We start from the raw sequence: 72,089 nt of genomic DNA, 5'->3' as shown, positions 1-72,089 counted from the left end.
CGGGCTGAGCAAAAATGCGACCGAAGGGTCACCACATCCAAAACGATGAGATACACAAAGTGGCCTCTACATAAAGAAAGAGCGAAGGTAGGGTCAGTTAAAGAAGAAAGAAACGAAGGGCGGTAAAGGGCGGTGTGTAGAGAAAGGAGGACAGGTTGGGTCGAGCGGTGCGGCTTAATTCGCTCCCTACTGACCACCGGCGGCGAAAATATTCGGAGAGTACTGTGCCGTTTGTCTTGCTATGCGAGCAACCATGCGGTCGCAACGACAACGTACGTAATCGCAGCCGCGCGCCGTCCCCTTCCCGTGCTTTTCTCTGTGGATATAAGCAGGAGGAGTGCGTGCGCGCGAAAGGCACGGCATCATGCGCGTCGACTCTCGACCCCCGGCGAGCCGTATGTGTTACACGAGACTGCAGCTATAGGTAGGTGCACGATCGGTTAGTTGGCGGTGCTAAGAGCACGTCACGAGCGACCGTTTTCGGGAGCGCATTGATTGCGCCGTGCGCGCCCCCCTTATCGCCGTAAGGTCGCCCCCCATTGAGCGGTGAGCGTGGCCTCGGCTGCGTTGTCCACACTACATAGTTTTCTACACTATTCAAAATACTGGTGCGAGTCGTGGTCCTCGCGTCGACAGAAAAAAAAATCAGTTTCGCCGCAAGGGTGACGCAATGAATACGATAGCAACAAATTGGAATGGTATATAAAGCAGGGCTAAGCGGCTTACTCGTTAATGCAATTAGCTAGGCGAGTTAGCACTGATCGAATGCTTCCGCAATACTAAAGAACGCGCACAAATACTACATAGAACGACACAGGACAAAATTGGAATGCTATATAAAGTAGGGCTAGGCAGACAACTCTTTAACGCATTTAGCTAGGCAAGTTGGTACTGATCGAATGCTTCCATATTACTAGCGGACACCACACAAAGACTACGTCCCCGCTGACGGTCCCGACGTGGGAGTCGCCCGCTGCGCGCTGACGCGCGCCTTGCAGGACCCAAATAAAGTTTTTCAACCAACCAACCACACAAAGACTACACAGAATGACACATGAAAAAAATTGGAATGTTACATAAAGTAGGGCTAAGCAGCTAACTCGTTAATGCATTTAGCTAGGCTAGATGTTACTAATCGAATGTTTCCATAATACTAGCGAACACCACACAAAGACTACACAGAACGACACAGGACAACCACTGTCCCGTGTCTTTCTGTGTAGTCTGTGTGTGTGTTCACTAGTATTTAAGCATTCTAAGCAGCTAACTCCTGTAGGATCCGATCTCGAGCGACTGTATGATCTCGCGATCATACGGCCGCTCCAGGTAGCGAAGCGATTTCTGTCGCCTCAACGTGTAGTAAGCGGTGAGGCACAGAACGTACAAGGGTAGGAGCCGTCTACTGGCACGTCGAGACAGCGTGCGCTACAGCGGCTTTTTGATCAAAGTTCCCAGTTTCTGCCCGAGCAACGCAGCCCCACCGGTGTCCTCTTCATGCTCCTGCGCCCAACTGAGCCAGCCGGCGCGTGGATTTCATATCTGCTTGAGCCTCACCCGTCGGCAGCCTCTGAAACGCTCGCACATAGAAATACTACGCTCGGGGTGATATTATCGATTTGGACTATGACGCTGACGGTAACAATACGCCTCGAGTGTCCATAAAATTCCTATCGGAATAAAAACAACAGCAGAGAAGCTAGTCTTTGAAGCTATGGTGCTGAAATAGAGTTTTCAGAACCATATAGATCGTCAGACGGACAAATATCCTGGTCATAAAGAGGCTCAAGCGTTCTTCGAGCTACGAGTTCAATTGAGCGAATAATCAACACTAACCAAAGCTGAAGTTTAGATTAAACGAGCAAGCCCATTCAGAATTTTCATCGTGCAAAAAAATTTCTCGCACACTGCTTTAGCTGATTTTCTAAGCTGACTCTAATCTTCTGTATTCAGAGACGGCTCCGAGCAAGTGTGAAGGCCGGGGAACGCTGATGAGATATTTTATTTTGACATTAAAGTCAACTCTCGCATGGCGTACATATATACTGACATCGGCACTAGCGTGACGTCAAGCCGCAGTATATACTGGTGACTTCAAGCATCAGTATTGCTGGTTGTGACGACGTCAGCGACGTCAGGTACGAAAACATGCGAAATCGTAGATGGCGCGCCACACTCAGAGCCACGGGACGGAGCGGCCGCGGAAACTTCATGATATCTTGCGCGAGCCCGTGATGAGAATCCGATACCGTGCATGTGGTGACGTCAGGATGCCGAAGAAACCAATACTAGCTTTTAAAAGCAGGTGGTATGTAATGTTTCAGGACGCACTAACGATTTCCATCATAATTTCTAGGCTCTTGAGGGGTTGGTCTGTTACTTGACGCACGAAAATGACAACTGAATTCGTGGCAGTGAAGTTCATCGGTCCTATCCGTGATGTTAGGCGTCGCGGTCCATAAACTATGTCTGGCCTGTATTAGCAACTATCTTGATAGAACGGCAGCTTGGGCTAGTTGGTGATTTAGAATCGACATATTTGCACAGCGCGAAATGAACGAGGACACATGAAAGGAAACAACGCAGGTGCTGTGTTGTGTCCTTTCATGTGTCCTCGTTCATTTCGAGCTGTGCGTCATGAGTATTCTGAGCACTTTGTCGCGCCCACAAAGCAACTCACTCGTGAATGTGAAACGTTTTCGAATTGTGGTACGTTTAACACGGAACAGTTATACCGTAGCGTAAGCGGTACGGTTTCGCATGTACTGCTAAAGAAATAAAATAAACAAAATCAGCAAACACCACCAGTGCACTCCGTGTAGATGCAGCTAAGCTGCAACGTGCGGCCCCGGTGTTTATCAAAAGCTGGAATCTATCCAAGTGTGTTCTGTTGTAGTTTTCCATTTCTCTATCACCACACTTAAGAGATGCATGCTTTAAACTCACCGTTTGGTGACGTCAGCTTAAACGATATTAAAATCACTCCAAGGGTTTTATGGGTAGTGAAGCATGCTGCAGCGGGAATCATGCCCCGCAAAACCTAAGAGAAAACTATAGCGGAAGCGCGGAGACCCTTCGAGGTAGCGCATGCTATCAAATTACTTCTTCGTTATAGTTTCTGCACCCTCACGGACCGCCATTTCTCCACCTCCTAACCCTATACGGCTTCGCTGAAGTAGTACGCGGGCCCTTTCGTATCGGAATTCGGGGCCCACGTTCCCAGCGCACATTGCACTAACGAGCAGCTAAATACGTGCGCAGTCCTCAATCGGGACAGCCGTACTCTTGCACCTGCGGTTCACCGAGTTAATCGGGGGTCACCGATTACAACCTCGGTGTGACCCCACTCGGTGCAGTTGCCATAGCACGCCGAGGTCGAGCTCGTGCGTGGGCCCCTTTGAGAGCGCGCACGCCTGGACGATATGCGCTTATGTGGGCGTGACGGTTCAACTCGCACCATGTGTGGGTCAGGTGGACCTTGATATCGTGAAACAGGAATCCATACTGCAGGCTTCTCTCGGTGTGAAACAAAAAGCTTCGAAGGACAGTGTATGAAAGAACGAACGAACGAACCAATGAATGAATGAATGAATGAATGAATGAATGAATGAATGAATGAATGATATTCGTTAACCTTATGCATTTCCTTAAAAGAAGCCTTAAGATACATGGTCTATTTTGCTTGCTGTTAACGAAACGTTGACCTTATTCTTATTCTGTCCTATAATTTTGCTGTGTTTATAAAAAAAATAAATGACTTTACATTGTATTTTTCTTGCTGTTAGTGAAACGTTGATATTATTCTATCGTATAATCTTGCTTTCTTTAAAAAAATCACTGTAAATTGTGTTGCGACTATGCTCAACTGTGCAAGATGTTACTATTACTGTCTTCTTCTGTAATAAAATTTTTACGTAATATCAATGAATGAATGAATGAATGAATGAATGAATGAATGAATGAATGAATGAATGAATGAATGATATTCGAGAGTACCATTCTTTGGGCGGGTTGGTTGTTCATGGCGAAATAGTTACAGCGCAGAAAAACGCGGGCAGACGAGAACACACGACAGACACGACTTTTCTTCTGTCCGCGTTTTTCTGCGCTGTAACTATTTCGCCGGAATGACATTCGTTAGCCCGAAGTATTTCCTTAAAGAATGCTTTATGATACATGGTCGATTTCACTTGCAGTTAACAAAACGTTGACCTTATTCTTCCTTAAAGACTGGACCTTATTGTGTCCTAATTTTAATCTCTTCTAAACGAAAAACAAGTGCTACGCATTGTGCTACGACTATTTTCAGCTGTGCACGATGTTACTATTAGCGCTTTCGTATTCTGTAATTAAAAAACCATTACGCAATTTGAACTTGCTCCACAAAACTGACTGTGATGTTTGATAAGCAAAGCTGCGCATTTTATGAAGTGAAAGCTGCTACTATTCGCCGCGAGATCGGGCTACAGGTGGCAGCACCGTCGCCGCGCTAGTGTGGATAGGCGGTTGTCGGCGCGTATACAAACGCACACAACAGCACTCGTTGTGAGCGATGTGACCAGATTTCCGGCAAACAAAATGCGTTGACTGCAGCTTTCTGGTAATAGGTGCGCTCTTCATTCCCGAATTAATGCACGAAGCGCGCCGAACGTTACTATTACTAGTGAGAGTAGCGCATCCTGCCAACGAACGTGTTGCTCGCCTTCGGCAACAGTCGGCGTTTTCGCAATGGATGACGTTTTCTTGTTGTTTTATTTTTACGTGTTTAGCTTGTGTTCCACCTACTACGCACTGTTGTAGCGCGACTGAATTAAGTATTTACTTCTTGTTCATCTGGATACCCCAGAACAAAATGAAAGCACGATGAGTTCAAATAGCACTTTGTGCCCTGCGTGTTGAAATATTCATCCTCATTCCTTATTAAGTTCTCCATGGAATGTAGGACAGTTGATAGGTTTACTGAGGAAAGCTACGTGGCTGACCGCGCTTTAGCGCTACGAAGACGTTTAACACGCACACGCTTGTTTTTATTGTAGTAACAATACACAAAGGTAACTGTACAGCACGGAACTTTCTTCGATTGATTACTTGCACTACAGTATTGGAACATAGGCCCGGTTATTTCACGGGACCAAAGTACGTTTTTTCATGCGAATAATGTCCGCTGCCTTCCGTCAATATATAACAACACAGCACAAAGGCTCAAAAAAAAGATGTGGTTTCGCGTGAAATTACTACGACATAAATGTAAAGTACGCTGTTTGGATTAATTTTGACCATCAGGGCTCTTTAACACGTACCTTAATCTAAGTACACGGGTGTTTTTGTATAAATTTCTCCACAAGTTAAATTTGCGCAAGGCAACTCAGTTTTGCGATTTCCGTGTGATTACATTTTCTGTCCCTTTTAGGGGACAATATAAGTACCGAAGTGTCAGACGTGACTTGACAGGAATATTTCTCTGTCGTGGGACCAAGACCGTACACAACTAAAGCTCGTCGCGTAACCTATAAACGACAGTCCCGATGTTATATACACCGGACCACAACGCACAAATGCATGAGATCCTTTTTTTACCACCGAGCCGCTAAAAGGCTATATTCACATGAGATTTAATACTTCTCATCTTTAGGACAACGCCAAGTGCCCTCTGCAATCCGCTTGAACCACAGAGCGGCACCTACAGTGATATGACTCTCGTGAACGGAGGGTACGACGGCCACACACGGCACTCTCGACACGTGCAACCACTGATCCTATTACAGTGCATATACAACCGATCAAGGCCAAATGCTTCTTTACATCGTGTTAGGCATACGTACGAGCTATTAAGTTGCACTAACGCGACGGAACAAACCGTCTTTTGAGGACCTACATGACGTACGCGCACATGCAAACACAACGTGGCTAGCAGACGACGCATGGCGCAATCCACACTAGGCGCGGTTCAGCCAGAAGCCGCCAGGCGGCGACTCCGCTCGATCTCGCGGCCAATAGCATGTACAGCGCGGTCGAAGCTCCGTCAAAGGGCTAATTACCTCCTTGTACTGTGAACCACAGGCAATGCTTCGTATTTTGATTTTTAAAAATGACCAAATAATTTTAAAGTATACTTGCACTTCTGTCAAATGGTTGTCATTACCTATCATTATCCTTGGTGAAATCATATGCAATTACAGCGCTCCACTTCGTAATCAACCTTTTTTTTAGGTGACCCCTAGGTCGGGAGTTCGATTCCCGATCACCAATGTGGCCTAATTTAGCCCAGTCTTACGCGATGGAGATCGTGTAGAAACCGTAGGAGACTTCATTGAACGGCCACTGAGATCGCGATGTATTTGCATGGATCCATAACCTCAAATAGCGCAGGTGGTACAGAAGACAATGAAAATACAGAGGGGCAGGCGTGCTGCAACTAAATATTGTTGCAATTATATGAACACTCTCGGCTGATTTTTGCCATCGCCGTCCCCGTCATGCCCCAGATATGTATATGTATGCATATATAAATAAAAGCCACAAATAAAAATAATTCAGAAGAAAAAAATCACACCATCTCCCGCTAAAGGGGACCATGAGGCGATGCGAAGCAGCGTTTCGGCATGTAGAGCCCGCGTTTCAGAGGGGAAGTGGAGATGGGGAGGGGAGAGAGGCAAAGGGGAGAGGGGAAGTGCGGAGGGAAGGGGAGAGAAGGAAGAGGGGAGGGGAAAGGGGAGGTGGAGAGGAGGAGGAGGTGTGTGGAGAGGGCTTGCGCATGCGCAGTAAGGGTGGTCACGCCGCACACCACCACCGGATTGAACTCCGCTATAAGATGCTTCACATCTAAAGATTCCGAAGAACTCGACCGGGATTTTGAACTTGCGACCCCTCGCTCAGCAGCTCGCTGCCTTCCTCATTCGTTCTCCAGGATACTAACGGCAGAGTGCAAACGCACGCGGCGTTGGGTGAAATACACGGGACGCCACACGTGGCGAAATTAATATTATGCGAGACGCGGGCCATGCTGCATCGGCATCGGTGTCCGTGCTGCGTTTGCGTCGTATTGCTGGCGACCCACGCTAGTTTTCCATTTTGGGGATGTAGCGCCACGCCACTCGTGGCTAGTTGGCCAGGGAAAAAGAAGAGCGTCCCGTGGCTCGTGGTAGCGCGAGCTAGTGGGAACGCTTTGGCTCTTCTAGACTTATGCCACAGGAAGGAATAGAGACGGCTGCACCAGAATCACAGTATATATATGTGACGCCGCGACCAGAATCATGAGGCTAAAATTACAGCGCAAAACGAACAACACACCCACGAAGAAAAGAAACGTACGACACAAGCGCTGACTAATAATTGCTTTATTATGTCATAACCAACGCATACATAAGCGAAAGGCGAGCTTACCGTACATGCGCGCACAACAATAGCTCTAAACGAAAACGTGTAACAAGGATGATAGTGTATTAGATACACGGAGACATGAAATTATATTCGGATGGGCGCAGGGACAAAGAAGTAAAGAAGAAGTAAGAAGGACAAAGAAGTGCCTCTGCACTGTAATTGTAGCCTCAGGAATATGTACGAACTAGAGCCAAATGAATATAAATTGTAGAATGAATAGGGCATCACCGACTCAACGCTAAACGCGTACCATCAAAATGAATATTCCTAGTGACCAGAACCGACACCCGCAGGGAACGCGAGCCGTGGCTTGACGTGCCACTGTCAAGCGCCGTCTTTATTTTGTTTTCTTGAGGTCGTGCGCTCTGTGGTTTTGTTTGCCGCCCAAAGGAAGGCACTGCAGGGTCTTGGGACAACGCGAACACAAGAGCTCGAGAGCGGATTGCGTTCTGCGTATGTATCCTGGCGGCTCGCAAATTTCTTGGGTCCCTAACTCTAAAACTGTCTAGTGTTTCGCCGGTGTTGGGATGTGCGCCTTCGACTTGTACTTTGACACACAGGGCGTAGTCGACCATGCTCGCGCGATTATCTCTTGAGGGGGAGTTTTGTATGTCTTGTGCTTTCCCCGCAAAGTTTGCGCTGAAGCTATAGACCGCACGAAGGTCACATTGCTAGATGCAGCGGCCGCGTGTGCGAGAGGAGTGATCTGCTAGCTAGAAGAGGGTTAGTTGAAGTAACAACTGTGACAGTTTGCGCTCGTCCTGTGTATACCTGTGCGTTCTTTTCGTGCCTCCTTCTTTGTGTTTGAGCAGCGCGCTGCAAGTGTCGAGCTGTGACAGTTAGTTCACACTCGCCTTGTGTGTTTTCTTTTCCAGCATCCTTTGTGCCTGAGAAGCGCGCAGCAAGTTTCTAGCTGCTTGCCGCTCTTCCTATGACGTTCCAATTTCTTGCAATCGCATTCATTGCTACGCCCTTGAGGCGAAACTGTGACTTTTTATTACGACGACTACAATAAGTGTGTTTAGAAGAAGTGTTTGCCATGGGAAATGAATGGGTAACGTAATAACTTATGAACCTCGTACAGATGCTTAACCAGCGAAGCTGAAGAGTACGTGCGACCCGAGTGTCTATCACTGGTTTAATGCCGGCTGTTCATTAAAGTCTTTCTCAATCATTCGTTACATATCTACAGACATCTTAATTGGCGCTTGCAGCTCGTGTGTTTCCTCCTTCCTTTTAGTGGGCCAGTGGAGAGTAATGCGATTTGCCCAGTTTTCGTGGCACGTACGCGCTAGCCGTTTTTAAGAACACAGGAAGAACGCATTTCGGTTTCGCTTAGCCATACAGGTCTTCGCTGCAAAAGCAAGCACATAGTCGCAATTGCCGTTTCTTCTTTCGTGATTCTAGGGTCTAATTGCATAAACGTGTACGCCTTGTAATAAAAATCGAAGTAAACTGCGCGGTGTACAACACGGACAACAAGAAGACGTGGACAAGCGCTGACTATCAACTGAATGTTTATTTTTTCGCATGCTATATATAGGAATGAAACAGAAAAAAGAAACAAGAAAAGTTAGCTGTTAACATCAACTGGCCCAATCTTCCACTTTGATTGTAATAAAACCTCTCCCCAGTGTAGAGTAGCAGGCCAGAGCAAACTGTAGCTCAGGCCGACCTCTCTGCCTTTCTGTAAATAAATTCTCTCTCTCTATCTCTCTATTGAAAGTGAGTAGCGCTTGTCTTTGTGTTCTTTTCAGTATTTCGTCCCACCGGCGCTGTCATGAAGTTCACAACGTTCTTGCAAGTCGTTACCGCTTAGACTTTTGAAATTCGTATATGGCTTCATAAAGGAACACGAATGAGGAAAAAAAAAAAAAAACTTGGAGGACGCTTGAGATTCGCCTTCGAGAGTAGAACGCGACAGCGTAATCGGGCCCCCTTCACATCACCTTCTCAATCGGTGGCCTGGCTCCGGTGCTTGGTGCATGCCTCAACCGTGCCGTAAGGAAACGAACGTCTGTGCGCGTAACATTAGCCGTTTCTAACTATCCTAGAATGCCTACTACAAGTACAGTTCCGAAGTGCCCGCCATACGCCATAATGCCTCCTTTTGCGAATCAGCGAAGGGCCCACTACGCGTGCTTAAGGCAACACGCGAACCTACGCAGCTGCTCACTTTGTTGATGCTTTTGCTGACGATGGTGATTGAATATGTCTGAGCGCTTTGTAATGGGTGGGCCTTTAAAACACCCGCTCGTTGCGCAACCCACATGTTTGGCGCCTGGCGCGATTGTATGGGTAGCCAGCGCTGCCCAGGTGGCGCGCCTAAAATGTACAAGCTGCGCCGCCCTGGCGAGCTAGCTGAGAAACATCTAGTAATACAGAGCCGCCGCGAGGCGTACGACGGCACGTTTCAACGTGCCCTCACATACCTCGTGGAACGTTCAAACGCATGCTGAACGTCATTCGGCACTACCGCGGCTTTTGCTCGATGTGCGCCGTTTTGTAGGTACTTTGGAACGCGCAAGACTAGCGAAGATCGGGACACTTCGCTGCACTGTGGCGCAGCGGGCGAGTAGCGATGCCACTCCGCTGCGGTTTCAGTGATGTGATGTGTGCGGACGGGTACCCTTCGCCAGAGTGTGCTGTCGAAAGGACGGAAGCTGTCCAATGAGAAGTATGTCTATGACGTGGAAGAAGCTGTTTTTCGCAGAGACATCGCTTGTGACATTTCGGCGAAGTGTCAAGCGCCGCACGACGTAAACTTACAGGTAAGTGTGTTCAAATTGCGCTAGCAAGGTCTACAGTGTATGCAGTGTGCTCGTTGTGCGCCCGCTTTGAAATTAAATTAGTGCCTCAGGCAGCACTGAGAACATTCAGCCCAGTGAGTGACAGCTGTTTTGAGCGAGCATATCACATTTACGTAATCTGTAGTTACAGCTGTCGTACTATACTACAGAAGCTGTTTCGCTGTACACGCTTTGCTTTACGGTGTTTTTAACGGCTTGCATGTGCCCACTAAAAGCTGCTATCGCAGTCTTTAAAAAAAAAAAAAAAACGCCAGGCCTGCGCTGAAACCGCAGCACAGTCACAGCGAAAGCTGGAAGAGCAGCGTTTCTAGAGCCCGTTAAGCTCTCTTGGGGCTACAAAACAAGTACACTAGAAAGGTACCCACTACGCCATAAATCACAATTTTTGTGAAGTTGGGCAGCACCTACTAAGCCATTATTCGTCATTCTGCGGAGAAGCGAGGCACCAGCTACACGTCAGTAAGGCATCATGTGCACTTTGTTGACGCGACGACTGATGACGATGTAGAATTATGGCTCAGCCCTTTGTAATGGGTTGGAATCTTTAAACGGCCCACCAGTTATGTAATTTACATTGGGTGACGCCCGGTCACTATTTACCTCTCCCGTCATGCTGTATAACATACGTTGACGTGGGAGAGAGACGGGGGGGGGGGGGCGAAGAACTTTACTGAGACCCCGAGGAAATGGATCATGCGCTTATGGGCTTCCTTGGCAACCAATACAAGTGCACTTGCGAGGAACCCACTACGCTGTAAATCAGTAATTTTACTGAGACCCCGAGGAAGTGGATCATGCGCTTATGGGCTTCCTTGGCAACCAATACAAGTGCACTTGTGAGGAACCCACTACGCTATAAATCATTGTAATTTTTGAGAAGTAGGGCAGCAGGCACTGTGCCATTTTTCGTCATTCTACGGAGAGCGTTGGTACCTGCTATACGCATGTAAGGCATTATGCGCGACTTTGTTGATGCTGTGCCTGATGACGATGAAGAATTATGGCAGAGTCCTTTGTAATGGGTTGGAAGCATTCATCAACCTACTCGTACGCAATTCGCATTGTGTGACGCCTGGTTACAGAATTCGCGTTGTGCGACGCTTGGTTCTTATTTTACTCTTCTACCACGCTATATTGCATACGCTAATGTGGTTCCTTCCCGACATGAAGCCTGTATAGGACCTTTTTGCAAAGCAGTTTGAAGCACCGGCATGGCTCAGAGGTTGAATACTTGGCTCCCACGCAGAGGGCCCAGGTTCGAACCTCGTTCCGTCCTGGAGTTTTTTTTCTTATTTCGTTTTTTTTTTTCTTATTTCGAGCGATACTGGTTACGGACACCGGCGGCGGCAGCGGCGGCGGCGGCGGACAACTACGGCGCCAAAAACGGCCGGTGAAATGATCTCATAACAGCTTTCGCTGTAAAACGTTTTTGAAGCTGACGGTGAAGCGTGAAAGTGGAGATCAGTGGTGTTAGCGGAAATACAAATATGTCGCAGGTCTCGTGCTTTAACGACGTCGACTCGCCATCGTCTGCAGACCGTTTGCAAACTTGCAATCGGCCGTTGTCTAAGCCTGATACTTAAAAAATGCCTTTGAGGAACCTAGTGGTAATTGACTTCGTGGTGGTTCCGAGTTTGACATGCAGTGTGTGATTAGCAGTGGAACATGCGTAGACAACACGGTTTTTCTAGCGGTCATGAATTTGTAACCGGTCTAGAGCTGTGCACGTGACAGTGACGTATAATACCGTTTTACTCGAATGTAAGGCGAGTTTTTTTTTTCTAGATTATTGCAACATAAAGTCGACCCTCGCGTTACAGTCGAATACCGAAATTCTATTTTTTCTTCCTGGACGTAATGAAATGTCACCCCTGGCGTTGCAATCGTGGTCATGTTACAATCGAGTAAATATGGTATGTGTAAGTACGGCGCGATGCTTACGCAACCTAAGCTGTCATGTGCTTTCTTTAACTTTTTCAAGGCCAGTTTCAAATAAAAGATTTGTGATGTTTTCCAGAGCGCCAACCCATGTCCATCGGTGGAAAGCAAGGCCGAAGGGAGTCAACTATGCTCTGGACTATCTTTTTTTTTTCAGTTATTAATTGACTGTGCCATTTGTGGATACAACACCGCCGGTCTCGACGCTTCTTTTTCCTCGTTTGATGATCGCGCGCGGCGGCATGGTTCACGTTAGCAGCCACTCGTATTTGTTTGTATGCCCGAGTGTTTCCGGCCGTGCCCGGCAGGGCGGCGCAGCCTGTCCGCGGAAACTCCAGCGCTGGTTCCCCATACGTTTCTGCCACGCAACATTACATGCGTTAAGGAGACTCCTCCCACTACATGACATTCATATAGTGTTTTTTTTTTTTCCGAAGCAGTTTCAAGCAATGGTTTGGCGCTTTGCTAGAACACCTACTTGCCGCGCAGAAAACCTGGGTTCGATTCTCACTCAAACCGAAGATTTTTATTTATTTTATTTGCATCCTTCTCAATTTTTCGCTGACAGACAACGCTGATTTTTCGTTCCCCACCAATGACACCGACGCCGACACTGACGCCACAATTTCTGCGAAACGAGCTCTTATCGCGTTAAAGCCATTTTTCTCATATTAGTAAATTGCTGTTTAACAATACCAAAATCACCACGCTTGCTGCGAAAAGACGTTTGGTAAGCAAGAAAACGCGCAAAAAGAAAATGCGGGTGGCAACACCACCTTGAAGTTCCCGGCCACACCAATCGTCGTGTCCTCCGGAGGCAGAGGCATAACCTGCCAAGTTTCAGAAAATTTCGTTCAGCCAAAGCCGATAAGATACGACAAATACTCTTTGAAATCCATGACGCCATGCTCGGAGATTTAGGCTCGAAACTTAAATACGAAGCGTTCACCTTGGTTTTATACTCTAATAATAAACTTATGGTGAAATTAACGACAATAGTGTTTTCAGAGTGCACTATATAAATCTAAATCTATTCATTGCTTCACTTTAGTGTCCGTTTAAGGGAGCCATGTAAGTAAGTCTATTACCTGATAACGGTTAGCGCATTGTCATCTGCGCATGCGTTGTCATATTTCAGAACAGACGCTTTCTATAACGGGCAACAATAGGTGAGCTCTGCGTGAGAGCACTCTCATAGGGTCATCACCGACCGTACAGATCTATAGATGCGCCAACTTCAGATGACCCGGGTGACCTCGTCAAGCGCCGACGCACACTATAAACATCCCGCGTAGACAGCTGATGGTCCAACTCGACTTAGACATCCACGACCGCAGGTGGAGTACAAGTCAAGCGTGCGGGGACAGGTGAAATCGACTAACAGAGCGCGGCTCGCGCGTGCCTGGTACGTCCTAGAGAGAGCTCACGCACCGTGCATTCGCAGTGTACGCGGGCAGCTGGATTCTCGCTGCTGTACGGGTGATACGCACTCGCCGGTATAAGGGCACCCAGACAGCCGTTCAGGGGTCAAGGCGCCTGCACGGTACCCAAGCGGGAAACCTGACAAACATCTGGGACGATGCCATCGTGCCAGTGCCACTCCCTTCTAACGCGCCGACCATTAATGAAAGAAACAAACAAACCGGAAGCGGTCCCGGCAGCGCGGCTTCCGGCGCAGGTGCTTCTTGCGTCATCCTGTGTGCGGCACGCAGACGACACGCGCCTCGCGAGCAGACGACCTTTTCTTTTATTTTTTCTTCTGCTTTCCTTCTGTACGAAGATCCAGAGAAAGACACGAACTAAAATGAAAGAAGTAAAGGCTGCATGATAGAAAAATGAAGAGCGGAAAAGATAAAACGGGTATGGAGACCGACGCTTAGGAGGTAAATGATCCGCTTGCGCTAAGATTAGACAACATATTAGAGGAAGCGTCCCGTGGGCTGTTCTGTGCGCATCTGCTGCGCGCACGCGTTGCGCGTGGCGTACAACGTGCCTAAAGCGTGACGCCTGCAGCAAAGGTATATGTATACCATAAGCAGCATGACACAGCCACGCGCGTTTTCCTTCGTCATCCATCACGTGGCCTAGTCACCTGACGAGACGGGAGCACTCGTTTTTTATGCTGCGCTCGTAGCCCTTAAGTGCATGGTGTACCGGTAGTGAGTCCATTAAAGACCGGCTCCCTATATAGAAAGCATGTTCCGGCACTGGGACCATTAAGGACCATACCAGTATTAACAAAGGGCCATACTAGTATTACCAAATACTGTTCTTAAGCGTTAAAAAAATAAAAAAAACTAGAAGACATCTCCCGCTAAAGGGGACCATGAGACGATGCGAAACAGCGTTTCGGCATGTCGAGCCCGCGTTTCAGAGGGGGAGAGGGGAGTGGAGAGGGTTTGCGCATGCGCAGTAAGGGTGGTCACGCCGCACACCACCACCACCGGATTGAATTCCGCCATAAGATGCTTCGCATCTAAAAAATAAAACTGACGTGGTTTCTCATGCATGCGCATAAGACGACTCGAAGGCGAAAGCCATATTCTTCTGCCTCGTTCTCTCTTTAGTCGATAGTATTCATTCTTCCCTCCCTCGCCCCTTCCTCCGAGCTTTCTGCGCCTGACGTGGTTTTGCACTGCCACCGGGATAGGCCCGCCTTTGACCAAGCGACGATGTCGTATGATGACGTCACAAATTTGCCGAGCTGTGACATCATGATGACGTCATGTAACATGGGGTCATGACACTTTCGGTACGCCGTCGACACACATACATGCACTGGAGTATCACGTGACTCTTTGCCGACCTTTATTACTTGGTTTCTTTTTGCATCATTCGTGTTGACGCCACCGTCTCGCGATGTCTCGTCAGATCTTGCCGAGTCTCAAAACTTCTTGACTCGATGAGACATATAAGGTTTTCGCCTTAAAATCACGCGTAGAAATCATCGATGATCGCCAGCGCATGCGAAGAGCTGTACGCTTCATAAAAGCTATTCGCTAGGTTAAATGAATGGTGCGCGTGACGGTACGTAATTTTGTTTGTGTAAGGATGTTCGGGTAGAATTTGCTGCATTAATGTGCGATTTCATAGTGAACATGGCTGCTAACCAGTAAACTTGTAGCAATAAGTGCGTTAGACAGCAGGTGAGTCTCAGACGCCTGTAATAGTCTGCGTACTGCGACGAGCGTGCTCCGAGCATAGGTCGGCAAACTCACTCATAAGTCCACTCACTCAGACTCAGATCGAGCAGCGGGTATGAGTCTGAGTGAGTCAGGCTGAATAATATTTTCGTGAGTCTGAGTCCGAGTGAGTCCGGTTGAGAAAATTTTCAGTGAGACTGAGTCCGAGTGAGTCCGAATGAGGAAAATTTAGGTGAGCCTGAGTCCGAGTGAGCCCTAAGGGCAAAATATATTTGATGAGTTAGTCTGAGTGAGCTCCACTTTTTTTTTTGCCGACCTATGGTCCTATCTACTCAACTTCAGCATTACTATCGGCCATATGATGACTCATGTTTATACTCACATCTACTCACACATACTTCAAAGCACTAGCGTTCATACGCCATCTCAATATTTATTGATCAGAGGCGTGAGTTTCGGAGGGCAGCGAGGGGAGGAGGGTATGGCCTCCCTCTGGCAAACTCTTTCATGGGAAATTCTTGATAAAATATCTCGTGTGAGTCATCTCTTTCGATAAAAATGTCCTTACTGCATTGTAACCATTGATAACTCGTATCTGAAGGTATGAGATCAAAATGCGCCAAGTAGAACGCCAGTTATATCAGATATTAATGTTAAAGAGCATTGACACTATGGCCGATAAAGTAAATTATATGCTGATGGACTGATGGGTCGACTCACTCAGACTGACTCAGACTCAGATCCAGCCGGGAGTCTGAGTCAGAGTGAGTCTGAGCGAGCTTTGAGTCCGAGTGAGTCCGGTCGATAAAAATTTCAGTGAGTCTGAGTCCGAGTGAGTCCGGATGAGAAACATTTGGTGAGTCTGAGTCCGAGTGAGTCTTAAAGGCAAAATACATTTCATGAGTGAGTCTGAGTGAGCTCCACATTCTGTGAGCTCCGAGACACGTGCCAGCTTTTGCAAAGTCAGCGTGTGCAACTACTGAATGGATAAACGTGTAATACTCTTGTAGCGTCATCATCATCGCCATTCATCATCATCGTCATTTTACAACCACCGCGCCGCGTCTCTCGCGCAGCCATGCCTAGCGCTCGAGGCGCGAGCAGTTGGGAACGAGCTCACGCTCCTGGAGGCTGGACGCCGGCAGCCGCTGCCGCTCTGCTTTTACTAGGGCCCTCGAATAAAGTGGCGAGACTTCGGCACGGCCACGTCGGCCGCCTTCACGTCTACCTCTCTCGCTACAATTGGTGACCCGGCCTTCGACCACGCCCTTCGACGAGCGGCGCTGCCATGTTGCCGTCACTCTGCCCGCCAGTGAAGCCGTTCCACCCGGCCTACCCCCGAGCGTGGTTTATGCAGCTCGATGCTATTCTCGCACTGAATAGCATCACGGCACAGCCGATGATGCACGCCGTCCTACTCCAAGCGCTGCCGGTTGAGCTACACCATCTTGCTGCCGCAACGACATCCAGCCCGCAGCCATATGACGACCTCTGCGCTGCGATGCTGGCCCGCTACGGCGAGACGTACCGCCCGCTACCGGGGACCCGTGAGTTCCAGGTTTCCCCTCCGTCAACGCGAGCGGTACCACCCGGCCCGCAGCCCTCCCATGACCACGACCTACCTTCCCCGGCTACGACTCCTCCGACCTCACGTCAGGCCACCAGCGCATCGATTCCTGTGCCCGACCACCCGCCTGACGAGGTACAGGAAGTGCCTGCTGCCATCGGCCACTCCACTGAGCGCTCTGTCTTTTCGACAGCCTCCGCCCATGGTCCTTCAGACGTGCCGGCCATCTGCACATCTTCCCCGACCTCCCTGGCCCATGACACTTCTGCCACGTCAGGCTCCACGACGGCTACCTCGCCGCACGCCCTGGAGTCTGCCATAGACAGGGACATCGTCACGCCCGCTATACGACCCCCAATTGCGGAGGCATCGCCAGCGATGATGTCCGACGAACCCATTTTTCCATCGACCTCGACACTGTGCGCATCTTGCCAGCAGGGACCAGCCTCGCCCTCGCAGTCTCACGCAGCCGAAGTCCCAGCCCCTAACCACCGATGGCCGAACTTCCGAGACGCTGCGACTATGATTGATGCGCCTGAGGACGAACTGCCTGGTCAGCATACGCCAGGGCTGACCGCATATGCCACGCCAGCCACAGAGGCAGACATCCAGCGTGCCGACCTGCGCACCAGCCCTCGTGAGCCGACCACCGTAGGGGCTTCAACAAGCACAGGTTCGCCGTCCGAAACTGCAGCAGAGACCCCGCCTGCTCAGCTTCACCACAGGCTTCCTGCGGAGCCCTTGATGCAGGACACCATCCACCCGACAAGTGACCGCTACGCAGGCGCACTGGTCGCAACGGCAACGACGCCCAACCGGCACACATGTCTACCGCACGCGACTTTACGTCGACGAAGCCACCGCGCTCGACGCCAAACACAGCAGAAGCTTCACACCCACCCTTCTACGCTACCACGCGGTGCAGCCATCTCCCTCAAGGGTATCTATGCGTTGCGGAGACATCCCTTCGTGCGTCGTCATGTGACCGATACGCACTTGCGTCGACGTGCCCCCCGTCATATGACCCAGTGGTCAACGCTGCGCCGACGATTGCAACGACATCTGCACCCGCCCTCAACTGCATCTGCGGGCACCTCTCTCAGCCGTGCTCACTCGCGACAACCGGTGCGCTACCGAAAGGCCCCATCAAGTCGCCGTGGGACCCACCTGAGTACGAGCACAGCGTACTTTCGCCCGGTTCTTCGTCCGCTACGCTTCTCCCAGAGCCGCCCGCCAGAGACTTACCGGTTCCCGAAGGTCCTTGCACGTTCACGACCTGGACTTCTCACGGACCCTCTTGTCCCGCGATAGCAAAATTCTTGTATATACGCCCCCATCGTTTTGTTTTCATGTCGGCTTCATTTCTGCGGGGGGGAGTAATCTGTAGCGTCATCATCATCGCCATTCATCATCATCGTCAATTTACAACCACCGCGCCGCGTCTCTCGCGCAGCCATGCCTAGCGCTCGAGGCGCGAGCAGTTGGGAACGAGCTCACGCTCCTGGAGGCTGGACGCCGGCAGCCGCTGCCGCTCTGCTTTTACTAGGGCCCTCGAATAAAGTGGCGAGACTTCGGCACGGCCACGTCGGCCGCCTTCACGTCTACCTCTCTCGCTACACTCTCTTAGAACCGGTTTACATTGCTGTGACACTGGCTGCAGTGCTTCAAACGTGCACCGTATTCCGATGACATTACGATGTGGACAGCAGGGGGCTCACCTGGCTACCAACGCGACACCCTCAACGGCTAGTTCGTAATGGTGCGCGCGTCGGAGTAGCCAAAGCTACTTATCATTAAAGCAAAATCCAGATGAAGACCACCTTAAAGAAGAAGTACCGGAGCCTGACCGCCATACAAACCGCGTGGAGTACGTTAAAAGTGGACTCACTTTGTATCTCGAGACTCAACATACGTGGACGGTTCAGGGACGGCCGCACCTCCGAAATTCCGAGCAACAGCCTTGGAAGTCGCTCGTCTAATCAGAAGAGTGGCAAACAGGAGACACAGATTAGAAGAGCAAGACACACTACGCATCATACAAGCATTCATCGTAAGTGACCTCGCACGTGGCGCCAACTAGTTGAACCTGAAAACCTCCCGCAACCACATATATGACTATGGCAGTCGCAAGAAGTGATGGCTCCAGAAATTTCGGCCACATAAAGCTCTTTAACGTGCCCCCAATCTAAGCACACGGACATCAAGCATTTTGCCTCTCTCAAAATGTGGGCCGCTGCGGACGGTATTCGATGCCGCGGTACTCACGGTCAGTGGCGTAGCTAGGGGTGGGGGGGCCCACCGGGCCCACACATAATCATGCGTCGTCATCGTGCCGTACCTGCCTGCTGCTGAATTAAACGCGCGCACGCGTTGGGCTTAACCTGCGCATTCAATCTCTTCAAAAGGAAAAAAAAAAAACAAAGAAAAACCAATACAGCTATAAAAGGTGACACTTAGAATAAAGACCCACCATCTACAGCTGCGATTCGAACCCGGGCCTTTTGAGCGGGAAGCGAGCAGGGCGATTCAACCCCAGCATTCTACCCCTGCACCACTTCGGCGGAGCCGCGCGCAACTCTTAAACGACGACACATTGCAGACTACCGATCGCAGCGCTGCAAGCGGACTGACCCTGTGCTTCACTTTTTGTAGCTCGTTCCGAGCACTTCCTTGTTCTAGTACACTCTACTGCTATTTAAAGGGTAACCTATGGTGGGACGTAACGTCAGCATTCACGTTAGAGTACATACGTCAGTATTATTGAAACTAAGTGCACTTTATGGTGCAATCTTGTGAATATCATACGTAACTTTCGTTAATGTATTTCTCCGGAGTCGAGCAATGCTTCAGTATAACTTGCTGAATCATAGGAATACAATGTAATGTTTATGAAACTGCTCTAAAAGCGGAGCCAACACTGGAACCACAGACGTTAACTCGGTATGGTGCCTGTATCGTAGGAGTACATATGCAGTGTTTATTGCTTTCTTGTAAAATTAGATAGCCAGCACCACAACTACAATTGACGTTGCACCGACATTACTCCTGCATAGGCTGTTCTTCCAAACCAGTTTCCAGACCTGGCGTGGCTCTGTGGTAGAATACCTGACTGCCACGCAGAATGCTTGGGTTCAATTCCTGCTGGGATCCTAATTTTTATTCTTTGAATTCGTCTGGTCAACACTGCCGATGTCGGTTTTTCTTAAAGCTCTCGCATTACATTACCAATGTCCGTTCTCGCCGTTCCTGAGTAGATATAAACTGTCGATCACCTGTGGCGAATACCCGTACACCGTGGCCCGTGGTAAACGGGTATGTACCACACGTGTCTGGAGGAAAGGGTTTGACGTCGTACGCGACAGGATTTTCCCGTCATTCATGTCATGACCCAACAGTCATATTCGTCAAATCCTCTTACCCTCCCATGTCAACTTTGGTCTACACCAAGTTAAGGAGGCGATCATGAGAGCACCCAGACGTAGGCGGCTAGATAGATAGAAACGCTCAAAATGCCAAAGGTTCGCTAAGAAATGCTTCGCATTTAAGACCTAGGATCCCAGCAGGAATCGAACTCAAGCGTTCTGCGTGGCAGTAAGGTATTCTACCACTGAGCCACGCCAGGTCTAGGAACTACTTTGGAAAAGCACCCTGTGCAGGCGCAATGTCGGTGCAACGTCAATTGTGGTTGTGGTGCTGGCTATCTAATTTTATAACAAAGCTAACAACGCTATACATGTACTCCTACGATACAGGCGTCATGCCATGTTAACGTCTGTGGTTCCGGTATTGGCTCTGCTTTTATAGCAGTGTAATAAACATTACATCTGTATTCCTATATGATTCATCAATCTATATTGAATCATTGCTCGACCCCGGAGGAATACTCTAACGAAAGTTGCGTATGATGTTCACATCACCGCACCGTAATGTGTACTTTGCTGCGACGATACTGACATATTTGCTGTAACGTGAGTGCTGACCTCGTGAGTGAAACTAAAAATGAAATAGACTTCATAATGTGCGACCACCCGGGCATTATACAGGATGTGGAAGTAGTTAACAAGATCCGATGCAGTGACGATAGAATGGTAAGATCTAGAATTCAACTAGACGTGAGGAAGGAACGGCAGAAACTGATACGCAAGAAGCCGATTAATGAACTAGCTCTGCGAGGGAAAGTACAGGAATTCAGAGTTTCACTTCAGAATAGGTATGCGGCTTTAACCGAGGAAACCGACCTTAGCGTTGACGCAATGAATGATAATCTGACTAGTATCATTAAGGAGTGTGCAGTGGAAGTCGGGGGTACAGTCGTTAGACAGGACACTGGTAAGCTATCCCAAGAGACGAAAAACCTCATTAAGAAACGTCAAGCTATGAAAGCCTCAAATGCAACAGACAAAATAGAGCTGGCGGAGCTTTCGAAGTTGATCAATAGGCGTAAAGTAGCCGACATAAGAAAGTATAATATGGAGAGAATTGAGCATGCTCTAAAGAACGGAAGAAGCCTCAAAGCTACGAAGACAAAACTGTGCATAGGCAAAAATCAGATGTATGCGTTAAGGGACAAGGATGGCAAGGTCACAACCAATATGGATAGAATAGTTGAGATAGCGGAAGAGTTCTACACAGATCTGTACAGCAGCCGAGACAGTCAGGATGATAACGTAAGAAGCAGTAATATCCCAGAGGAATCTGACATCCCACCAGTATTAACAGGAGAAGTAAAGAAAGCCCTAAAGGGAATGCAAAGAGGCAAAGCCGCTGGTGAGGATCAGGTAACATCAGACCTGTTGAAAGACGGTGGAGAGATTATGTTAGAGAAACTGGCCACCCTGTATACGAAGTGTCTCTCGACAGGGAGGATACCAGAATCTTGGAAGAATGCCAACATCATCTTGATCCATAAGAAAGGGGACGTCAAGGACCTGAAAAATTACAGGCCCATCAGCTTACTGTCCGTTGTCTACAAGCTATTCACAAAAGTAATTGCTAACAGAATTAATACGACATTAGAGTTTAATCAACCAAGGGACCAGGCAGGATTTCGTACAGGCTTCTCAACAATAGACCATATTCATACCATCAATCAGGTGATAGAGAAATGCGCGGAATACAACCAACCCCTATACATAGCCTTCATAGATTACGAGAAGGCATTTGATTCGGTGGAGACATCAGCAGTCATGCAAGCACTGCGGAATCAGGGCATCGACGAAGCCTATATAAACATAATGGAAGAAATCTACAGCGCATCCACAGCCACTATAGTCCTTCATAAAGAAAGCGACAGAATCCCAATAAAGAAGGGCGTACGACAGGGAGACACGATCTCTCCAATGCTATTCACCGCGTGTTTACAGGAGGTTTTCAGGGCCCTAGATTGGGAAGAATTAGGGATAAGAGTTAATGGAGAGTATCTCAGTAACCTGCGCTTCGCTGATGACATTGCATTGATGAGTAACGCGGGAGACGAATTACAGCTCATGATTACTGAACTGGATACGGAAAGTAGAAGAGTAGGTCTGAAAATTAATATGCATAAAACTAAAGTAATGTGGAACAATCTTGGCAGAGAACAGCGCTTCGCGATAGGTGGCGAGACGCTGGAAGTTGTAAAGGAGTACGTCTACTTAGGACAGGTAGTAACCGCGGAGCCGAACCATGAGAGTGAAATAACTAGAAGAATAAGGATGGGATGGGGCTCATTCGGCAAGCATTATCAAATCATGAATGGTAGTCTACCACTATCTCTCAAGAGGAAGGTATATAACAGCTGCATCTTACCGGTACTTACCTACGGAGCAGAAACCTGGAGACTTACAAAGAGGGTTCAACTTAAATTGAGGACGACGCAGCGAGCGATGGAAAGGAAAATGATAGGTGTAACCTTAAGAGACAGGAAGAGAGCAGAGTGGGTGAGGGAACAAACGGGGGTTAAGGATATCATAGTTGAAATTAAGAAGAAGAAATGGATATGGGCCGGCCACGTAGCACGTCGGCAGGATAACCGGTGGTCATTAAGGGTAACTGACTGGATTCCAAGAGAGGGCAAACGCGTGAGGGGAAGACAGAAAATTAGGTGGGTAGATGAGATTAAGAAGTTTGCAGGTATAACGTGGCAACAGAAAGCACAGGACCGGGTTGATTGGCGGAACATGGGAGAGGCCTTTGCCCTGCAGTGGGCGTAGACAGGCTGATGATGATGATGATGATGATGAGTGCTGACCTTATGTCAGACCATAAGTTACCCGTTGAACGCCACGGTTGTCGACGTGCCTGGTAAGACCACGATGTGTACACAACTACTGCACTTACAAAAATATGTCGATCCATCTCGTAACGCTTGGCTCAAAGCCAAAAAATGCAGCATAGAACTACTCGCTGACTGCTTCGCATGAAACCAATTCCTACAAGGCGGAGGATCTGCCGAATTTTTTATTATTTGCATTTGTCGGGTCAACACTGCCGATGTCGGTTTTTCTTAACGCTCTCGCATTTAAATTACGAGTATCTGTTCTCGCCGTTCCTGGGCAGATATAAACTGTCAATCACCTGTGGCGAATGCCCACATACAGCGGCCTGTGGAATACAGGTCTGTGCCACACGCGTCCGGAGGAAAGGGTTTGACGACATCCGCGGCAGGATTTTCAGGTTATTCATGTCATGACTAGACAGTCACACTCGTCACACCCTCTTACCCTCCGATGCCAATTTTGGTTTACACCATAAGGAGGCCATCACGAGAGCACTCAGGCGTAAGCGGGTAGATAGATAGATAGATAGATAGATAGATAGATAGATAGATAGATAGATAGATAGATAGATAGATAGATAGATAGATAGATAGATAGATAGATAGATAGATAGATAGATAGAAACGCTTAAAGTGCGTTTGATTGGCTAAGAAATGCTTCGCGTTTAATAAATGTATTGTACCACGGCCGGTCTGGAGGCGCGCGCCTCTAGACCGGCCGTGATTGCACAAAGCAACGAGAAAGTGTTCTTTCTTTTCCTGAGGTTGGCGGCTTTCTGTTGATAAAGTCGATGGCTAATGCCGCAACCCGTGCACTGACTGTCCAAGGTCTATCCAAATAGGTCGCGAAGCTTCGGGCGAAAAGCGGTTCAGATCCTATTGTCAGCGACATCAGCATGGGGAGTTATGGGAGTAGCGATTGAAGCGCGACTAGGTGTGGTGGGAACAAACACTAATAACAAAAAACCTAATTTCATTCAACAACAAAATAATATTTTTATTTTATGACCGAGATTTATTTCAGAATAACATTTATTTAGATCCAGTGTACAAAGAATTCATGAAAATGTATATGCATTATCAAAAATCTTCTTATTAGCGCCCTCTAAAGAATGACACATGCCATTGCTCTGCGACGCAGTCCTTGTAGTGTTCGGAAAGGCGCGCGTAAAGTTCGTCCTGCGGCGACACACCCCCTCAGGTGTGCTGGTGTTTCGCACTTGCATGCGTGCTGTGAATTATTGTGGTGAGAATTTGATTTTCGTGTGCGCGAAGTTGCGATGTGCGTTTCATCATTGGTGAACGTGTTGGCTACGGTGTTCAACGGACAACGGCACGAGGCGGCTAACATTTCACGCCGAACGCTTTCCTCGGTACTAGCGGAAACGATGTGGTGTTCCAAGGATGCAATAGCAACACGCGTACGCCTGGTGAGCCCTCTCTTCTAGATAAGACACCGGGGCAACGGTTCGGAGTAGTGTGCTTGCTGGATTTTCATGGATCAGTATTCCTGCTGCCCGGTTTCCTTCGTGAACATGCGGTGCCTACTATATTTCCGGTTATCGGTGAGCAGATCGCTAAGTTATCTGTCGCGCTACGATCGCTACAATTCGCATGTCTTGATACGTTACACGTAAGGTTAATTTATCGGAACAAAAGGCAAAACATAGTGCACGTAGTGTACGCACCTTTTGTACTTATGACATTTGTTGCTCATTGTGTAGGGTGTGTTAAATTGCTTTATTGTGACCATTGAATAAAACTGAAATATCATTATTTTGGCGTGACCAGGCGTCATTTCTTCTAGTTAGAACTGAAGCACGCATGCAATGCGCTCTTTAAGTCCCCTGCGCATGTGCGAAGCAAATAAGCAACGCTGCAAATATGAGATGTACGCTGCTGCCTACGTTATTCACGCTGTGGAAGATCACGCGAACGCAGAATAAAAGCTCAGAGAATAAAGTTTCCTGGTAAAACCAAGGCGAATTCCACGACGGTACACTTAAACACGGCTGTTTATTCACGGGTCGATACTAGTTTAGCTAGCGTTGGCTTCAAGCGCATTCGCCAAGGGCTTGCCGGCTCGCTGTAGCGCGAGTCCTTAGTGATCAGGGGCCTAGGAAAAATATTTTGAGGTCAAATTTCGCGCTAGTGCCAACAAAATGACGTCACTTTTTTACCGGATATTGCGTCACATCCGCTTTATTTTTTGTTCCGCCGGAAGTGTTCCCTCCTCACACAGATGGCGCCAAGCCCCATGAGCAGCTGATGAGCAGCCATTTTCTGAACGTATGGGCTTCTATGGAAGCTTCGCTACCATTTACATTTACCTTGGACTGTCCATCAGGCTTCGCCGATCGTCCAAGCTCTAGGGGAAGCGCACCAAGACAGTGTCCAAGAGAGAAAGGGACACGTTCCTCCGTGCAGACTTCCGCTAGATGGACCGCGGTCGCACGGATCTGTGTCGTCGCCTGCCGGCGGCTGCGGAAAGCAACCGCTCAAGGGGCGTTGCCGCGTCGGCAACGCGGTGGATTAGAATGTGTTCTTTTGCTTGCTTTATTACAACACGCAGCGTTTGAATTATTTCGAAAGTAGCATAACACTAGAGCCTCTATTTATTCCAAACATGTCTTAGAATGAATACTCGCACTGGTTAGAACCACGATTAGCCTCCGTAATAGGTTTACTTCGAAAGAACTGGCGTTACCACTTATCTAACATTGCTCTTAAAGCGCCCCTCACCAGGTTTGACATTTTTGAGCTGCCGAGCGCAATGCATACACTGGGCGTTCACGATCCCCTTTGTCAAAATTTGCAACGCTACGCGCCGCGGAAATGGGTCAAATTTCAAGCTGAACGCTGCTTGCCCTTCTTCTCGCGGACGCGCGCCCAGAGAATGAGGCAATGACGTACTGTACGTACACGATGGAATGGCCCTACGTAGACGGTAGTGCTGTGACGTCGGTCCTCTACGTAGACGACTGTGCTCTGACGTCGCCAACAGTAGCACGTGACACTGAGATAATTATTTGACAGGACTTGTGTAGTTTGAGTTTCCTAAAATTAACTAGAGGGGACTCTGGCGCTGTGATCGTTCAGCTACCATGGCAATGATGGGTAGTACACAAATTTGCCTAGTCTTCGTGTTTGCGGCTTCAAACGTACTTGTGGCTTTGTTTATTGTTGTGTTTTGGCGTAGGTTTAGGGTAAAAGAATAGACCGTTGTGAACTTCGTGACCAGGTTTGATTTGGTGAGCCTGTAAAAGTTAAAGTGGTGAAGTGGAACTGCTGACTTTTGCTGAACTTTGTTTTGCGACAAAGCGGATGCAGCCGACGCGGAGCCAAACGGAGCCGAAAGAACGAAGTTTAGACAAATTTGTGTACTACCGATCATTCCCATGCTGGCTGAAGCGTCATGCGTTGCAGCTCCCATAGACACTAGCGCCAGAGTTCCCTCTAGTAAGTATTGTAGGAAACTCTATGGTTTGTGTAACTTGTTGCTTGCATAGATGAATAAAACTTCATACCAATAACAAAACACACAAAAGGAATGTGCGCGTTTTCTTTTTTTTATTTTTACTGCGAATCGCAGCGAGATTAGAGACTAATCTACCTCCGTTTCGCATGCGTTCGTGTTCTCGCGCTTTGCGCATCGTGCAGGCGCCACCCCTTACAACAAAACTAATTTTCTACCGCGTTCCAGCGCTCATTAGGCTCATTTATCCTCCCGCGTTTAAGTAGATGTTTATGCGGCACACCCAGAGCTTAAAGTCTCCCTTCATTGGAGGGGGGGTCCTCATAAAGCGGCAATATATATATATATATATATATATATATATATATATATATATATATATATATATATATATATATATATATATCTTATCTTCGATATATATATATATATATATATATATCGAAGATAAGATCGCCTAGCAGCGATCTCTTCGCCGCAAAACCGATGCTGCTGTGGCCTCAGCGGCTCTGCAACGCGCAGATCGAGGGTTGTTGGAATGCCGTGCGCAGTGGCGTAGGCAGAATTTTTTTTCGGGTAGTGCACCCCCTTGATCCGACATGGGGTCCAGCCAGGTAAGTGTGGTCGAGTGTCATTTTGTGCTCTGTATCCCATGGGAGAAAAAAAATTCGGGCCACGCCACTGGCCGTGCGAGCTGGCATACCGAAGAATAAACGCAGGATTTCTAGATATATCGGTCAAGATCCACTTTCGCGGTCGTATTATCCAATTTTGGGCAAAAATGTGATGTATTAAACACATGAAAATTCATTATTTCCAAGGGATGTTGGCCGGGAATAAAACAAAAAATCACAGCATATCCACGGAGTGAATGATGATGAGTGGGCGAAGCTGCGGAGGTTCATCGGTAAACCGTGAATCTTCCGTGAATTCTGCCCAGTACATCATCACCGACGTGAGATCGGGCGCGTTTATACTAAAGGTTCGATGAGTTATGACGACTTGCAGCTCACTTTAATTTTACATGTACGCTGTGAATTTTCATTGTTTAGAAAACCATTGCTTTAGAAAACATCTGGCGTCTTTCGTTAAGCAGCTGGCGTCTTTTCGTTTTGCTTTAGAAACATCTGGCGTTCTTTCGTTTTGCTTTTAGAAAACATCTGGCGTCTTTCGTTGGTTTATTTCATCAATCAACGGCGTTTTGAACAAAATTTTTATTGTTTAATCACGAACAGGAGAAATCTCACCAGGCACTACCTTGGAGGTAAACAATGGCTGCTAATGGGAATGAGAGACAGAAGAAGTCGGCTTTTAGCTAACACTTACACTTCTACTTCTACTAACGTTTCCTACTGGAACATGCCAATGGCTGCTAATGGGGAATGAGAGACAGAAGAATTCGACTTTTAGTTAACGCGCACGCTGCGAATTTTTTATTGTTCAACAACGCACAGGAAAAATCTCCCACCGGCACCACCTTGGAGGTCAAAGCGTAAGAATGGTTACGCACTAGAGCACTGCACGGGCCGTGATTCTCGGCCCGGGCCCGGCCCGGGCCCGGAATTCGTTCAAGTTTACCCGCCCGTACCCGGCCCGGTGACTCAAAGCGAGGCCCGGGCCCGGCCCGAACCCGAGAAAATCTTTCGCTTACCCGGCCCGGCCCGACCCGACCGCAGATCGGGCCCGACATAGGCCCGAGCGAATAATCTAGGTGGTGTTGCCCGTACATGGATCGACAGGAACACGTTTCAAGTGACAAATGTCTACTCTGTTCGTGCATGTTTCGCTAACGATTACACTTTAACCTATATGGTAATTTCTTGTAAGAAGCGGCTCACGGTGGAAACATGTAGCTGAGCGGGGGTACGATGAACGTTTGTTCGGGCGCCTATTTTTTGTGCAAATATAACTGGGATCATCGAGAGCGTTTTGTAGCAGATATTGTAGCAAGGAAAGTGATTCACAGAATGGGCTCACTTTTAATGGGAAGCTCAATACAGTGAAACCTCGGTGATACGATCACAGCTCATACGAATTTCGGGGTGGTACGAATAATTTTTCGTTGGTCCCGGCCAATGCCCATTGGCCTGCAATGTAATGTATTACGGTTGTCGCGAACCGACTTTCACCCAGCGACGTTTGATACGAACGTACGCTACCGCCCAGGTACGAAGAGGTGCTGTCCGCGCTGTCGCGGAAGACGCGCCAAGCACGTGCGAGCGCGGGAATGCAAGCGTGGGCATGCGCGCCGCACCGCCAAATCGTCAGAATCCCGGTGTAAAAAAAAACACGTTTCTTACGGTCAGAATAAACCTTCAGAAACGCGTCACGGCCTCCGAGATTGTGTGCGCGAATCTTTGAGGCTCTTATGTGCCCCCGTGTGCCTTCACGTTTAGATTACAGGGGACATTAGCGCCATGTTTTTTTGCTAACATGTCGACGCGAGCTGCTGTCGTTGTACTGTGTTTACGCGTGCCTGCATCGAGTATCAGACATCCTATGACAGGTGGACGAGGACCTAAACAAGGCGAGGACGGTCTTGGCGAAAAAATAAGGCATCACATCGTCAACATGCGCGACCGTTAAGGTTGCACTTGTGCGGGCGCGGCCGTAAGTCTCACAAAAAGCATCCCCAACGCTTCCGCAATAACAAAATCTTAACACAGGAGCATGGTTTAGTAATTTTCTGGCCTTGATCCACCGCGTCAAAGCGCTTCTTTTGTTACTTTCGCTGCAGTACTCCGGTGTCATGCAAAAAAGCATACTAAAATGTGGAAAGGTCTAATGTTGTCGCATGTCACAACGCACCTGGTTCATTAATCAAATACGAGCGTACGGGCCGTATGTTTACGAGTGCTGGTATAATTGCCGACATCTAAAAACATATCTGACAATTATTCACGGTTCTTGCTGACGTTGCTGCGGCCCTGAAAAACAATAAATGAAAATGTACGCCAGCTTTCTTTTGTCGCACGCTAATTTTCCATGCTTTCTGGTGATACGAATTTCGGATGATATGAATATTTTTGGTGGTCCCGTGAGATTTGTATCACCGAGGTTTCACTGTATTTGTTTTTATTGCACGCTGTATTGAAATTTAAAGCATGCTCTAACGAAAAAGTGAATCGTGCACTCTTCTGGAGAAGTAGCGCCTGTCTTCAGCCTAGTAGCGCCTTGCCACAGCAAGAGAAATAGACGAAAAAAGCCATATTTATTACCTTCATTGTAAATACACTATCCTAGGTAAAAATTATAACGAACCGCGTGCACCACGCGTACTTTTAGTAATACGTATATAAGCAGCCCAAAGGGAGAAAAAAAAACATTTGTCAAAACATACTTTTCATATATCACACCACTGCTAGTACTGAACAAAAAAGACGAAGACGCCGACCACAAGAGAATAAAAATGTAATGACGTTTCGGCACCCAGAACGGGAGCCTTGTTCACAATCCGAAACGTCATTACATTTTTATTCTCTTGTGGTCGGCGTCTTCGTCTTTTTTATTCAATGATTCTTCCCGACCAGACGGGCGTCCGTCGAAGCCTTGGCTTCACTGCTAGTACAGTTTTTTTGTGTGTGTGGCATAGTTTATAGTTTATTTTTTCACATGGTTATTCTCCCAAAAATTAAATTATCAAGAGATTCCGACTTGAAGCACGCCATGCGCTGTTGCATCACATATCCAGTCGCGCTAAAGTTTCTTGCGCTGCTTGCGCTAGCCGCAGGGGCGCACAGCTGCCTTGCGGATTGTGAAGGCGGCAGCAGCTGTTCTTACCTTCCACCACTGGACACATTTAGGATACATTTGTGGACTTCTGCGGAATGCATATATTAGCTGTCCACCTCATCCCTTCATTTCTCTCGTTCCCGAACAACGTGCCACTCTTCAATATTATGTTTAAAACTCCTCCTTCATGGCTTCTTCCAGTTTTCAGCAGTGTATGTTATGCACGGTTTGCACTACGTAGTTTTTTTTTTTCATGTCCTAACGGTGTATGCCTTCCTAACGATGTTATACCGGCAGAAGGTGGCCATTGGGCTACGCGGGTTGGACTGGCTGGAGATGGACGAAGCGATTTCAGTCTATTTTCGGGGTTCGTTCCCGTTTGGTAATAAAGGCGCGAATAAGCTTCTCGACGCTTACTCATTGGATGAATGTGGTTCGATGTAAGGGGGACATCACCTATGTTAATCCTGCACATTTCCACTTGGTTGCGGCAGTATCATGTAGCTCTCTCGGGCTGCATGCGGATCTCTCGCTACTGTCTTCGTCCAATTTTTTTTATTTTCTTTTTATGTACGTTCCGGAGCTACACAGGCATGACAGGTCTAAAGCATTTTTTTTCGTGAGGAACCCCCTGCGGTCACCGTGTGTTGATACATAACCGTGAAACGAAACTGTATTTCAGAATCGGCGGCCAGATTTAGTCCATTTGGAGATAGGCATCTATATGTCGTTGGAATCCTGCTGCCAAATCCCCTTCAGAAATGACCCATATATGAGATATGGGAAAGGCCTTCTTTCAAATGGCAACGTGAGCAGACATTCTGTGCCCCCGCTCCTACCTTCGTCACTGTCCTGGCCCTGGCGGGAGTAACTTTTCGTGAATGCGGCCCGTTAACTGAGGTGAGTTCGAGAACCCTCATATAGCGTAACAAGACGAAAGCTTAGACGTCAACAATGTGGGCACCCAAAGCAGGCTGTGCATATCTATCTCGCGTTACATGACCACTGGGAGCCGTGAAGGAAAAAATAATGGGTCTTTATAGGGATTCTATGTAACAATACACCGCGCAGTCCTTGCGTTTTAGTGAAAGGCTGGGACTTTCAAGAACGTTTCTCCGCTTTGGAGCTCTGTGACCGTTCTTGCTATGAAACGTTACAGGTATAAACTTATTATATTACATTTATTACTGTGATTACAAAATAACATTTGAGATATAAAATAATAGCGATTGCAGCTAATAAAGCACGGAATAGAGAGATGTTAACTACATAAGCGTCTCGTCTATTTAGTTTTAGCTCGTCCGTTTCAGATAAATCAGGTAGCCCCATATGCAAGAAGCAAGAGTAGTTCATTACTTGACCCTCAGAAAATTTCTTCAAATCGCCTGCCCCAGATAAAAAAAACAAAAAAAAAACGTTTCTTGTTTTTGGAGATAAAATGTGGAACAAACGTGTATGCACAGCGTATGTGTAATAAACTTAGATGGACACTAAAGAGAAAAAATATTTGTGTATTATCAGAAAATTACCCTTTTAAAATTCTAAAATCGCGCTCGTGGCGACAAGACTCTTGGTAAACGAGAAAACGAGCAAAAAGAAAATGCGAGTAGTGAGGCCACCTTGAAATTTGCGCAGCGAGCGCCGTGACGTCATAGATTCCGCCGGCGTCTACTGGGGCCTACGTAGTTCCTAATCGGTAAAAATGAAGTACATTGACCTCAGAGGGGGTCATACATACATCAACATACCAAATTTCAAAAAAAAAAATGTTGAGCGAATGTCGCTAAAATACGACTATTACACTTTGAAATCCATGACGGGCCGCGCAGAGATTTCGGAGCGAAACTTAAAAATGGAACTTTGACCTTGATTTTCTCAATTAATAAACTCATAATGGTAAGATGAATGACATTCGAGTTCTCAGAGTACACTTTATCAGTATAAACCAATTCAGTGTTTCACTTTAGTGTCCCTTTGAGAACGGAGCAAAGTCCAAGCCCGGCCCGACTCGAGCCCGCCACCTCAAACCCGGGCCCGGCCCTAAGCCCGGAGCTCCAGGCCCGAGCCCGGCCCGGGCCCGCCGTGAAAACTACTTTACCCGGCCCGGCCCGGCCCACGGGCCGGGCCGGGCTCGGGTTTTCGGGTAGGCCCGAGCCCGTGCAGTGCTCTACTTCCAGGTCTATTTTATGCTGATGATATTGTCTTATTTGCGGACAGTCAAGATGATATACAGCGACTGGCAGATATATGCGGAAGGGAATGTGAGGCTCTAGGACTAGGATTTAGTGCAACAAAATGTGGATTGATGCTTTTCAATGATCACGAAGACCATGTGGTCTTTATACACCTTTTCAAATTCTCACGCCAGGGAGGCGCCATATTGAAATGCGCGCCGTCTAACGTGCAAGATTGGCGAAATCGCCATCTTGGGCTGCGCGTACTCGAACCGGCGCGCTATATGTTGCTGTGAGGTCCCTGCTAAAGCCGGTGTTTTCTGATTTTTCGTTTCTTTAAGCTGTTTTGTTTGGTATCGTCGCTGCCATTGACTTATTCGTCGCTGTCTGAACCGTTCAGCGGCGCGCATTCGCCCGTGCGACGCAAGAATTAGCTCCGCGTCTGTGAACGGCAGTGCTTCGTCGTCGGTACCAGTAGCAGCCAGCGTAGTACCAGGTAGATCACGGCGTGAAGTGTTAATAATCGGTAACTAGAGCGTTCTTGCAGCTGTCTACCGCTTTCCTTTATTGGCGTACTAAATGTCTACGGATTATCCATCAGTTTTAAACCTCCGCGCATACTCGTTCGCGGCGCGTAAGTTTGTCAGCTGTAAACTGTAAACACCGCACAATCCTTCTTCACAGATACAGTTGACCTAAATTCACCCCGACGACGTCGAAGACTCGGTCGAGGAGACCTGTGAGTGGCCAGAAATACCGCGAGCGAACATTGTTTATATCTCGTTGAGGCGAATGCGCGGGGTCTTCGCCAGGTGTGCAACTACGAGGCACTAGAGTCGCGCAGCTACGTGCAGTTTGGGACTGTGTGGGTCAGTCGCTGGCGCACAATGTGAAGGAAAAAGTCGTGCTGGTGAAGGGGAATGTGACACCGTCGCAAGCCGTGAACAGTAGGCCCCATCGCGCGTGGGTTTCCGCGAGACCATCCGCTGAAGTACGGCGCGCGCAGGCTGCACATGCGTAACCGGGCAAGGCGGAGTTTGCAGCCGTGTCGGCCGCTGTGTTATGGACGATATGAAGTGTGAATCCGCAACATTCTCACGAGTTAGTAGGTGAGTCATCAGTGGCTTGCGTACCTTTCTTTCCTATCTAGGATGCTGCTTAGAAACGTTGTTCTCGTCGTTTTTCTTGCCGCCAACGAAATACCGGGAACAAAGGCGTGAACAGGGCGACACGCGCAAGTTCTTACTATTTAGTGAAGCCACCCACTGCTGCCGCAATTCAGGCGACAAAGGAAAACGATGCAGCGCTTGCACTCATCGCGTGGCGTACATGCGCTGCGGACACACGATTGCACCTTAAATATTTCTCTTCCGCTGCTTGTTCGTTCACCCGTACACGACACAGTGATGACCGGATGACTTGCTATGCGAATGCAGTAAATTTTCTGCCATGGTAGTAACTTCGTATCGGACACAGGCGCATAACACAGTCACACAAACGCGTACCGAAGCAACATACACACAGCACTGGCGCAGCCCAAAGCACGGAAGTTTTTCCGATTTGCCGACGCCACCCATTTCTTCTGCAATTCCGGCGACGACGGAAAGTGATACAGCGAGAACATGTCACACTTGCAATCCTCGCGCGGCGTGCTGTGCTGCGGGCACACAATCACGCCTAAAATGTTCCTTTTCCGCTGATTGTTCGTGCACCCGTGCACGACACAGTGATGGCCAGACGATCGGTTCTTTGAATACGCACCATCTCCGGCCATGACAATCGCTTTTTATCGCAAAGAAGGGCCTAATTCACACACAACATCCAAGCGTACCAAGCGTACAGATACAACATGCGCAGCCCAAAGCGCGATGGCAACACTGAAAACATACCCTCGACCCCTGCAGCGCACTGGCGCGAGCATGGGTGCGAGGGTGCTCCTGTGAAAAGGTGTATACAGGGCCAAAAAATACCGAGGGTAAGCGAGTACAGGTACCTCGGAGTATGGGTAAATGAGGGGGATAGATATATGGAGGTACAAGAGAAAGCATCGGTAGCAAAGGGAAAGAGGAATGCTGCAATTATGAAGCACAGAGCTTTATGGGGATACAATAGGTACGAGGTGCTTCGAGGGCTGTGGAAGGGTGTGATGGTCCCGGGGCTTACATTTGGGAACTCAGTAGTGTGCATGAAGTCAGAGGTACAATCCGGAATGGATGTAAATCAAAGGACGGTGGGCCGCCTCGCGTTGGGCGCTCACGGGAAGACGACAAATGAGGCTGTAAAGGGTGATATGGGATGGACAGGCTTTGAAGTGAGGGAAGCTCAGAGCAAAATGAGATTCGAAGAGAGGCTGAGGAAAATGAAGAACAGTAGATGGGCAGAGAAGGTTTTCAGGTATTTGTATAGAAAAACCGTTGACACGCAGTGGAGAAAAAGAACTAGGAGGCTCACCAGTAAATATACGGCTGGCAGTGCGGGCGATATGGCAACAAGGAGCATTAAGCGGAAGGTCAGAGAGGCGGAGAGGACTTATTGGATGACAGCGATGGAAAAGAAGCCGGCTCTGAGTAACTACCGAAAGGGAAAAAACGAAATAAGGAGGGAAAGGTTTTATGATAATTCAAGGGGAAGCGCTTTACTGTTTGAAGCAAGGTCGGGCTGCCTTAGAACGCGTAGTTATAAAGCGAGATTCAGTAACGAAGAAGAACAATGTACATGCTGCGGGGGAACTAAGGAAACGATGGAACATGTACTGATTGAATGTGGCGATATTCACCCAGGTATACGTGTGGGCACGAGTCTACATGAAGCCTTGGGTTTTAGGGACAACAATGGAAAGCTGCACACGTCCGCGATAGAAATAAGTAAGAGACAGTTAGAGTATTGGTGGCAGAAAAGTAGAGATAAAGAACAAAAATAAATAATGGGGGAAAAATAAGGTCATTCTGCCTTAAGAGGCAGAGAGATGGACCGTGAATTTATATTGTTTTGGTATAATAACATAGATTTAATCAATATAGATAAGGTATTAGGCCAACATGAAACAAGGAAGTTTTTTTTTTTTTCTTCGAGCCTGGTGGCAGACATGTCACCGCCCCATTTTAAAGGGGACGCTCATAGCATCCATCCATCCTTCCATGCAGCCGCTTGCTCCTTTCGTTGTCGCCCGTGGGTCATTTAGCGGGTTGTTGCGGTATACTTCCGCTGTCCGGATGGGCTGAAGCGCGCGGTCATCCTTCCGCCAGTTCCATTCCTGTTATCGTTGCCTATACAGCAATGGGGAAGTTCGAAATCTTGTGTGCATGTGGAGGGTCGCCTCACAGAAGCCGATGCTCCATACATATTCGGGAACATTATTATCGTGTGTCTATCGACATCATGAGTTGGCGTCATATAACGGAGATTTCCATCGCGAAATAGAGCGAATGTGGTAGCTGTACTGGCTTGCATAATAATGACCCGTTCTTTGCTTGACGTGGTTTACCCTGTACATACACAGGCGGCTGTTTCGGAAATCACCCGCAGTCCGTACTGGTGTCACTTAATAAGTAGCCATTGCAGCGGGAAACTGGTGAATGTGGAGCGTACCATTCAGAGCGAAAGTTCTAGTCCCAAAACCTCAAGCTCCACATACAGCCAGAGACTGGATCCCTACCCCCATGCTACTGTGACGTTTTGTTGCAGAATACTTTGCAGGCATATTGAAGTAGGGGCGTAACGTATCTGTCCTTGCATGCAGGTTGCCCACGAACGTGAGTATCGGTTCAGTTTGTGACTACGTAACGTGACGATTGTTGCAGTACTTCCTTTACGCTTCCGTAATGCCTGAGCGATGTACGAGTCAGGCAGTGTCGCCTATTACCGCACACACATTCCATTATTCCATTCGTTGTTGAACTGCACGCAGTGGATTCATTTGTAAGGTTTTTACTCTTCGATGCGTGAAGTTTGTATATGGTGAGGACGAGGCTTGTGTCGGACACTTTCCTCAGTGGCTTGTGTTCTCGCGTGGAGCCCATATTCCGAGGGATGCTGCAGTTGTGATGGGTACATTCACAAGCCGTTGTTGCATTTAGAACTGAAGCTGATATCCTTTACCACGAATGTTCGCCAGAGCCTGCGGTTCCGTTAAAGTTCGTTCAGGCTCCTTCGTGGTAATACCTTAGTGCGACTTCCGGTTCATTCGTTCGGCAGCACTGCCGCAATTTCGGTGGTCATTACCGCCCCTAAATCACAACGGTCCGTTTTCCTGTGACGAAATTACAGCCCCTTGCAGATATAGCGTTCGCAGTTCGATAACGCCATGTAGGCCCTGGTTTGTATCGCAGTAGTTACAGGATGTCGTGGCCCTCGAGATTTATTGTTCGGACTCCCCGTACTGTAAAGAACTGCGCGCTTTCAATTGTGCTCATATTGCTGCGTTTATGCGACCAGAGCCAAAGACTAGGCAGACTAGTGTTCCTATAGATTCGTTACGAAAGTGACGGGATCATTGCCGTCGCTTTGGTGCCGTTAACGATTAAGTTTTTACATGACGAGATCATGCCGACTTACCGATACAGATTTGCAGTGCAATTGTAGCAGAATCGGTTTCGCTTTATTGCAGTGATTGGTTTGGTATTCCTCGGAACGGTAGCTTGTGTCGGTTCAGTTACACGGTTCTCCCTTCTTTACTGCAAGCGTGACTCTATTGCAACGCCGCCACTCCATTAACATCCCAAATATTTATTAATACCCAGTGTCTGTAACGTTGCGCGGTGAATTGTGTGTCCTGATCCACATTGCGGTAACAATGTCAGCGTTTCTCGTTGCTGTAATCCCATTCTGTTACCTTTCGCGTATCTTATTAGTGCCCAGCATAGCTGTGGCTGCTCTCTTTCAGTAGTGGTGGTGATCGACAATCATATGCAGAGGTTCTATCGTTCCTGTATGATGTTACCTTTCGCTTCCATTAGTGTTTCTGATCTACACTTTCTATCGTTCCTACATTATGTGATGTTTGACTGCTGTCATTCAGCAGTGTTCTTGATCTGCAGTGCCAGTTTATATCAGTCGTGGTATGTTTTCATTAGTGTTCATATCGTTCGTGTTATCTGTTACTACTCGCTTTTATTAGTGTTCCGGATCTGCAGTGACAGTGTCTATCGTTTCTGTTAGGCTTACGTACAGGACAGTGGTCGTGAAGCGAAGCCGCCCTGTCGAATCCGTAGGTGTGGCAATAAGAGGTAGTGCGAATGGTATGTGCAGGGAGGAATTCGCACTTGCATTGTGGAAATTCTCGGCGTTTAGGATACGTGTGATGTTGTTCGAATGTCCCCATGTACGTACGCCGCGGTTTCGATGGGTACGATTGCGTTGCTGAAGTCGTGATGTGGTATCGACGTAAGCACTGTTTTCCAGTGGGTTGCGGCGTGCTGTTCTGGGACTTCAGGCACCGGTTTGGAGAAACTGCGGCACTCTTGTCTTGATCCCGGGACTTCACGAGGACCTGAGCTGCCGAAACACACCACGCGACGACGACATCGGGACTGGCCTGCGTGAGTACGTTGGTGCATTTTCTCTGCCGTGACTACATTCGCGTACCGTCGACGAAGGAACGCACAGAAGGTGTAAACGGCACATCTTTTATTGTGAACGTCGGAGCGGTGCGATGGGACCCTGAACTTTCCTTGGCGGTGATAGCACCATGGAGAGGCCAGCAGGGGTGTACCGGGCTACTGGCGCCAGCGTTCCTTGCTTGTCTGTAGTGACTGGTCGATTGCTGCGAGATATAGGTAGGAGATGTGCGTTATCACTCCGTGTAGGAACATACCGAACACGTTTGTACACATTCGCGCTGCTAGGATTGCCACGAGAGGCACGGTAACATAACAGTGTCCATGGGAACGTACGCAAGCGATAGGACACGCACAGCAGTTTAGAGTGAGTTCGTACGTGACAGTAACGGAGGAAATTCTGTCCGCACATTGTGCAGAAGTGTATTGCTACTATTGCTGTAGCGGCGACGGTTGTTACAGTGTCCGCACGTGAATGAGGGGTGTTACGCTAAACATCCGTCAGTAAAGCAGCATCCCGTTCATGCTGTGACGTACGGGAAAGCCTTCGAGTACATGGTGCTGCATGCAATATTCGTAAGGGAGCTCATAGGGGAGATGAACATCTACCGAACTGGGGACACAAACGGTTGGGTGGTGTAGTGCTCCGTGGTACAATTGCGCGGGAGGGTACAGCTGGAAAAAAACACGTATCACTTCGCTGCAGTTCCTGAAAAAGAACTCGTTCGCACAACAAATGCATTGTATACCATTTTGCGAGAAGCTGGTTTATGTCACACATGCTAGAAAGACAGTAAGAAATGAACGCTGTGTCGGAACGTAGGCTCCAGCGACATCTGGTGTTCACAAATGTTGAATGTGTGCAAGGTTTCACGTTCACCATTTTCGCCTCCTATGTACAGGGTCGACCACATCTAAGCTGAACACCTCATTAGTATTCAAACCGGTAAAACTAGAACGTTTCTTCTACTTCACGAGTGCAATGCCCGTTATAGAACGTGCAATCATGGTGTCGAGAAACACAGTAATGATTTTCCGAACTATGTATTAAACAACAGCTTAAATGACGTCTTCAATACTAATGAGGTGTGGACGACTCTGTACATCGTAGGAATGTATATGCTGGACATAGCTAAAGGACTCTCGCAATATGTTACTAATGCAGTCAAAAGTGCATGCGTCAGTGTTTCAAAGTGCCGCGCCGGTCCTCTGCAGCAGTAACTACCATGCAATACGTGTTAATTGGATGGGACTTACAGTTGATGTTGCGCATACGAGTGAGAGCGGAACGAGGAAATGGGGCTGTGACAACGCACTTCACGATAGCTTCCTCTAGGGCGACTTTTGTTTCAAAGAAACGAAAGGGAAAATATGCTTTTATCCTTTCGTTCTTTGCGCTAATACTTATGTGGGTTGTAACGCAGAAACTTCGCTATTGCAAATAATAGCGACGTACTGATCGCTGCTTTTATTCCTACAGGCGTCACGGACGACACCACTGGAGTCATCGGCGACAACATCGCAACTAACCATGGAAGACATCTTCTTCAATAAAACCACGTGAAATGCGCACTGGCAAACTGACCCCACGTCCGTTGATCGTGTAGGGTCGGTTCTCTTGCATGCAGCACGCGCGAAGCGGATGCACTGGGAAGTTGCAAGAGCAACCAACACAGTCGTGCAAACCACAGGCATTGCTACACTCCATAGACCCATAGTATCTGCCAACTAACGAAGACCAAGGTTACGTGCTACAGCAATGGCGGACACCGTCGCCGTGATTGTAGATCAGCAACGCTAATAAAATTAAGAAGCCAAAGGTAACACATTGCAGCAACGATACGACACTGCAGATCAGGAACACTAATGTAAGAGAATTGTCAAAGAAACGTAGCACAGGAAGGATATAAAATGTGGATCAGGAATACTAATGCAAGCGAGAAGCCAAGGGCAACATTATGCAGGAACACTGACAAAAGAGAGTAGTGAGAGGCAGAGGAAACAAGTAACAGGAACGATAGAGCCTGTGACTGTGAACACTATTGAACGAGAGTAATCAAAGAAAACGTGTAGCAGGAACGACAGAAATTGTCACTGCCGATGAAGAGCACTCCATGAATGCATACAGCAGGAACGTTATAAAACGCAGATCAGGGATACCAATGAAAGACAATAGTGAAAGAAAACGTGTAGCAGGAACGATGGAAACTGTACATCAGGGATACTAATGAAAGAGAGTAGTCATAAGACACATTAAACAGGTATGCTATAAACCGTCACTGCAGATCGTGACGGGCTGATAAATGACAGTAGTCACAGAGCACCTGTATTGTACCTATAACAGGTACAATATAAATTGCAGATCAGGGATACTAACGCAATAGAGTGGTCACAGAAGGCATAGAGCAGCAATAGTATGAAACGCAGATCAGGCATACCAATGAAAGACAATAGTGAAAGAACACGTGTAGCAGGAACGATGGAAACTGTACATCAGGGATACTAATGAAAGAGAGTAGTCATAAGACACATTAAACAGGTATGCTATAAACCGTCACTGCAGATCGTGAACGCTGATAAAAGACAGTAGTCACAGAAAACCTGTAACAGGTACAATAAGTAAATGCAGATCAGGGATACTAATGCAAGAGAGTGGTCAAAGGGAACGTAATACAGGAACGATATGAACTGCAGTTCACGGATACTAATGAATGGGAGTAGTCATAGAAGGCATACAGCAGGAACGATGTAAAGCGCAGATCACGCATACTAATGAGAGAGAAGAGTAACGAAACACATAGCAGGAACGATAGAAACCGCCACTCCAGATCAGGAACACTAATGAAGGAGAGTAGTACAAGAATACATATTACAGGAACGACAGAAACTCTAATTGTAGCTCACGAATGAAAGAGCGAAGCCGCCGCAAAGCTAAACACTGATCCAATATGCTAAATGAAACGGAATGGGGTTACAGCAACGAGAAACTCTGCACTTGCTACCGGAATGTAGATCAGGACACATGGTGAAGGTAAATATACTGAGGCACTGCGCGGACCAAAGTGAAAATCGAAACACACGACGAAATACGTTTCGGCTCCCACACGGGAGCCTTGTTCGCAAGTGAAATGGGAAGTTCTGTTATTGCACTTTCATCAATACATCTGGAGCGCCACGACATCCTGTAACTACTGCTATGGAAACACGCGCCTCAACAGGCGTTACGTAACTGCGAATGCTATATCAGCAATGCGCTGTAATTTCGCCACAGGTAAACCGACCGTTCTGATTTAGGCGCTGTAATGAACTCATCATAAACACCGAAATCGGGGCAGTGTTGCCGAACAAATGCACTGCAAATCGCCCCATGTTATTGCGACGAAGATGCTGAACCAACTTTTATGGAACCGCGAACATTCATATACAGGATATTAGCTGCAGTCCTTAATACAACACACACAATGGCGTGCGAAGGTACCCATCATAACCGCAGCATCCCTCGGAATTTGGGCACCGTGCTAGACCATCAGCCACTGGTAAAAAGTGTCACGCATGGCTTACCGTGCAACAGAAGCCTCGTCCTAACCATATACGTACTTCAGACATCAAAGAGTAGAAACCATGAATATGCATTCACTGCAACGCACGGAGCACTAGAATACGCGACACTGCCCAACTGGGATTCATGCGTCGCTCACGCATTACGGAAGTGTAAACGAAGTACTGGAACAATCATCAGCACGTTACGTCTTACTGCTTTCCGGCAATTAGCTCACAAACCGCACAATAAACATATGCACTTCGCAAATCTATGTCACCGAAATGAAGGCTAGCGTATGCCACAGGGTGATTTCGACAGCGCCCATACAAGCGTTCTGTTCGTTACGTCACATACACCAAATTTAGAGCGCAGATATGTATGGCCAGGGTTGTGTGTTCGTTCAGTGAGCGTGAACAGCAACATGTGTGCCACAAGGACAGGCGAAACCCCGCCACCAATCAAGTCGAGAAACAAGCAACATAACGGATGGTCACAGATGACCAGTTACGTTTGCGCAGGGCTGGGCAGTATCGCGATACAAGAGTATCGCGATAGTATTTCAGAGATACTTTTGAGTATCTGTATTTCTGTATCGAGATACATTTGAAAAATGTATTTGTATCTCAGTAGTGAAATACATTTACGATGTATCGCCTGTATCGCGATACTATGCAGGACACGGGTATCTCGTTACATTGTTTTTTTACGTCGGAAATGAGTTGAGGCGTGTTTCCAATGGGGGAATGACGTTTTTTTTTTCTTTTTTGTGCCAAGACAAGCAAAGGCGCGCCGCCGGTCGCCGACAGATAGGGCGGCGATGGTTTCCCCTCAAGCACAGAATGGTCCATGTGGTAAAGCGCGCGACGGCGCGGACGGCAGAATCGCGGGGGCAGTGTTGTCGGCCTCTGCCGACGAAAGTCACTGTCTCTCAAGGCCAGTGGAGGACGCCTAATTTTTTCGGGTGGAAAGCCATTACTTCACGACCCCCCGCGCGGATACCGCCTTGGAACAGGCTTTGCAATGCTTCGCGTGCGTTCAGTTTCCAAAGCGGCGGCACTTCCAAAAGCAGTTCCCGTAGTCGCGGCGGAAGTGACTAGAAGATGGCTATCTTTTATGCGCTTTCAGCCACCTCTCCAATGTCAGGGTGTGTTCCTAATTGATTACATGCGTGAAACGGTCTTTTGTGGTAGCAGGCTCCGGGCTCCCCCACCACCGGAGCCGACTTCGCCTGTTGCGGCTTTCTGAAATGGGTGCTGGTAGCGTCGGTTGTGGTGACAGCTTCATTGAAGCCGACAGGGTCAGACGGCTGATGATTCCGAAAATGGGGACAGACTTCGGATTCTGAACAGTCAGAACGACCCAAGTGAGGGCGGAAGTGTTTCGGTATCTAGATGACCCGAGAAGAGATATCGCCGCGCTGCAGGGCAATCCGGCTATGAAGGCGGTATTTATTCACTATAACACAAATTTGTGCTCGCCTTCAGCGGTAGACCGACTTTCTTTCGTGAGTCTTGTGCTGAGGCTGAACCGACGATGTTAGAAGACAGCCTATTAGAAGCCTACACAGCAACCTTCTCAGCAAAGCAGATCTTCAAAATAAATGTATGCTTTTTCTCAATTCACTGGTGTTCATTAGTGATTCCGGTGATTTGCTTAAAGTGTGCTATTTCTAGCATAGCTTAGTTTGTTCGCCAAGTATGTCGATTTCGGGGTCCAATCCATGTTACTGTTGCTGTGAAATAGTGTATTTTTATTGGAATTGATACTTGTAACTATGCCATTATTACTAATTATGTACTTTGTCCCCCCTCCCCTGCAATGTCTTAATGACGCTGAGGCTAATGTAATAAATACATAAATGAACTGAACGTTTCGATGCGCTGTAACTTTAATAACAACATTATGCTGCACTAATAGGTGTCTTTGCGTAGTATGAGCATCCTTGAAATAAAAAGAAGTATTCCAGTATCTGTATCGCTGTAACTGTGTTCCGGAATACTTTTTTCGTCTTATTGCAAAAGTATCTCCGAAATATCCCGTTACGTTAAAGGCAAATGTATCTCAGTATCTGTATTTTAGACTTCCAATTCATGTATTTCGATATCTGTATTCCGGAATACTTTTCTGAGTATCTCTGCCCAGCCCTTTGCGCATCAAACTCCAACCTCATGCGGTAAGAAATGTGCACTGCTGCTCGATTTCAAACGTCGAAGGAGCACGCGAAGCTGAGACCGGGCATTATGGCCAGACATTTCCGATCTAGTTGTTCGGTATGCGATCTGCCATGTTTCAATATTCGCTGGTTATCTACCTTGACAAGTGCGACGGTCGAAGAAGTAAGGACTGTGGGTACTGCAACTTCACACAATCTATAAACTCGTGATGGCGTACTGTTCGTAGTGATGTGTTCCACCCCACTAAATTGAAGTGAGGACACTGCGAGACAGCAAAAATACGTTACGCCCCTACTTCAATATGCCTGCAAAGTATTTTGCAACAAAACGTCACAGTAGCATGGGGGTAGGGATCCAGTCTCTGGCTGTATGTGGAGCTTGAGGTTTTGGGACTAGAACTTTCGCTCTGAATGGTACGCTCCACATTCACCAGTTTCCCGCTGCAATGGCTACTTATTAAGTGACACCATTACGGACTGCGGGTGATTTCCGAAACAGCCGCCTGTGTATGTACAGGGTAAACCACGTCAAACAAAGAACGGGTCATTATTATGCAAGCCAGTACAGCTACCACATTCGCTCCATTTCGCGATGGAAATCTCCGTTATATGACGCCAACTCATGATGTCGATAGACACACGATAATAATGTTCCCGGATATGTATGGAGCATCGGCTTCTGTGAGGAACTTATTTTCGATGGGGGCGACCCTCCACATGCAGACACGGATTTTAAGCGCTATCTTCAACGCACACAAGATTTCGAACTTCCCCATTGCTGTATAGGCAACGATAACAGGAACGGAACTGGCGGAAGGATGTCCGCGCGCTTCAGCCCATCCGGACAGCGGAAGTATACCGCAACAACCCGCTAAATGACCCACGGGCGACAACGAAAGGAGCAAGCGGCTGCAGCCGGTCAACCGGAGCGCCATCTCTGCGGCACCGTGCGAAACGCAGATTGAAGGAAAGGGCGAAGCGAAGGGCATCCTTTCCTATGAGATATCGCGCCTATGTGCAGCTGCCGAAACCAAAGATAGCCGTGCCACTACGGTGGCTTAGTGCGCAGAGTGCCGAGCTCACACTCTGCAGGCCGAGGTTCGATTCCACCTGAAGGATTGCGGGCTGAGGCAGCACTGGGCCACCGGAGTGTGGGGGACAAGATTTGACGACGCCGTGCCTTTTTTCGGCACACCGTCGAATCTCGCTGGCCCCCCTGGCATCTAGTGGCAGGTGCCTGTCGCTCGCTTATGCATTTTTTTGGTTCCCGTACACGATCTGGAAGCAGGGGCGGCTTGCACGAGAGACCGCCACCAGCCGCGCAAAATTCACCCATGGCTGGAACGCCGCTTCCCGTTCGTTTTCTTTTTATTGCTAGAGAAGCCCTCCAACCATGGGTGAAATTGCACGCTGGCGGAGTCTGACGTGCAAGCTGCCCCTGAAACATTCCACGGAAGCCACAATGCCTACGCTTTATGTAAGTGGAGCGACTTCTCTGTTTTTTTTTTTTTTTCGAAGACAATTAGCGCAACCCTATAACCTTCGGCAGGATTATCTAGCACTGTGTCAAGCGTGAGACAATGTTGGAATTTAGTTTCCTTATAAGCACTTCACTCGAACCTGAAAAAAAAAAACTAGAGTAGTCGAATTTCGAAAATTCATATGCGATAATCCAGCTAGCGGGTAGCTTGAAGCATTCAACGAGACTGCTAGCTCCACGTAGCAGTACCACGGCATATCTACACAGGAAGTTCTTCTTTTAGCACAGCATAGAAAACGAAACGTATGATTTTAACAGCCCAGGACACGAAAAATTCTTTTCTCTGTGAGTTTGTGAATTCCGTATACCTTGCTAGCTAGTGTGAGCTTAGCGTACGCATGAAGGATCAAAACAGGCCTCTGAACATCTCGCAGTTCCAGTTTCCAACAGAGGGCTAATCACGCAGGACTTGGGGTCTACAACAAGTATAAAGCAGTGCTTGTACTCTGGAATGTAGCAGCGCTACCGGCACTAACGGTCACGAATGTATGTCTGTGCTTGCTATATAGAGTACTCTAAGCAGTAACAGCAAGCAGAACTGGGTCGATTGCCATTGCAAGGACATAAACAAATACCTCAAATCCTGGGGTTATGGCGTAGTTAGCAATGCTCAGACGGAAGTTTGCTTTATACCCATACGGACTCACAGATAGCGATGGAAAATATGTGCACATCTAAAGCTATGGCAGTGATGTGATCGACGGAAACCACTTCGGCGCACCTTCTGGAGCAGCATAACAACTTTTTTGAGCAGTTACCAAGCAGATATTTTCTAACGCAGATATCTATCACTAATCTTGTTCAGTTGTACGTCGATACAGACATATGTCAGCTCCTTTTAGAAAGCGCACAACACGATACACGAAGACGCCGACTTAAGTCATCGTTATTGACATTACGCCACTACGTTTACGGAAACGTTTGGGCCCGGTGGCTAAGAAGAGGTTTTACAGAAGTGCGCTTCAAAAGCATTCAACATTTTCCTAGTAGACAGCAGCATACTTTGGCGTTACTAACGCATTTAAGCGTTGTTTAGCTTGCACGTCACAGTGTATATTTACGGGACTGTTGGCTATTTTTCTCTTGGTTATGCTATGCAATAGTTGCTCTTCAACTTCAATATGTTGTTTTGACTCCTATGCTAAGTTGTATATTGTATGCGCTGTGGGTTTGTTATACCTAAACATTGGGACTCGATGTGCTCTATGCTAGAGACCTCAAAGAGCTAAGGAGTAGCCGGCACTTTATTTCTGCGCTATCTGCTTCCATCAGGTCAACAAAAGAAAATCAATACAGGCATCTTTACTTAGAATTCCCCAAAAGAGGAAAAATCATTACTGCTCATCGCTATTATGCGCACAGCCCTAAGCTTCTTTGGAGCCGTGACCTCAGGCCACCTAGCATTTTCCCAGAATCCACCGCATATTTGTGAATGAATATGACTTTCCCTGCAGCTTCAGCTACACTACTGGGAGCACAGTTGCTGCGCACTGTTTCCTATTCTGATAACGTTCGTATTTCAGAACAACCTAGGGCTTCACTGCGTGATGAAGTGCCAGGAAATACGATTTATGGAGAGCGCTGTGAGGATCCTAGTTCATGGACGGTTGATAAAATACGGGGTTTATTAATTGGTCCTTTGTTCCAGAAATCGAATTTGTGCTCCATCAAGTGTACAAATGCGAGGCTTCGTATTTCACTTTGGCAGGTCTTCGAACACAAGCTGTTGCTGCGGTCGAGAAACCGGAATGCTGGGACACCATGCTTTTTCAGAAAAATCCCACAGTCCATTGCAGCCGCGAGTCGTATTGTTGATAAAGTCCGGTGATTCTGTGGTCAGGCACCACGGAGCAACTTTTATGAAAATATAGCACAAGGAAGAGTAAACGTTTTTTGGTAAAACGATGGAATTATAACGAAATTGTGTAAGCAAGCACATACATGTACTGTTTAATGTAGCTTGATTGACAGCGGTCCGAAGCTATTTCACGGAGCTTAATAATGTCACACAGTATGGTCTAGTAGCAGCAGAAAACTTCATGTGTGCTGTGTGGGTCAGTCAGTTTGGCAGGGTTGCGCCTAGTAGCTTCTTCAACTACATATCACACGTCAGTATGCTCCAATGACCACTCTAAGTTATAGTGGTAGCTTACATATGGTTTGCAAGCATGTTCAGCCTTCTTTTTCTCCGAAAGACCACAGAACGACGTCTTGGCGCACGCTCAGCACAAAGTATGAGATTTTTGCTACAATATTGGAGGATGTAGCACGTTTCACCTCTTCGCGCAATTGGCGCAGCTATCCCTTCATTGCAAGATACTATGGTGACTCAAAAGGGCAAGCGTTGACGAAAACTATCAGCCACGTACAAAGTAACTGGATGTGAAGGTTGCCTTACGATGGTTAATCAGCTAATACACTAGAAGTGAGTAGTAGAAGGCGATGACTACTCAGGAACCCAACTCTCCATCATAACAAAAATCGCAGCCCTCTGCTATATGATGCCCGAGTTCATTGTCTGAAGAGAAAATGGAAACACGCCGCAGTGGCTATTCCTTAGAACTGGAGTCTGGCAGCTCTGAACACAGCGTGTGTTCAAGTGAACCTACCTGGAAGAGACCCTGGTATTGACATAGACTATCGTCTTCGAGTGACAACGAAGACAAAAAACCGCAGCAGGGAAGATACTGTTAGCCCGTAAGTTACCACAGACATATCGGTCACAGAATAGCACTAGAATACTCCAATAAACTGCACTTTTAGGTATCTGCGGGGTCTACGTGGTCGTGAGTTACGAATATACCTACAACAAAAAGAAACTCGAAAGCTGGCTGCGTCAAAAACTATAATTCGAGTGGAGACCGTGTGCAAAAGCGAAATGAGGAGTAAAGCACCTGAAACTTCGTAGTTTCAGGAGCTTTAATGTGGACTACAGATCAACGCCATCTACGTCCTGGCACGAGAGGCTAGCGTCGAAGTTGCGTGTGCGTGAAACTGCCGCGATCTAAGCTTAGCGTGCAGGGAACATAGCGGCCGCCCTAATGCTTCGTTTTTGTCCCACTAAGCGCACTCGTCGACAACGGGAGAGAAACACTACGTTTATTTTTTCGCAGAATTTGTTTTGTAAGCTGCCATTACTTTTGAAGCTATCGGGTTACATTTGTACGTTACGTTACTCGCCATGTAGCGTTGGTGCAATGGACGAAATGCTAGACAGTCATTTATTGTAACAGAGACACGACTTTATTCTTTCGTTGTTTTTAATTCTGACAATTGATGAACTTTAAAGAAACGAGCGGCTTAATGTTTCGTTAACTATAGCTGAACAAGGCAATTAACTTGTTACTCGTTTTATTCAATAGGCCGCAGATGTGGCACTACAATACCGGCAGGAATGTAAGCGACCGCGCATAACTCATCGAGAGAAGTTAGACAAATTATTGTCAAGACGAGTCTGAGGTCGGAGAAGTGCATCGCTGCGAAACGAACCAGCAGAAAAAATTGGCCGCGTATCTGCGTGCTTCGCTGCAAATGTCGTCTAAAGACGATAGAAGAGGCGCTGCGTGAGATATGGGCCATCTGGCAATACGTCGGGAAACATGAGTGCTGTGTTGCGGGCTGGTAGTCCCGGCGCAGCGGCAGGCGAAGACCGGCGGTGACCAACGCGACCGGTGGGGACGCCGGCCAGCCCGAACACGCTGTTTGGCGCGATGCGCCGAAGGAGAAGAAACGTCCGCACTCAACGAGTACTCTCCACAAACTTTACACGTCGCCTGGGTAAAACAGGAATGCCAGAGCGGCGCCCCCTGTCATTCGTACAATGCAATACTGAACCGAAACCGAAACACAACATGAGCTTGTGCAGAGGGCACGGAGGAAGACAAGTTTCAGCGCAGTCGCATTTTCAGCTCACCTTAAGAAACTAGGGTTGTAACATTGTAGGGCGAGTAGGGCCAGGAGGACCGTCACGACGAAAACCTGCCTCCTCAGTCGTATTCGCCTGAAACGTTGGTGTGGCTTCGCGTTCCCTCCTCCGCTCCTGGCCTTTCCACAAAGCTACTGCCTAAGTACGAAGGTCCCTACCGTGTCCTACGTCAAGCATCCCCAGTTAACTATATGATTGAGCCTGTTCAATCATCTACGAACCGCCGTCGTCGCGGCCGCGAGACTGTTCACGTCGATCGACTGAAGCCGCATTATGACCCACCAGTTGTACCTGTTCCTTAGGTCGCCAGGATGGCTCCTTTTCCGCGGGGGAGTGATTTGTAACATGGTAGGGCGCAGACAAGAACGCCTGCGAAATAAGAAGACGAAGATGGTTGTTGTTGGCGCTCGCGCTTGCTCGGCTTGGACCGCTGATCGCTTCAGCTATGGCAATCTTTTAAGTCTCAACGTTAAACGCATACCATCAAGGTCTTTAAAATTGCGTATCTATGTATTTTCTGTTAAAGGAACACACCGTCTAATACTTACCTAGTGATGTTGCGCCTCAGATATGCGTAATGTTTGCTTTTTGATCAACAATATACACAAGTATGAACCTAGTCAGCCGTTCACGATGGCTGGCCCTTGGGCAAGTGGTTCAACTTTGGCCGAGTGGCTGAATCGAGGGACGTGCCGACAAACAGAAAGACAGACAGAAGGACAGACAGAAGGACAGACCAAAATTTCGGCGTTTAAGTTCCCCAGGAAAGACTATCGTCTTTAAAAAAAGAAGACTCCCATCCAATGTTGGATGTTTCTAAGATCAGGGTTGCAAATGTGCGACAACGTACCGGTGCTATAGGTTAAGCAAGGTGTGTGACCGGGCTAGTTGGTATTCCACAGTGACGTGAACAGCGCGTGTGATACACAAGGACAGAGAACCGACGAGGACTAGCGCTGACTTCCAACCGAAATTTATTAACACAAACATGGAAAAACGTCAACAAGTAGGCGTCATTTGAATTGCGCATGACGGCAGGCATAGAGAGGGAACCAAAAAACGAAAAGAATTAATAAGCAAAAACCACAGCGCTAGTCCTCGTCGGTTCTTCGTCCTTGTGTGTCACACGCGCTGTTCACGTCGCTATAGGTTAGACAGGTAACGCGTTTACCGTTGCATGGCGACTCAGTGACTCAGAGAGTGCAGGTAACTAAGTGGTTGCGAGAGTGAGTGCACTCCTGTTATTGTGTTGGTTTGATAGCCACAAGTTAACCAAGTATTGAGTGCGGTTATTGAGCGTCGATTTGTGACATCGCACAAACATTGTGACAAAGTATAGTCTCGTCGCGTTTCACTTTTTCTAATCTTGTTTTTCCGGCATGTAACTAACTGCATGGTTTCCAGGACAAGCATAACTTGTACATTGGTAATAAAGAATAATATTTCTCGTCCTCTTCGATTTGTAGACATTGTGCCCCTCACTTCAACCGTCTAAATTAGCCTGCTGCAGATTCTGGACAGTAGGTTAACTGGCATATCCTTTTGTCTTTTCTTAATTGAGTTGGGAGGGGGGGGGTGCAGTAGTGTATCTGTCGGCTTATTCGGCAACAACGTACTTTAAGCGTTACCCATTTCATGTCATGCCATATCAATGAAACCGAAATCATTAAATCGTCTGAGAGAAACAAATACTTTTACGAGTTTGTATATCCGTCTATACTCTTTCGTGGTATAGTACGTGAACCTGCGATTAGTCTTTAATGGTCCGTTCCGCCATCGGTGGCCAGCGGTGTTCTGCAGCCCATTACTGTTCTTTTTGATATCATGTTTGCCGTCACGCAGTACCTTCAATTTCTGACCACATAGGAGAGCTTACAATAAGCGCTATGAGCGCTGCTTGAAGAAAGTGCCAGATATAGTGAGTGTTTCAAGAAATCTGTCAAAAATTCTCAAAACTCAGGGAAATGCGATATTTGTTCGATGTATTCACAGTTATTTGTTATGTAGTAGCAGGCATCCTAAGATGGCCAAAGACATCATGAAGGACAGTAATTAAGAAAGTTCGGTTTACTTTTTTATTAGTGGAAAGAGTCAGATGGCTTTGTAGAGAAACAATTCCCCCTTAATTAAAGAAAACTAAGCGAATGTAAGTGATTACGAGCAGACGTGAGTACCAATGAGTGCGAGGGGTCTTACTGAAGGTTAGTGAACACTTATGAGTGGGCGTGAGTATGAACGCGAGTGCGTACCGATGGGCGTGAGTCGTGAGCATGAACGTGAGTGAGTGCCTATGGCTGTGAGTAGGCGTGAGTACAAACTTCAGTGAGCATCACGTAAGTATGAACGCGAGTGAGTGTGGGAGTATAAACGTGAGGGACTAGCAATTCGTTAGAGTGGGCCTGAATATGAACGTGAATGAGTGCTTATGAGTGGAGTACACGTGAGTATGAACGTGAGTGAATGCCTGTGAGTGGGAGCGCACGTGAGTATCAACGTGAGCGAATGCCTATGAAGGTGGGTACCCGTGAGTATGAGTCTGAGTAGGCATGAGCATGAACGCGAGTGGGTGCCTCGAGTGTGAGTACCCGTGAGTATAAACTTGAGTGAGTGTCTATGAGTGTGAGTAGGCGTGAGTATGAACGCGGCCCACACGTATATAAGTGTGGGTAGGCGGGAGTATGAGCGTGAGTGAGTGCCTACGAGTGTGAGTGAGGTCCTACAGGTGTGCGTATGAACGTGAGTGAGTGCCTATGAGTGTATGTATGCGTGAGTATGAACGTGAGGGAGTGCCTATGAGTATGATTAGGCGTGAGTGAGTCCGAGGGCTGAAAAAAATTGGAGTGAGCGAGTGTGAGTGAGCATTCTCTTACAGTGCCGACCTATACTGTTATGTCACATGGGAGAATTGAAGTCCTTCATGCGAAGAACCCATTGCAGCTTTGAGATTTCGAAAAAGCGGCCTCCAGTAAAAATAGCAAAGCAATGAAATTCAGCTGCGAAAACTAAGCAGTCCAGAATGCGTGAGTGAATTTTCGTTTAGCGGCAGGCATCTTAAGATGGTTGAGGATAAGTGGCGTGACAACATGTGCGCGAATGGGGAAGGGGGGGGGGGCAAGCATTCCCTGCTCCATTGGCTGTATATATATATATATATATATATATATATATATATATATATATATATATATATATATATATATATATATATATATAGGGAGAAAGAGAGAGAGAACTTCTTCATTCGCACTCAGCTGATGCGATTATTGATGAAGAATGATAATTTGCTTAGCTATATTTATTAACATTATCGAAGTCAGTTTCACATAGCATACTCTATAGGGACAATCATGCATATGCCATGTGTGGTACGCGTGCAACAGTAATATAAGCAACACTTTTAATACAGTAACCCGACAACTTCATGCATGAATACAATTATGTCCAGGGTGGTCTTCCCAGTAGTAAAGATTTCTATCATTCCATGAAATTTCGTTTATGTCTTAATGATGCTCACTAATATTTGCGTTTTTAATGAAGGTAGCAATAGGTACACATTTTCTTTTCATTAATTATTATTGCTTTTTCTTTCGCATATTCAAGTTTGCGTATATTATATTTTGCCTTGTTTACCCTTTGTCGAAATAGTCTTTCTAATCCGTTATTATCATATTACCATTGTTATTAACTTGTCAGCCACAAGTTTCCCTTAAACTATAAGAACTGTGGGCAAGGCGGCAGAGTGGGCAAGGCGGCAGCAGCGACAGCACAATGCTCACGCGGTGCTTCTTTGTTGTGCAGTTTCTGGCCAGCCTTGTGGATTCCCCGGCACACTGCCTGGACGGCGCGGCGGTTCGGAATGCGTCAACTAGCGCAAACCAACACGTCGATCGCCGCAGATGCATGCAGTCTGCCCTTCCTGTCTTGCTGCCGAAAGATCGACTTGGTTCAACTATTGCGCCTGCGCTGTCCCCAAGTGTCTACGCTGACTATCAGCTGGGTCAACAAACCTTTGTCAAGCCCACTTCGTGACGTCATCAGCATCGGATATAAAGGCTCCCAGCCACAACGCAGCTTCAGTGGGCAAGGCGGCAGCAGCGACAGCACAATGCTCACGCGGTGCTTCTTTGTTGTGCAGGTATGTTATTTGGACAACGCACATTGTATCCGTTCAAATAATCGTTTCTTGCTGCTGCTCGGTTGCCCACAAACCGTTGTATCTCTATATGTTTCCATTTATGCTCAGCTTATGTACTGCGTGAGTTGTCTGTGCCTGAGTGGTGATGTTGAGTTAAACCCTGGGCCAAGGGGTATAAAGGGTACTTCTAGTAATTCCGGCACTGGCTCCGGAGTAACTATGTTACCGAGCGGGGATGTGCACGACGTGGCATCCATCGATAGTGAACCTTCTGTTTCTGCCATGTTTTCCAGCCTGCTAGCTGGACACAATAAAATAGCACAGGATATTGCTGAGCTTCGTCCTCAGTCAATTCGCGCTTTCAGGCTGTTGAGTCGCGACCTTAACGCTCTAGAGTCGTCTAGTACCGTGTCTAACGCACCTAAAACAATAGTAGACGATTTAAAAGCTCAGTTTGTTCTCTTAATAAGAAGGTGATTACGCTCATGGCTCAGAACGATGACCCAGAAAATAGACTCCGCCGTAATAACTTGATTCTTCATGGTATTCCTGAATCTCCAGATGATGATAACAGGGCAGTGACCAACGTTGTTTCAAAATTTCTTACGGAAACGCTGAGCATGGATTGCCCACAAATCGAAAGGTGCCATAGGTTAGGTAGACGTCACACAGGTCGCAACCCGCCCTATCATTTTCAGACTGCTGGATTTTCGTGAAAAATTCATATTCTTAAAAACGCATCGAAGCTAAAGGGCTCCGATCAACGCATATCTGAAGACTATTCTAACAACGTTCGTTTTATCAGGAGAAGCTATGGGAGGCAACCAGAACCCATTGCAACAGCGGCTCTTCCGTGCGCATTGTTTACTGATCACGTGTTCATTGATAACATACGCTACAACTGGGACGTGCAGTCTAACACAATTTTCAGTCTCGTAATCACGATACTGTAGCGATGGCATCTCCTTCGGCCACTACTCCTACTTCTTGTTGACGCCCCCCGTGATTTCCCCGATAATCTTCGTATTTTAAATATTAATGCAAGAAGTTTAGTGAACAAGTTTCCCTGACTTTTTGTCACTAACTTTGTCCTACTCCCCGCATGTCATCGGTGTCACGGAAACGTGGTTTCATAACGAAATTTGTGATGCCGAGATTTCGCTGCCGGGCTTCAATGTCATAAGAAGTGATCGGATCGATGGTAGAGGCGGTGGCGTTGCTTTATATTTACATTCTGACTTAAAGTTTTCTGTGCTTGATGCTCCGTCCTCAAACCGAATCGGTTTGGTGTAAAGTTTATTTTGAAACATTGACTTCTGTTGTTGGTGTCTTTACCGTCCACCTAACCTGATTGCGGACTCTTTGGTTTCCTTGAGTGCATTCGTCCAAGAAATAGTTCCTCATTCGCCAAATCTAATATGTATGGGCGATTTTAATGTCCCCGATATAAACTGGACATCGTTATCTCCGCTAGGTCATGCTTCCCAACTGTACAGAGAACGATGAACTTTTCACTAACTTCCGGCCTAAAGCAAATAGTCAGCGACGCCACAAGAGGCACGGCGATTTTAGATCTTGTCTTCTTCAGCCCTAGAGTCTGCGATTATGTTATGCGTGCACTGTTGTGGATGGCATATCGGATCATAAAGCTGTTTTGCATCTATTCTTGTCCGGTACCGAAAGCCCGATACATTTATTCTACTTTCCGCAATATGAGCCACGCTGATGATATTGGTATTATTGATGCACTTAGCACATCTTTCGCCCAGTTTGAAGCAATTAGTATTTTTGATGATGTTGATACTTTAACAAAATTTTTCAGTGACCTTGTTTCAAAGTGCATCATGCGTTTTGTACCGTTAAAAACAAAAAAGACGAATCCAGAGCTGCCTTGGATTACACGGGAAATTTTGCACCTGTCGCGACGACTTGGGCGTTTGCGGCGTGCTAAACGAGCTGGTGATGCTGTTCTTGCCGCACAATTCATTGCTCTAAAGGAGGAACTTCGAAGCAAAACTAATGCTGCTCGTGAATTTTACTTTCGAGTTACACTTCCCGGTTTGCTTAGAAATAATCCACGTAAATTTTGGAAGTCTGTCCTGCCAATGGATTCTACCACTGATACATTTGAAATAAATGACACAGTACGGGTGATACTGCTCTTATTGCAAATGCATTTAATGATTACTTTCAATCTGTTTTTACACTCGATAACTCCGTTGTTCCTCCTTTTATAGGGCATACTCCTAGTTCTATTGACGATATTTTTGTTTCAAACCAGGGTGTGCTGAATCTCATTTTAAAACTCGATCCGAAGAAGAAAGGTAGTCCTGATAACATAGACAATGAATTCCTCCTTAGGTACTCCTTATGGACTAGTCGGTATTTAACTATTATCTTTCAGAAATCTCTCTCGACGTCTGTTGTCCCTACAGCATGGAAATCGGCTAAAATTCTTCCGTTATTCAAATCCGGAAAAAAGCAGTCCTTATTGAACTACAGACCCATCTCTATCACATCCCATTCTTGTAAAATACTCGAACACATAATCTTCAAGCAAATCATAACATTTTTAGATTGCAATAATGTTTTATCTGATGCCCAGCATGGTTTTCGCCGCGGGTTTAGTACCATAACCCAGCTCAGTGAATTCACCCATGTTATCCTCCAGGCCCTTGATGCTGGTGATCAAATTGACGCAATATTCATAGACTTTTCCAAAGCTTTCGACACTGTTTCACATTACAAACTGCTAAAAAGCTCACTGTTATTCTTAAAAACGAAGCATTAGTAAACTGGATTTCTTCTTTCCTATCCAATAGGTCTCAGTACGTACTCTTCAAGTCTTCTCATTCCTCCACTTGTACTGTAACGTCTGGCGTCCCACAAGGTTCAATATTAGGCCCACTCCTATTTCTGATTTTCATTAACGATCTGCCAAGTAATATTCCTGTTAAAATCCGCATGTATGCTGATGACTGCGTTTTGTATCATACGATTAAAACTGCTCATGATCAGATCATCCTTAACGATTCATTTGCATCATTTCAATCATGGTGTGACACTTGGCAAATGCAAATCAACTTTCGAAAAGCAGTATCCATGTCATTTACCAAGCGTTCTTCCCCCCCTCCATTTACCTATTCCTTTAATGGTTGCCCTCTCGGAAATGTTTCGCAATACAAATATCTAGGTCTCCTTTTCACTCAGGATTTATCATCACATCGAACTCATGTGCAACCGTGCGCTTAGAATGTTAGGCTACCTGCAACGCACATTACGTTCAGCACCTCTCAGCATAAGACTTCTCACTTATAAAACACTGGTTCGTCCGATATTGGAATATGGCTCTGTTGTGTGGAACCCACACAAGATGTCGGATATCAACAAAATAGAATCTGTTCAGAAGAAAGCAGTACGCTTCATTTATCGTCGCTTTGACAGGTATTTTTCACCTAGTTCCCATCTTCCTATCTTACAGCTTACCAGTCTCTCTTCCCGTCGTCACGTTGAATGTTTGAAGTTTCTTTATACCTTAATTAATTCTCCACGGTTCCCCCTACTCAGCAAATACATCGCACCTGCTAGACCAACAACCACCCGAAATTACCATGAGTTGAACATGACTACTTTTATCCATCGTACGGTGGCTTTTAAATATAGTTTTTTTGTTCATTCTGTTGAATTGTGGAATGCGTTGCCCGGTTACGTTCGATCTTTATCACTCGATGACTTCTTATTGTATATTACTAACCATTGATGTTCAGCTCACATGTTATGCTCTGCTATGTATATATGTATGTATTATGCTCTTCTATGTATGTATGCATTTGCCCACTCCTGCGATAGCCCTGCGGGGCTGCAGTATGTTGAAATAAATAAATAAATAAATAAATAAATAAATAAATAAATAAATAAATAAATAAATAAATAAATAAATAAATAAATAAATAAATAAATAAATAAATAAACTGCTGGCACTGGATGCGTAGTACAATATTTATACTCAACGTATTTGCATTTGCGACGTTTATTTCCGCGTAGGTCGTTAGCTGTTTATGATTCGTCGAAATTTTCTGGCTCATGCACACAACACCTTCTCGTAACGCGATGAAACAAAATGACGCCAAGATGATCCTTCGCGTGGTGACCATTTATAGACGACTACGTAAAATCAAGAGAGAACATAATATATTCAATGGAGCATATTTTTCGAAAATTAGTTCTTGGCATTTCGTCATGAATTTTTCGGTGTGCCACCAAATCGCCTGCTTGTTACGGGACGTCAAAAATCTCTGAAATCTCGCGGCGTTAAAATGACGTATGCACATTAAACATCGCATAAAGTGTCTCATTCTGAACGCAATTAGGAAAGGCTGATGCGCCGCTCGCACAGGTGGAAGTTAATTATAGCATCTGGCGAGATGAATTCATATTAGTATAATAAATATTTTCCGTTGTAGTATACCGATGTTAAGTTGTTTCTGCGCGTATACAGTTCTGTGAACGCAGCTTTGCGAAGACAGAGGGGAGAGAGAGAAATAAACAACGCTGTTCTTGTGTGGCAGCTGCTTTGCTTTGCGAGTTGTATTTAGCGCTGCTCATGCATAAGTCAATGTAAGATGAATCAAGACCAACTAGCCCGGCTGTCAATTCGGTCTCCCTAGACAGAAAACCATGGACCTTGACGATTTTCCTGGTCTGGTAGAAAAAGTTGGGGGGCAAGCTTGAAAGTTGGGCTTCCCAATGTGCTCGAGTCCACTGCCTTATTCGTCGCATTGTTGCAAACCGCCGCGACCGCTGAAAGCTACCTTATGATAAGCAAGTCGAAGCAGACTGATCGGTGGCTAAAGCGGAAACCTTTTCGTAACTCTCGCAGTTCGGACCAACTGAAACACTTAACACTTCTGCACTGTCATCAACCAACAGCAGCTTGGATATAGAGTAGCGGTGATGATATTCCTTTTGGAGGAAAGAAAGTGAAGATCCTATAACAGGAAGAGCGTTTCATCGGTCCATTGCATCGTCCATGATGTAAATTTCAGGCCAGGTAAAGCAGAATAAAATCATGACAGAGTGTTCTAACGTTATAGGGCCCCTGCTCAGCGGCAGAATGCTGGAGCGCAAGGCTCGCAAGTCTCGGCTAGAAGGCCTGCACCGCAGCAATCCTACAGTGCGTGGACGTGAGACGCGGAAGACAATTTTCACAGCAGACATGTAGGACGAATTTTAAATGCGAAGCATTTCTTAGCGAACTTCTGCGACTTTGAGCGCATCCATCCATCCATCTATCCGCCTACGACTTTGTGCTCTCCTGGACGGTTTTTTAAATTTAATGACGAGATTACTGTGGTGAAGGAAAACTTCGCCACAGTTGTTTGTTTCCCAGTGTGCAGCCGACCGTCAACAGCGTCGAAAGTGGTGGCAGGGGGGGGCTCCGCATTCCTTGCCGCCACGGCAGATACGCCTATGCTGAGGACATCATTTGGGACAGTAGTTAAGACAGTTAAATGAACTGTTTTATTACTGGAGTTAGGCAGTTACGTCACATGGGAGAATTGAAGTGCTTCATATGAGGAACTTCAAATCTCTGATTACACTGAACTACCTAACTCCAGTAATTAAAAAGTGCATTAAATTAACTTTCTGAACTGTCGCAAATGAGGTCTTTACCCGTCTTAAGACGCCTGCCACTGGAGAAAAAGCAATTCTGAAGGCAGCGAGCAAATAACGCATTCTCCTGATTTTGAGGATTTTCGACGAATTTCTTGAAACACCCGGTATAATGTTATACGAGCAAAAGGTTTACCATCTATGTACTTTCCTCATTCAGATTTTCGGCATTGACTCGTCCAGTAAGACGAGGCAATTTTAACAGCTCAGCTGTGTAAGCCGGCCGTAAAAACTATCATCATCGTGAACGCGTATGATGCTCAGAAATTCGGGAAATCCCACTACTCACGGCTCGGCCATTAAAAATGAAGAACGGGTCGCTAACACCAATTAATATTTCTAGACAGACGTCACCGCTAACCGAGAAAAAGGTTGATAAACCGTCTTGAGTTACCCAGTGATCAACACCATGGCCGCACTTTTCAGCGTCGCTGAAGCACCTGTGCGGAGTGCTTCTGCGGCACGTACAACGAGAGAATACTAGGGAACGGGAGAGCAACGCCGGCTGCGAGAAGGCCCCGAAGCGACGGAAGCCCTACGCAAGCAACGAGGTGCCGAGGATCTATGGCAGGTGCGCACGCTCAGTTTAGCGCGAGTTGCTGTCTTTGGAGTCTGCACATCTGTCTCGCGTCTGTGGCTGTACGTGGTTTAACTTGAACCTTTCTGCACCAAGAAGCAACCTAGAAACAACTTGGCATCACCAATTTGAAGCCTAGCAACAACCTAGAAGCAACCTAGTAGCACACAGATTAGACTACATAGCGTCACATTCCTCGGCGCTTGTACAATATCTCACAGTTGGATAGGAAGCTCTTCCATTCATTGCTAAGCTCCTTTCCAAGTTGGAGCACATCCATCAATATCGGTGTGGCTTATTGGGTGACGCATTATCTTCAGAAAAATAACGGAAGTGCTGACGGTGGTATAGCTTAGCACTGATTTCTCCGCTGCCTTGAATCCTGTACATAGTGCGCATTCAGTAAGTTGTCTGAAAGTGTCATTTGCCTTTGAGCTCACCAATCCTTACAACAGAAATACTACCTTTTGACATCTCGTATTTCACAGTTTGCACTGCCCTAAGTACGTAGAGCTTAAGCTCGGGAACAGCCTTCCTGAAGGCTTTGATCCCGGAGCATCACAAACTGCAGTCCTACTCGATACACTTCCAAAATCTCCCCAAGCACCTGCTGTTACCGTCAGACGTGGCATCCGAAGGCAAATTTACGGCCTGTTCAGTTGTTTTTAGTAATACAACGGACAATCTCCCTCAATCACTGCGCAATCATAGGAAGTCGTGTAACAGAATACCGGGCGCATAAAACAATTCATCCCGTTTCGTTCGTAGTTCTCGAAGTAACTTGTTCCAACCGTTTTTATTAGTTTACAAACTCCTAACCAACGAGAACAAAGACACAAAGGCGACAAGATAAGCGCCAACTACCAAGTGATAGTCTGTAGGAGAAAAAAAATCGGCAGATCCCACGCAGTGTGGGAATCGATGTAATGCGAAGCAGCCAGCATAGAGCTGCATACATCGTCTTGTTTGTGATTGAGGCTAATGAAGTCATTCATGTAGTGACATCCAGTTCGCTATATATTGCGAGATTGTCATACATGCATGCGTGTAAAATCTGGTATATGCCACGCTAATAAACATCTATGCCTCAGCCTGTCAAGCGAATCGTCGCTACGCGTTAATGGGTATACGTCTTTTTTTGTCACGCGGTTCAGCTTGCGGTAGTCGACACAGAAGCGTAAGCTGCCGTCTTTCTTTTTAACCAGCACTACCGGTGATGCCCAAGGGCTTTTTGACGGCTGGATGACGTCATCGTCGAGCATTTTCTGCACTTGATCTTTGATTGCTTCGCGCTCTTTCGGTGCTACGCGGTATGGATTTTGTCGAATTGGTCTTGCTGTCTCTTCCGTTATGATCCGGTGCTTCGTCAGTGGCGTTTGATTTACCCTCGAGGTCGATGAGAAACAATCTTGGAACTGGTGCAGAAGATCTACAAGACGCTGCCTCTGCGCTGGTGATAAATCCATGCTCACGTCAACAGGTGGTGGTGCTGAAGCGGCTGGCGTCTCTTCCTGTTGCAGTGCAAAACACTCGCGGACGTCTACAATCTCGTCGAAGTAAGCAACTGTGGTGCCCTCTGTAATGTGTCGACGCTCGTTGCTGAAGTTCGTCATCAGGACCTCTGCTTGCCCGTACACGATACTGACGAGACTTCTGGCAATGGCAACACCTCGAGTGAGTAAAAGCGTCGATACTTGTTCAGTGATACCTTTTCCAGTATGCTGCGTGTTGCACGTGACTGAGACAAGGCGGCACGATAACGGTGGTATGGTCACGTCGTCGATGACACGCAGGCACTTGCGCTGTAGCGGTGCGCTATGATCTGCTGAAAAGGTCAGGACAACGTCCGGTATATTGATGATGGCGCCGTATTCACGCAAGAAATCCATCCCTAGGATTGCCTGTTTACAACACTCGGAAAGAATAACGAAAGTTGCGACGAATGATGAATCCCCTATCTTGATTCTTGCGGTGCACTTTCCAGTAGGTGTGAGCAGCTGCCCTCCAGCTCCTCTAATCTGCGGTCCCGTCCATTCCATTTTCACCTTCCTGAGCTTATTTGCCAGATTCTCACTCATTATTGAAAAGTCCGCACCAGTGTCGACCAGTGCCGTCACGTCGTGACCGTCAATCTAAAGTGTAATGTCGGCGGTAACAATCTGATCTGTCGTCGAGTCATTGCCAATTTTCGGCTCTTCGTTCAGCAGTAATGGGGGATTTTCAGCTTTTCGACGATTCGCAACCTTCCCCCCTGCAGTCGCTGCTTTTAGTTTCCCCGGCGTGGGCTGGGAGACCTCCCTCTCGCCATGTCAGTGGGGGTACGTATATTAGAGGGGGAATAACGTCCTGGAGAGGGCGAGCGCGACCGGAACCCAGGAGAATCATCCCGCGAGGTCGTCATACTCGTGTCGATGTGAGGTCTTAAATTGAAATGGCGCCGAGGAGTAGTGGACGGAAAGCCTTGATACCCTGCGACGCGATAAGGGCAATACCGAACGATGTGGCCTGCTTCCCCACAATGAAAGCACAAGGGCCTGTAGTCAGGGGTACGCCAAATGTCGGTTTTGCGAAGTGGTGGTCGCATCGGCGTCGAAGTTTCCCTGAAGTACCAAGGCGCTGTCGGCGGCTGTGGCTGGTGGTACTGCTGCGGTGGCGGCCCATTCGATGGCAAGACAGTTTCTTTGCGCTGGTATAGACGAGGACACATAGGAAGAGACACTAGACACATGGGCGCTACTCACAACAATCGATTGTTGTGAGTAGCGCCCATGTGTCTAGTGTCTCTTCCTATGTGTCCTCGTTTATACCAGCGCTAAGAAACTGTCTTTCCATTATGCACCAACAAGCCCTCATCGCTACGCTCATTCGATGGCTGTCGACGGACAATGTCTGCATACGATGGTTTATCAGTGTCGCTGTTCGGCTCGGGAAGCGAAAGCGCTTGCCTTATCTCCTGACGCACAACTTCGGTGACTGACGCAATTGCGCAGTCATTCGGCGTGGCAACGAGCTTCTTCACCTCTTCTTGTACGATTTCTCGTATTAGTTGGCGCAAAGAACGCTCGTCAGGTGTTGTCACTGCGGTCACGGCTGTGGCGCTGACTGGCCCACTGTTGTTTGGGCGGTCATACTGGCGGTAGCGTAAGTGTAGTGCGCGTTCGATGGCTATCGCCTCCTTAGAAAATTCGTCGACGCTCGTAGGCGGGCTGCGCACGAGACCAGCGAGAAGCTGCTCCTTAACGCCGCGCATGAGGTGGCTGATCTTTTTGGCTTCGGACATATCCGGATCTGCCCGATGAAATAGACGGGTCATGTCCTCAACAAACATCGCAACAGATTCATTTGGCTTCTGAATCCGTGAATCCAGGAGTCCCTGTGCATGCTTTCGTCTTTCGGTGCTTGCGAAAGTGTCCAGGAACTTCCGCCGGAACTCGTTCCCCGATGACCACACGCGATTCGTGAACCATGTTCGGGCTTCGTCTCGAAGAGGGAAGTACACGTAGCCCAACTTCTGTCCGGCGTTCCAACCGTTAACGTTGGCTACGCGCTCGAACTCCTCGAGCCAGGCATCTGCGTCCTCATAGGTGCTGCCGTGGAAGTCCACCGGAATTTGAGGGTTCAAAACAGTCACCTGTGTCGTGCTGGGGCTGGTCATGTCTGGGACACTGCTTACAGGCGCGGTCATCCTTCCTGGCAAAGGACCGAACTCTGGGCTCAGGCCCAACAGGCGGCGGCTGGTGCGGTGAACGGGTGTGTCGACGTGCGGAAGTCTTTCTGGGCTAGATGCGGGGCTGCTGGCTGGTGTCCCGAACATGTACCCAGCGCCTCCACCAGTGCCACGACGCAGAAACAGCAGAAGTCGGATATACTCGTAGCACAGCTCACTTTAATTACGCGAGGCACTAGAAAAAAAAAAGGATCGGGCGTGAACCTCGTCTTCCTCTCTTGCTGCGCGAGCTCTTCTTTGTTGTCGCTGTGCAGATTGAATGCGGCATTATATGCGTGACCTGCTATTTATGTTCGTCACGTACTCCTGTCATGCCACACCAATTTAAGTATATATCCAATTAACAAAATGGCCGCGAGTGCACCATGAGCGTGGCGTCTAAATCATACCCTACATGACGCGCATTTCATGATTTTTGTGTTACCGCATGTTATTCATGTTCGCCACACAGTCGCGTTGCGCAATACCAATTTTGATGTATATCAAGCTAGCGAAACGGATACCAGACACCATAATCGTGGCACGTAAGTCATGCTGTACATGACATGCGTGTCATGATTTTCATATTAACTCCTGTTATTTATGTGCGTCACAGAGTCACGTCATGCGATACCAATTTTGGAGTATATCAAGCTAGCAAAACGGCCGCCAGCCCACCATGAGCGTGGCACCTAAGTCATGGTGTACATAACATGCGTGTCATGATTTCAATGTTATCACCTGGTATTTGTGTTCGTCACACAATCACGTCATGCGATACCAATATTGGTGTATATAAAGCCAGCGCAACGACCGCCAGCTCACCATGAGAGTGGCACGGAAGTCATCCTGTGCATGACATGCGTGTCATAATTTTCATTATAACTCCTGTTATTTGTGTTCATCACACAGTCACGTCGCGAGGTACCAATTTTGGTGTATATCAAGCTAGGGACACGGCCGCCAGCGCACCATGAGCGTGGTACGTAAGTCATGTTAAACATGACATGCGCGTCATGATTTGCACGTTAGGACCTGTCACTTATGTTCGACATACGCTCACGTTACGCCATACCAATTTCGGTATATGTCAAACTAACGAAAAGGCCGCAAGAGCGCCAAAACAGTGACATGTAAATCATGTTGTTCATGACATAGATATCATGACTGTCATGCTATGACCTGTCATTTATGTTCGTCATAAGGTCATGTTACGCCATACCAATTTGGTGTACATCCTACTAAGAAACCGGCCAGGAGAGCAGAAAGTCGTAGGTGGCTAGATAGATAGATAGATAGATAGATAGATAGATAGATAGATAGATAGATAGATAGATAGATAGATAGATAGATAGATAGATAGATAGATAGATAGATAGATAGATAGATAGATAGATAGATGGATGGATGGATGGATGGATGGATGGATGGATGGATGGATGGATGGATGGACGGACGGACGGACGGATGGATGGATGGATGGATGGATGGATGGATGGATAGATACGCTCAAAGTCCCAGAAGTTCGCTAAAAAATGCTTCGCATTTAAAATGGTTTTCTTATATTCCCATAATATGCGCACAGTTGTCCCAATTAGAGCGGCAAAACTCACAATCGAAAGCTTGTTCTTTTTTTCGGATGTTACTAGACACGAAGGGCTAACACATATGTCTTCATAAGATTAAATCTCTCTTCACATCAGTGTACGAGAGAAAAGGAAACATGCAAGAGAAGAATGCAACGCACATGTTGTAGGAAAATATAAACGAAATTTTAAGGTGAAAGCCTTCCATTCCTCAAAAAACGTGAAAATGGAGCGTCGGCGCCAACACGAGTGATGCAATAACGTGATGATACCAATGATCACCAAAATTTGTGACATCATATGATGACGTCACCACGTTGCATCATCGCTTGGTGAAAGGTGGGCCGAACCCGGAGGAATTAGAAAACCTTATGAGGCGCACGGAGCTTGCAATGCCTCCGATCCTGGAGGCAGTGCAATACCACGTTATTTGCGGAAAGCTTTTGGAGGGGGGGGGGGGGGGCAGGGGAGGATCAGTACATCGAGTGGTACGAAAAAGAAGACGATGGCTTTCGCGTTCGAGACGTGTTAGCCGGACGCATCAAGGACCCTGTGATTTCTTAAAGAGAAACGACGTGTATTTAGAATGTGCGCTACTCTCTTTGGTTCTGGGCTAATAGTTGTGCGCGAGGTGTGCGTGTGTGTGTGTATGTGTGCACTACTCTAAGCTTGGCTAATATTACTGACATCAAATGTTCTTGATGATAGCATGCTTTCTATTCCCGGAGTACAGATTTATTATTGCGCACGTTGTTATCCTCATACGTGCTCGATTCATAGTGCAAATATTAGGCGAGCGCTTTCCCAATGGCTTGACGCCCGTCCCTCAAGGGTACCTTTATTTTTCAAGCAGTCTTTTTTGTTCGTTTTGAATGAGCTGCACACATAGGCCTGCGCAGGGTTCCCCTTCAATAGGGGCGAAGGTTCGTTGCAGCACCCCCCCTCCCAAATATGTTAATGTTGGCGCTGACATTGCGCCCCCCTCCCTGTTATGTCAATGTGTGGGGCTGACTTTCCGCCCCCTCCTCTTAGGTGAATAGGGAAGGCGGCCGCCCCCTCTGCCACGCCGTGTACACACCTATGGCTGCACTTACACGCTTTTCCACTTCCTGGGATCCCAGCTGAACCAAGCTTGCCTAAAGTGTCACCTGTGAGAGGTTTTCATCGGATTTTAAATTGAGAGTTTATGGAATCTCTACAGATGCCATTATTCCTGTGCTCTTTATGAGTTACACTTTATTACACTGCCATCCACAATATAGATCATTCGACTGAAATAATTGCGAAAGGTGGCCGTCTACCTGTCCGTTTCCACGTTCCAGACACGACACACTCTTCACATTACTAAATGCGTTCATTCTAAAAAGACAGGGCGCGCAAACACGGACCCAAGAAAGAAGTCAGGGCACCACAAACAGCGTTTGTGGTGTTCTGACCTCTTTCTTGGGTCCCTGTTTGCATGCCCTGTCTTTTTAGAATGAATGCTTACTAACTAGCTCAGCTCTCTGATTCTAAGATTGAATGCGAAGCATTTCTTAGCTAACCTTTGAAACTCTGAGCATTTGCATCCATCCATGTTGCGGCCTACATCTGGGTGCTATCATGATCGCCTCCTTAACTTGGTGTACACCCAAATTGGCATAGGGGCTAAGAGGATTTGACAAATATGACTGTCGGCTCATGACATGAATAACCTGAAAATCCTGTCGCGTACGTCGTCAAAACCTTTCCTCCAGACACGTGCTGCACATACCCGTTTACCACGGGCAGCGGTGTACGGGTATGCGCCACAGGTGATTGACAGTGCATATCTACCCAGGAACGGGCAAAACAGACATTCGTAATTTAAAAGCGAGGACGTTAAGAAAAACAGCCATCGGCAGTGTTGACTCAACGAATGGAAATAATAAAAATTAGGATCCCAGCAGGAATTGACCCGTAGCCATCAGGTATACTACCACGCCAGGTCTGTAAACTGGTTTGGAAAAACAGCGTATGCAGGCGTAATGGCGATGCAACGTCAATAGTCGTTGTCATGCTGGCTGTTTAATTTACAAGAAAGCAATAAGCACTACATATGTACTCCTATGATTGTACTCCTATTATTGCACCATAAAGTGCACTTAGTTTCGATAACACTAACGTATATACTCTAAATTGAGGGCTGACGTTACGTCGCAGCATAAGTTACCCTTTAAACGCCAGTGTTGTCGACGTGCCTGGTAAGCCCACGAAGCACACACAGCTACTACACTTACAGAAACAAGTTTATCCCCCTCGTAACGCTGGGCTCAAATCGATAAATTACAGCATAGAAGTACTCGCTGACTGCTTCGCATAAAACTGATTCCCACAACGCGTAACCATGATTGCTTCAGGAGCTTCGCCCAACCTCTTCATCATTCACCCGTGGATATGCTGTAATTTTTTGTTTTTTTTATGCGCTTGCATGAAACCTCCAGCTATTGTGGAAAGTCGGTCACAAGGGCTAATCCGTAATCCGATTTGTGATTTCGCAATCACGGCATGGTTCCTCATGCCGAGGCATATGAGATGTTACGGCATATATGTGCTGGCGATGATCGAACCCTCGGGTCCATGAGTAGCGTTTTTTTATTGCCTTAAAGACCTCGAACGGTGTAATACACAAGGGATGGTTATACAGTAGCAGTCTACGATGTTATTCGGTGTTCTACACATGGCTGATTGATTAGTCTCTGCGTTCGAAAAAGCAACAGATCACGTTGTGTAGACAGCGAATGCACTCTATTACGTGTTGGATCGAGTCGTTTGAGGTACGAATGTCCGGATTACCCATAGTCTGCTTTGCTACGCACTAAGGACCGGCTCATGTGCTACCGTAAAGCCAATTTAAATACGCTAAATACTTTACTTTTCATACTATTACAAATGCGTGAAAGTTGAGCTTGTTAATATAACACCTGAAAAGTTATATTCTTGTTTAAATAATAGAAGGCAATTGTAAAAGTTCAGCACGGGTCTGCATGTAAGCCTCCTGATTACTGAACCACTATATCATCAATTCTTTCAGTGGAAAAGCGAATGTAATTTTGTGCGCTGCAGTGTTGCCTTTATAGGAAGGCGTTACGAATTTCATGTTCTTGTCGAAGAAGGTGATCACTTCCTGAATAGCACTTTTTATACCTGCATTGATGAATGTGCTGCGAGTTTTGCGCTTTAAGAGACAGTGTTTTTATAACATTTTGGTAATAGCATGTGAGGGCAATGAGTCGGTAAATTAAGGGACATCTAGGAGGCTTTCTAGCTTTCAAGATAGCTGATATTATTGCGTTTTTCTAAGCTTGCGATATTGTTTTATCTCTTCATAAAAATTCTCGTAGACCTTTTACAAGTCAAACTGATGCATTGACAAACGAAAGCGGTCAACGACAGCTTCATTCATTTTGCTACTAACAGGAAGTAACCTTTTAATTTTTGTATGTGCCAGCAGACATGTAATGGATAAACGATGCCTCTCGGTAGTCTGTTAGTAATATGAAACAGAATTCCAGCAGTGTGCACTGCTGGGAATGTAGAAACGCGCGTTGAATAGTGGTTGCTGATTGTGTGCCTGGGTATGAAAGCAGTGGATCGGTGCGAGATCAGTAGCCTCCCTTCCATTTCTTCACTCGCTCCCGCCACCTTTTGTAATTTCTGGAACAAACAATAAAAAATTAGTCGTTCTTTTACGGAAGTATCTCAACTTCCCTCCGGGCGTGTTTTGCTTGAGGGTTCATGTAGTCAAACGTGACGTAAGTGCCACGTAGATTCGGTGCCTGCGGAAGGAGCACAGGCGCCTATCAGCGCAGTTTCCTTTGCTCGCCTTACATGAATTCGTTTATCCATGAGGAACCTAATTTTCTCCTCTGTAGCTCAGCATATTGAGAGAGGCTTTTTGGCTACTGGTATATGTGCTAAATTCCTTAATTTCTTCGATTTTGAGCTTCTCAAAGAAAAGAGGCCAGTCAGCTGCAATTTTGCACCACGTGGTCTCACAGATAGTGTAGCGAGCAATTATGATAGTTTGACTAAATCCGTGTACACAGTTCAGGACTTCCCATTTCGAATAAGTAAAAAGAGATTGTGAGCACAACGCCAGAAAGTCAATAGAGCTAACATTGCAGGTGCACTTGTGTTTTAACGAGAAAAGCTGTCTAATAAGAAGAAACGCTCAGTGATAAGTACTCTCTATGACTACCAAAGGAGACAATGAGCAGTGAATTGTCCTACTGCAATAAACAGTTCCGGTTGTTTGTCCATTGGACTGTCACCTTGTATGACAGTGATCATCATTGTTCGAGTTGTAAAGTGACCGTGCATTGATAGTTTTTGTGATAGAATAGGTTTGTGATAGAAGCAGGTTGAGAGATAAAGGACGCGATGCATGTGATCAGTGAAAGATGGAAGTTGAGTTTTGCAAATTTATGGTATTCGAAAACAATGCTGATCGTTAATGAAGAACGAGTTAGATTCCAGACAGTTAGGGAGATTTGTGAACATTGGATGCTCTGATAATTGGTCACAACTACTTGTCAGGCATGTGGGCCAGTAACAAAGCGGTAAATTGCTGATAGTGGAACCACCTTATAATCTCAGAAGTTTGCATAATCTCAGAAGTTTGCGTGAATGCAGTGATTTTTGGAGGATAATAATATCATAAAAATACACCCCAGTATTTTTAAAGAATTCGCTATTATTGTATTCGTAGCTAGCACAGGAGTGAAAAGCTCAATTATCTATCGACTTGGTAATTCTACGGACCTAAGAAAAACAGCGGATGCATTCGCAACTTATCGTGTTGCTATGTATATTAGGAAGTTGAATTTTACGGTGTTTAGAAGACAGCCTAATATATGAGTCAATAATATTACACTGACACATGCTGTCGAAAACATTTCAAGATTAGTCGGTTAGTGCTTAAGTCAATTATTTGCCAAACTGTTTGAAGTCGTCCTAAATAAACAGTCGACTTTCGGCAGTTTTTATATTTCTTGTATGGGTATCAAAAGCACAGGTATACATTCCTAGGTGGAAGCAGAAGGCGATAACTTTGCTAAACTAAAGAAACACTTTTTTACGGTTGGATGAGCGTTGTATACTACTGGAGTGCCAGGAGGCTGAAGGATTTGAAACCATTGTGCAATTAGGGATGTATTCCCCGGTTAACTTATGAATTGTGGACACAATCGAATTCCGGATAGATTGAACTGAACAAGTGTCTAAATTTCTAACAATCTTGTCATAAAAAGCGCACAGTTCAATATGTATTGATGTGGGGTTAGCTTTTTGGTGTTTACTGCTTTGAGGAAATGGGGCGTCGATTCTGATACTTTACATGACCTGGTCGCTGATTCCTTGGCACTGAATGATGTGGCAGGCAAGGTCAGGATGTGTTGTATGTACCAAATCGAGAGTATCAGCGGCAAGGCATTACTTGGAAATTCCGGTAGTTACTAATCAAAAACAGAACATCAGTTTCAAAAGTCGAGAGCCTATTCATAAAATGAAGAGAGGCGTATCGTCATGGTGATGCAGGTTGTATCTAGAAAGTTAAGATCTTCCTCCAAAAACAAAGGATAAGAAGGAACACGAGAGATAACTATGTGGATGTTGTCATACAGCTCGTTAAAATCATGGACATGACCAATGTAGCACGTACTATCGCGCTCAGTATGAGCTACATCACGCGAGCGAGTGGCCGAGCGCTCTGCAATGTTGTACAGTGGCGCTGATCATGGCATATTTTCGAGTTATTGGGAGAGAGTTTGGCTTTACCTGCGAGCGCGCATCGCCTCCACTTGCTTTCACCCTCGCCCTTGTTTAGCCCTGTGCTGATGACTTCGAGGATGCAAGCAAGCAAGTGGGGGTGATGTGCGCTTGCACGATCAGCGAAACTCTCTCCCGATATCTCGAAAATATGCCGTGATCGGCGCCACTGTACAACCTTGCAGAGCGCTCGGCCACGCGCTCGCGTGATGTAGCTCATACTGAGCGCGATAGTACCTAGAACCAGTTTATGGTTACCGAGGATTAACCGGAGCCGTGCAATCTCTACACTGCTGTTAACTAGGACGACGCTATGTTTTTCGAAACAGCAAGTACCTTGCCTCCTCCTCTGCGCTCGGCGCAGTCGAAGCAATAAACAGTAAAGGGGTGCACATTATGATACATTTCGCGCTGGAGTATGTGCGCGGGAAATCATGTTTCAGTCAAGGCGATTTTTTCACACGGCGTGTATATATTGCGGATGAAGAAGGACTAAAAATACCTGTGGCTTTAATAAACAGTGTATATACTTCTGATGATTACATTTACAAGAAAATGTCACTACCCCTCCCTTCTTGTTCTAGAGTAATACTTCGAAAGTGTTCTAGCTGCCACCGCAAAAAAAAAAAAAAAAAAACCTGAGTGTCTTTCCCAATTTGCGCTATCTTGAAGGCAACTCCGGCGATTTTTTGATATTCACCAATTTCAATAAAATTTTCAACATATGTTCTCTTCGGTACCTTGATGATATGTGCCGAATTGTATAAACGTAAGTCATTTAGTTTTTTAGAAAACGAATTTATAAATTGGTAGCAAATTCCGAAATCACGCCTTTAAATGTGGGCCCCCCTGTGTACGTAACGCATCGTTTCTACCGCTTCCCTACGCCGCCTCGCGCAGCAGGCGAACGCCGCGCGCGCTTTCTTCGTTTTGCCGCAGCTCGATGTCATCGCTGCGGGGCACATCAGCAGCTTCACGCGCCGGCGGGTCGAAATCAAAAGGCGATGCTTCTGCGCTCAGAAAGCTGCACTCATCACTGAACTCGTCGGTGGGAAGTTCAGACGAGCTGACACAGATTGAATCCGAGTCGGAAAACATCGCCAGCTTGCTTTTCTCGCGATAGAAGAATCACATGTGCTATGGCGGCGTGTAGTGTATTTCGTGACGTTATCGTCTACCCAGCATGAAACAGCTCCCTATTTCGGTTTCGGTTTTGACAATTCGTTTATTGCTTATGTATAATTACTTATGTGCAGCAAAATGAACCACCCCAGCTGTTACAGGACTGTTAATACTATTTGAAAACGACATTATCTCAATGTGCTCGAAATTGCGCCAGAGTTCCCCTTTAATGCAGCAGGAAATTCTGTGCCGTTCGACCAGCATTGATAGCAAGGCTTCTCAGATTTCTCAGGTTTC

This window comes from Rhipicephalus sanguineus, chromosome 9, assembly GCF_013339695.2.
Source record: "Rhipicephalus sanguineus isolate Rsan-2018 chromosome 9, BIME_Rsan_1.4, whole genome shotgun sequence".
NCBI classification, from domain to species: domain Eukaryota; kingdom Metazoa; phylum Arthropoda; class Arachnida; order Ixodida; family Ixodidae; genus Rhipicephalus; species Rhipicephalus sanguineus.
This window is presented reverse-complemented; position numbering follows the sequence as displayed.